The sequence below is a fragment of the Mya arenaria genome, chromosome 1, assembly GCF_026914265.1.
Source record: "Mya arenaria isolate MELC-2E11 chromosome 1, ASM2691426v1".
NCBI lineage: Eukaryota > Metazoa > Mollusca > Bivalvia > Myida > Myidae > Mya > Mya arenaria.
The window spans coordinates 9,003,370-9,075,458 of NC_069122.1; the positions used below are offsets into that span (position 1 = coordinate 9,003,370).

The following is a 72,089-nucleotide window of genomic DNA, read 5'->3' on the forward strand; positions in this document are numbered from 1 at the left end:
TAGCTCTAAATTGACTTTACTGTTGCCAACAAGTGGTCTTTTTTGCACAGTAGTCTTAATAAGAGTTGCATATGCGTTTGGTTGACTCTAATTGGGATTTATATCTGCCAACATATGGTCTCTTTGACACTTCGTAGTCTAAATAAGATTTGCATATGTGTTTGAGACTGCTGACAAAAGAGCAGATCGCAGATATTCATATTTCCGTTCGTAAATTTGTTTTGTCACCAGTCATTATATCTCTGGTTTCAATGCATTTCTGCATTAAATGTTTTCGTTGAAAGACAAAAAAATAAAAATACTGTCGAAACGCTCAATCTGTGAGAGTGCAGACATGAAAGAGCGAGTATTTGATGACTGCTTGACCGATTATGGTAAATTGTAGACAACATACGGTTAGATGAGCTATGGGTTAGCCTAGGTAGAAAGAATTGTTTTAGTTTTTAGTGGGCTTGAGCGAACCACAATAGGGAAAATTGAGCTCTTGTAGAAACTCTCTGTAATAGGAAAGGTATGGAATGGGCTTTACTGCAATCATATAGAGGGTTGTTTGGGACCTGTTGTGTCGGTAGGTAGAGACACTTTAAGGCTTGCTAACTCCCATACATCAAACCTTGGCCGAAATGATTTGAGGTTGTTTGGTATTAAGACGTTCTACACTAGGTTGGTAAACCAGTGGATGAACTTGAACAATGATAATTATGGCTGAACTGGCTTATGGAATTCAATGCAAGACAATCATGTTCTGTTAATTTAATAAGTATTTGATTTTTTATTAAAATCCAGTGAAACATAAAAAGGCATTAAGTAAATCGGACACCACAAACTATTACCAGCCCAAGCGCGTGCATCGTTCACGCAGTTAATTCCTTATGTGAACATACGAAACAACTCGCACATATTGGCATGATTGTTGGCCATCATGTTCTTCTTTTAGCATGTGGAAAGTATGGACCGTACGAATGAAACTCGTTTTAAATAGCCTATGATACAAATGCTGGTATTAGTATCATAGAAGTAGCAGCAGCAGTAGCATTACAAATTATGTATTTCTTTCAACGGCAAACAATCTACTGATCTACAAAAAATTACGACTAGTCGTGAAAATGGCTGGTACTATTCAACCATTGAAAACAGCTGCTATCCTTGTTATTTTACAGCACCCATCTTTCTTGTTTGATACCACGCCGCTAATATTTATGATCGTCACAAGCATTATGGAGTCACGTTGAGTCCTGGTTGTACAAGCCGGCATCATATAGATACTATGGTTAGTTCTGCCATAAAAAAATGGTACTACGCTAACCTTTTAACATACACTTCCTCATTAAGCTCTGCTTCAAATTTATATATCATATTTAAGACCAATAATAAGTAAGCATCAATTGTCAGGGATAGTTGTAAAATATACGAAAAGAAGACCTTAGAAAAACTGCAATACGAAGCAGCAAGAATTGTTACCGTTCTCACACGTTCAGTTTCAATTGTTAAATATGTTAAGGAAATCGGCTGGATTCCATTGCCGGAATAGAACAAAATGCAAAAGTTAATTTTAGTTTACAAATATATTCAAGGTGAGCTGCCTTCGTTTTTATCAGCACACTTTCCACAAACAGTCCATGATTCTAATCCTTTTATTATAAGAAACAATGGAAATTTACAATAAATTCTTGATTTAATTATGTCGGTTTTAATATTGTGTTAAACTTTGCATTGCTATTTTTATTGTCAAATGTGTAATCATACACTCAAATATTATTACATTAAAGAAATTGTTAACCTTGATAAATGGGGTATTGAAAATGTCGTAAACTGGCGCAATGACCCAAATAGCTTAATTTAATACTACAAGCATGCAAAATACAAAATTGGAAGTTTAACAACTTGGCAATCTTCCTTTACTATCTACCGTCATTTGCAAATGTATTTTTGTTGGCTTATATCAGAAAAATCTGGATTATTGAATTGATGTGAAAACAGTCCAGAATTTGTCCCACCAAGTACATATAGTTCAATAAACTATAAGTACAATTCGATTACGTGCTGATATGAAAACTAATATAACTTGACCTATGATCATAATCTCACTTATCTTACACTCATAAGCGAAGAAATATCCTGGTGACACTTATAAATTGATATCAATATCTTCTTAACGGAACCAGGCGGTGACCTAAATATGTGTCCACTTTGGTTCGAATTAATATCTGGAAATTAAAGATGCAATCTTACTCCCAAGTAAGATTTACCACGATTAATAATATTGTTTTATTATTCCAAAAAGGATGAATAAATGTAAAAAACACACAATGGTTCTTACGAAGGATATCGAGTTTAATTTGAAAGAAATAAGAATTAAACATGCTATTTATACCTAATACGACTATAGTCGACCATAGTAAAACATTAAATTTTCACCAATCATTTAATATGTTTGCGCTTTCTGCTATCAAATTCATGATTACAATCTTGTTATCAGTATTAGTAAATATTTTCCATCAATGCATTATTTAGTAAGAAGTTTTAGGTTATCATTCAAAATTTATGTTTGTTTTACGTGTGTATGTATTGATTTTGAATAAGAGTGTCACTTTAACAGTGCAAATGCGAGTCACCTTGAAGTGGACAAATTCAATGTTTGGCGTGTGCCTTAGTCGCAAAGGTTCCAAGTGTCGTAAGTATCTCAAATGTTTTAAAAGTTGCTAATATCATAGAACATAAAAGTTGCGAAAGTCAGCAATACCTTTAATTGAATGACGATTGTCCTTGTTTAGTCAGCTTCATATATCTAGTTTTTTGATGTTTTTGACATAAATAATCTGTAACATTTACAGGCGTAGATTTATTTGAATGTATCGCGGTCAGCACTACCAGTTCAACAACGTAACAAATGCCAGGACAACGCGTGAATCAATGTACCCGTCAAACACAACCTTTTCAACAACGTAGCGTATGCCATGATACTGCCTTACTCAGTGCGACTGGCTAATATGATCATATTTTCCCATTTCTTCTGTTGCTATCTTAACTAAATTATCAATTTAAAAGCATCTCCGCAAAGGTTGACCAGGATATGTTTCGATATTTACAAGGCAAATAACAATTATTGAATGTTCTGGTAAACATCCGCAATCTTAAGAGTTCATACTTATGTTTCGATCTGATCGCTAAGTGCTCCTTGGAAATAGGATACATTTTAGGTATAAATATAGGACATCTATAGTTAAGATTGTGTCACAAGGCATAACAGTTTCGTATCAAATTCAAGGTAAGATTTAGTTGTATGTTAAACACATCGTTGTTTTATATTGACATTTAGAATTTTTGAGATTAAACATTTTAGTTAATGTGTGTTTTACCATAAATTCATATAATAAGATTTAATAAAGAATGCGTTAATAAAAATTTACAAAGGCGAAAGTTTGTCTGTGTAGAGAAAATGTATAAACTTTTGGATTAAATGATATTATGAATATGTTATCATACGTTCTACAGTGTATACTGAACATATATCCGTTGAGACCATGTAAGATAAATAGGACATTTCGTATTCGATTTGAATTGAAAGAAACAATGCAAAAAATAAACTTGTATAATTTTATGTGTAATGTATTTTCTGGAATTTACTTTACATTCTCGTATTCAATAAGTGATACCGTTACAAATTTTGCAAACACGATATGCATTCACTGGTCATTATCGTCAAGCACTCGATCAACTGTTTTGCCTGAAGATGAAAACTGAAGATTTCTTTCATCAATTAAATATCTAAAAAAGCAGGCCTGTTACTTGAAAATATTAAACTCTTAAACGGCAAGTTAAAACTGAATTTAAAATATTACCTCGCGAATCTAATAGGTAAAATTACAATCAAGACAACCCATGTTAACTGAGCTGGAAATATTATTTTACCGTAACATCAACGCCGGCGTATAACAATATATTTATGTATTCAAGATAGATAGCCTTTTTGGGTAACTAACTTAGGATATGTTTTCACATCTGAAAAAAACAGATAAAGAAAACCTTATTTCGGTTACTGAGTAAAAATAATGTTTTCGGTTGCTGGGCTAGGTATTGATTTAGAATATATTATTTCGGCTACTGCGGTAGGAAAAGATATAGAAACTATCCTTCTTGATGCTGAGCTAGGTATAGATATCCTCTCAGTTAAGAAGCGTGTCATGTGGAAAAAATCTTTATTTTCAGGACCAGCAAAATGAAGGGCGTTCTCCTCCTTGCGTTTGCATTCGTGCACGTTTGTACCGGCCGGGGTAAGAGGTTTTGCATTAATAGTTTCCAAAACATGATGTAGATCCTCTTTGGTTAAAACGCCGATTATGCACCAATTGTGTATTAAACAAAATTGTTAAAGTATGCATAATGATCCCATTTCAGTAATCTAGCAATCACAAATAATTTCAAATAATACCAAAATCGTCATCAACATTTAATAGAGTTGGCAAAGGTACCAGCAAACAAGTCGCTAACGCTGTGTATTTGATACCATAGAGCTGCGCAATACAAGTCATTACATATACGAGTATTATAAGGAAGACAATGTTGTACATCTAGCTTTATAAAGGGAATAACTTTTACCTTGTGCCTTTTAATTTGCATGATAAGATTATCTAAAATACGCATTTTAAACACAGCAACATCGCCTTACTTAATTCCACAGATTAACATAAATATATATTACATGTCTTATAGAGATCGTCAAAAAGAACGCTGTCATTTTTGAATTCGATGATAGTGACGAAAGAGATCTTGCTTACTATGATGCTTCATCCTTCGATGACGAGGCAGATGAGATCTTCGACGATGAAGACCTCGAAGCTCTGAAATACCCTGACGATTGCAAGCATTCAAATCTTATCGATGCTGCCAATCAGGGTGGTTGCAAGGCCAAAGCAGTAAAAAATCAGGACACGTCCGTCTACAAAGAAAAATTTGTCACCAGTATTCCTCACAGTGTCAAATCGAATCCTACCTGCAAGTCGATCATCAATGAATTAAACGCCCAATGCTCAGATGAACTGGATTACCCTGGTGATTGCAAAACATCGAAGCTAATCAATGTTGCTAATAAAGGTGGTTGCAGCGTCAAAGCAGGAAAAACAAAGCACTCGTCCGTCTTCAAAATAAAACACGTCACCAGTATTCCTAAAACTGTGAAGAAGGATAGCACCTGCGAGGCAATCATCAAGGCATTAAACGCCAATTGCTAAACAACTGACTTTGAAATGGAGTGTTTTGACTTCGTAGAATTCCCGTTTCGCTATAAATATATAGTCAATTACTAAGGTGTGTATGTATTTTGCGCTTCCGACCTAGATCTCTATTAGATTGTATATATCATTAATAAACGATGATAAAGACATCAAAGGCCATTAGTAACTATCTATTTTGACGAATGTACACTGCACTATGGAGCCCTGTAATTTAATATTTTACATATCAGATTGATTTCTCTTTTAATAAGTGCATACACATTTAAAATTCTTAAAGCGTCATACGGCTGGTAGTTTACTCAGAAAACGACACGAACATCAAAATTTATTGTATGTGTAATTGGCTTGAGAAAATGATGTGTTTTGTATGTTAGTAATATGTTTAATTCTTTAAATATTCTAATATAATCCATCTTTCTGCAACACAAGTGTTGTTGTTTTATTCACCTGTATAACAAATATTGAATGTTGTTTTCAAAACTCAAAATCAATCAATGTCCGCAATATTTCCGACTATAAACAATAATTACGTTATAAAGTGTGGGTATTGCAAAGCGCGCGAGTGTGCGTCTAAGGGTCCGGGCGAGGTGGCATGTAAAGCTGATTGTTTCTTATGGGCAGGTGGCCTTTGTAGTCTAAGAATAAACTAATGAAACGAAAGGAAATGAATATTGTAACAAAAGTTAAAAATGGTGCATAGTGTTAAAACGTATTATTATATACATCACTTGACCTTCCCATGTTAAATTATCATTTGCCCATTATAGGGGATTTTATACTGCCACACACTTACTGTAAGATATTGACCACTTGACATGATGACACGTTTTAGGTTTTCAAAGTCTGAGATGGAAGCGCTTATTAAAATGTGTTTTAAATCTCTAACTTCAGGTGTTTTCTAAACGAAATAATTACAGAATAAACTGCTGAAACATGAAAGTTGTGTGATGGCGAAAGGACTATATGATTATTTTTTGTGTTCGGTATAACAACATCAATATTGCAAGGCTTCCAGTGTGACAGTACATATTGTCAACACTGGGGTTTGCTACGCCTCGAGATACAGTATTTCCCTCATGTTTACAATATGTACAGTCACACTGGATGCCATACGATATTTATATAGTATCTTACAAAATCATAATATTGTCATTCGTCATTTGAAGTTACCTGCTTGGTAAAAACGAAATAAAAATGGTGTAATACTAATGTGAAAAACTGCAGAAACAAGCTCAGTAGCTTGAAGTTTAAACATAAACCCCGTTTAATGGCACAGAGTAAACACCAAAAGCATAGAACACAAAAACAAACAATCACAACCCAGGGACATATAAAAACAGCACAAAACTCCACAAACAACACAGTGCATATGTACTATATAAAAATAGGTATGTCTATCAAGGATTGTTAGGTACCGCCTTGGAACGGTCAGTAAAATGTAAATTTACTGGAGGTTTAAACCAGTTTACGTGCACAAACTTCACTCTTCTCCCAACAATCCTGAATAAATTAAAAACGTAAAAGGTAAATCTAATCAACATATGCATTAACTGGAGGAAACTTGATAATTAAATAAATAATTATAAACTAATAGGTAAACCCCAAGTACTTCAATGATTAGGGATCCAAACTATATCTGCAGACGGAGGAATATAATTCAGAGTACCTAATACAAAAAAGAAGTTACGATACAGTTATTGTTTGAAAGTATGATAAACTTGTGCCAACCCTCTAACTGCCCAAACATGTAACGAAAGGGCTAATAGAAACTAATAAGCCTTGTCGGAGACAACATCCACTGGAAGCAGTGTATGCGTTTATACTCTTTTCTAAAACAATACAGAAAGTATCAAAGAAAATTATCTTAGTTTACACTGTGAAGTTGTAAAATGCACTCATAAAGCTTATATATATGTAAAAATGTTCCGGCAAACATTTGATTACGCCTAAACCTTGTACAGACGATGGATCCTGGCTTTGGTTTAACGTGGAATTTGGTTGATTATGCACGTTGGTTAGATGTCTGAACATTAAATGACGTCGCCATACGACCTTTTTAGACATATACCCAACTATATTCCAACAATAATCTAGCCATTGCCCATAGAGTTTCCAAACCAAAATACAACAGGTTTTTTATTTTATTTTCAGAATATACGTTAAGAAGGCTCTCTTTGTCTATCCTAAATAATGATTGATAAAAGGCAATTTTCGCCATTTGTGAGTGTCGAGAATCATGCCAGAAAAATACACAAACTTCCCAAAAGAAACACCTTTCATGATCTAGTATATATTTACCTTGAATAGTTAGCATATCTAATACAATCTCTCTGTTGCAACTTTTTATAGCCTCTACAGAAATGTTAGGTTTGAAAGGGACTCTAACCTAAGGTTGATAGGTAGTAATGGGAAGATCGTAACATTTTTTAAAGAACGTATAAAGGATTGTCGGCTAAAGACGCTTTTTGATGAAACATACTTTCAATTCAGCCAAACCAAAACTTCGTAATAATTTTATAGTACAAAAACAATTCAGAAATGGTCAAAGTTTATAAGAAATATACATAGGTTGGAGTTTATTAAGTAATTTCTTCGTGAATAAGTAACCTTAGGAAGCAGAGCGCAAGCGACTGTGGTTTCTCATTCACAAAGAAATTACTTAATACATTTTATCTGACTTAGTGTTTGCCCCTCCCAGATTGCATCAGCTTTAGAATTAAGCCGTCCGCCTGTCAAAAAGCCTTGTAAATCAATTCAATATATTATAACGTCATTTAAATAAGCGTTGACAGTGAAAATGTGCCTTTGCATATGCAAACAAAAGGCGTGGCTATATGCGCATGCGCAGTAATAGAAATTTACTTAATCCTGAAGAGTCGTCTTCAGAAAAAAGTAACGATTCTTCATAAATAAGAAATGAAACATTTTTAAAAAATCTAGCGCCCCTGATTGGCTGACAATGTAGGGCAAACACTTATTATAGATACATGCATACGTGAGTATAGCTCATCGATATGCAAAACACATACACGGGGGACATCAAAAGACATTCTATAAATAGAGAAGTAGGTCATGTGAGGGGGCTATGGCTGGTTCGACTAGGCACATACATATTTACACTACTATCTAAACATCAAGTACATGATGTCCAAGAAATAGCAACCTACATTTTATCAATAATTCAGAACAAACTACCAGAACAGGTCCATAATCGAACATTCAATAATAAACCCTGTTCAGAAACATTTTTTCAGACTTATGTACGCAATATAGACACTTCCGTGGTGCAGCTGTTTTATATTTCATCAGATAATTTGTATTTAAAGAAAAGACTTCGAAAGTCAGAGAATGGGGTAGCGTGTTAGAACACTTTTACTACAAGTTTGTCACGATTTCGTTTCATTATTACGCAACCTGTGGTGCAAGGCGCTCTTCTACCGCTTCGAGTTAGTTTTCTTTTTTAGATTTGCAAAATAATCAACTACTCTTCCTTGCATGGACACACGGTACGGACATTTTGGCGCATGTAAATAGAACTGTATTATATAATACTTATAGGGCGGTACAAATTAAAACTTACAAACACTTCTTAAAAAGGAATTATTCACATATTTATAAAAGCGGGTGCAACTTGAAACTACATACTGTGACAGAGCATAGAACCTTGGGCTTTATGATACTCTTGCTACATTTCATTGGATGCAGCACCTGTTATTAAATTACATAGTTGTATTTAGTTCACGAGTTCCTAAATTAGTAGTGTTTATTTGAGCACACAATATAATGTTTTATATAACATTTCATAAAATCTTTGTTCCGAGTCTTATCTCAGATTGAAACTCAATACGTTAGTTAAAGTGGACCATGAATTGAAGTGAAGGGTCAAAAGTTCCATTCCAAACGTCCAATATATTTTATCTTGGGGTTATGTTTTAACTATTATTCCTCCGCAAACATTACATTTACAGACTCATTTTTATTTTCAAAATACTTTCTACCAAATTCAGCTGGTTATTATAATTAAAACATTCTTTTTTATCTCTTTTTCTTACCAGCTAGCAGATAACGGGCTGATCAGTAAATGCAAGAAATGTATCTTCGGGACTCGCGTGTATTTAGGATGAAAGTTGAGAAACCGACAACTCATTTACATATTGAAAAAACGAAATCAACCTAGTCTTCAAAATAAACTTACACATTTAATGTATAACAAAAATATGTGTGTTTCTATTTTATATGTCGATGCGACATACAACCTGAATAATTAAAGTTAATTTTCATCTTAAAGAATTTTTTACTAAAGCACGTTTACGCTAAACCCCATTTCGTGGGGTTCTTCAGTTTTCTTCGCCAGAAAGTGAAGGTCTTTCTACATTTGATAAATCAACCCCTTCATAAGTGTCAACACTATTTGTCTTTCTCTTTCCACCCTTACCCATTTCTTGGGCGTTATTTCTATTTTCAACATCTTGTTCACTTTTGTTTGGTATTGTAAATGTACTATATTCAGATACCACACCGCTTTCTGAGACTAACTCAGTCATAGTTTTATCAACATCACTAGTGTCATCGCCTTCTTGGACAAACTCAGTCATAGTTTTGTCTACATCACCAACACCATTATCTTCTTCTTGCAACCGTCCAGCAACTCTTTCTTGCTTTGCTATCCGAACCTCATCTGCTTCGGATGTATTGTTGTCAGCATCTTGTCTATTGTTTTCGTTGTTCACCATTTCACCACCAAGTAATAGTTTATCGGCAAATACATCGTTTACGGTTACACTGTTATTTATTTTCGCATTAATTTCATCGCTTACACTTTCTTCTCGATTAACCATGACAGTAAATCCATCACCATCTTTATTATCACCCTCTTGCGTCGGAGATCTTTCAACAACCGTCGCTCTTCTTTCACTAACAAACACGTCATCCATTTTGTTCTCCAAATCTTCTAAACAAATTCCGCTGTCATCCGTCGGCGGAACATCCGCTTCGTTCTCGGGATCCCCGGTCTCATTCTCGTCCTCGTCATACTGGAAATAGCTACAACTTCCGACTCCACTGATGTCTGTATCGGTTTCAGTGTCGTCCAACGCTTCGCTTCCACCAAACAGGATTGAATCTGAAAATAATATATACTATTGGTCAATGAGGTGATTCTATGCGATTCTTATCAAATTAACTGTTTGATCAGGGTAATATACCATAACCACTGAATTTATACGTTTTGTGTTAATTTTGGATGCTATATTGACTGATTAATGGACTGGCGTTTTAATTAATTAATTGGTGGATTAAACCAGAGTTCAAAATTTGGATTTGATATCTGATCCCTTGTTTTTTTGTTCAAGACAGTAGAATATTCCTTGGTAGAAAAGAAAGACGTTTTGAATAAATGCCATAAAATTGACAAAATAGTGCGTTTGTTCTTACGTGTATCAAACTCCGATGACCCGATGCTATCCGTGTCCGCACCAATAGCCGGCATCCGGGGAATCTTGGCCCAGAGGCGTTCCCGGCGCGCCTGGTGAATCTCCTCCGAAATTTCTTCCAACTTCCGGAGCGCGGCAGTGTAGCGCATCTTGCTACATTTGATCCCCGCGTGAAGGTCGGTGACATTCTGTTTCTGTTGCTAGAAGTGTTAGAAAGGGGTCATTGAAAATAAGTTCAAAGTTTCTATTTTTGTTACGTTGAACGTGTAACTCGTGTTCGGACGTACAGTACGTCATCGTTTATTAAATGTACTGATAAATAGAAACGTACATTATTTAAAACATGTCAGATTCCATAATTAACTGAATGAAAACTTTGATACGTCAAGAAAGCATTCCATTATAAGCATGTACACAGTTGGCAATTTAACCTCTGCTACCGAAAATGCATATGAAAAAACCCATTATAATTAGTTAACTCTTTGATACCGAAGTTGCAGAAAAATTACAATTTAAATATTTTGAGAAAATCTAATTTGAAACACTTTTAAATTATTTTATATCTAAAAAAAACCCGTTAAAATGGCATTTTACAAACCATGAGCGAGTACCTTTAATATACTTGATTTATACTTGATTTACAAATGGAAACACGATTTAATTACCATAAGTTTCATATCCAGTTCTGCTTTAAGCTCAAAGTATGGGCGCGCCTTTTTAATTGATTTAGAGAACTTCCGCTCGAGCAGCTGAATTCGTGTTGTCATTTCCGAGTACCGGCTTGCCCGCTTCCGGTGCTCCTGTTCGCGTTGCGTCTTTTCTGCTTCCGCCTCCATCAACTTCAAAACAAAACAAAAGCCAATTGTATAATTTTAACAATAAGCCCATTACACCGAGAACAATTCTATTAGAATGTGTGAATTTCCAATGCAGACACCTTCAACAATAAGCTTAATGCCTTAAAGGGACTGTGTCACAGATTGGCACCAAAAAAGTTTTTTTCTGTAACGAATCTCAGGACAATTATCTAACAGAATGTGTTACGCTTTGATATCATAATCGTAAAAAAGTACCAAAATGTAAAGAAAAAATGGGTCGGAGACCGGGTTTGAACCCGCTTCGCCAAAATTGAGGTCCAGCGTCTAACTCACCGAGCTATAAAGGCTTATACTAATCGGGTGACATAATTAAGCTATACACCTACCTCGGTTATATCACGCGATAGCACAGACTAGCCAATCACGCATAAGGAATTAATTCTACCTGGTAGACATACCCAGTAATCTTTTTAATGGAAAAATACGAAATAACTGCTAAACTTAAATAAATTGTAAACTATGTGGTACTTCAGTTAGTAAGTTTCAATGCATTGTACACATAGATGCCAAGTTTATGTCAGTTTTCGACAATTCTCTTTTTTTTTTCGCTATTTTATCATACGTGAGACAGCCCCTCTAACTCGAACTTTGGCAAATGTCCATTCGGCGAGTCCTCGGTTAGATTGTTAGTCATATAAGGCTTTTTGAGTAGACAAATGTAAGCCTAGTAAGAGCTACCCTGTTAGATTAAAGTGCACCTGTGTAAAGCACTGTCACACGGGATTCCGCTTTAACATCCATACCAGAAGGCGATTCGCGTTTCTACTGACGTGTGAACAAAAAATAGGTCATAAATTTCGCAACACGTAAGCCATTTTAGAAATTTTCAGTCGAACAAATTAAGGGATAAAAAAGGAATTGGGTGTCTCTTATACTTGCACTTGTAAAAGTGAAAACAATTGGGATGCTACAAGTGGGCTCATTGCAACATGATAGGAAAGAGAATGTTAACCTTACCATCTAACATAACGTATGTAGAACGTGTTTCAGTTATAAAATCGTCATTATTTATACGTTTAATTCTTATTGATTGACCACTAAATCATTTTTGCATGGATTATCATTGGGGTTTTTTAAACAACTAATGACGCTTACATTATTAAATGATAAATCAAAAAGAGGCTATAAAACGAAATTTTACTATGATTACAAATTTTATTGAATATTATTGAATTCTAATAATAACGTAATGCTTTCGGCAAAAGCTTTTGATATATTCAGACTTAAAATTTTGTATCTATATTTTTGTAAAATGAATTTAAACCACTGTAGCATTTATTGAATTAATGATGGGCGGCTTACCTTAAAGCTGCACTGTCATAAGTGGACCGTTTTAACAACTTTTAATTTGTTTTTTCTTAGAAAAAGCCATTTTTTTAAATAGAAACCAGTGATATAAGATACATATTTACGGCAGAAAATTGATGTTTTATGTCGAAAAACTAATTTTTCTTAAAGCGTACAAGTAACGCGTTTAGTCATAAAACTTCAATTTTCGAGCGTAAATGTTATAAACTTCAATCTGATATTTTGTCACCAGTATTTTATCCGTGGTTTGCAGATATTTACGCAAAATTGGTTCATTTCAAGACAAAAACAATAAAGTAGTCAATCTGTGAGAGTGCAGCTTAATGTTTGTTAGACAAAAACTAATAACTAAGGTTTCATAAATACAGGACATAACTAACCGTACCTTAGCAATGCCATGGTTAAGTGCCTCTTGCCAGGCGGATGTAAGTCTTGTGGCGGCACCTCCGGTAGCCTCCTGCTTCAGGCGGCTTTCGGCGAGTGCTACTGTCTCTCGTGCGGCCCGGCAGACGCCAACGGCTGTCTGATATTGGCGGGCCGCCTTGAGTGCCTCACTTTGAGCCTTAAAAGAGAATGGGCATAGAATAAAGGGACATGTCCTTTAGATTTGATATATAAAAAAAATCAGTAGTTCACATGTTCATTTAATAATGTTCATGATGTCATACTTCCTAGTTTTTACACTTCATGATTTTACTTGAAGCTACACTCTTACAGATTTACCATTTTTACATCTTTTTTATTATGTTTTATTATTAAATTAATGTTTTACGGCTTAAACCGTTACTAACGGTTTAAGAAAAATGCATAAAACATCAATTTTTGAACTTAAATATAAAAATCTGCCATCTAATTTTTTGTCAGCAGTCTTGTATAACTGGTTTCCATGGATTTTCGCAAAAGTTGGCTCGTTCCAAGACAAAAAAAAGTTGTCAAAACGTCCAATATGTGAGAATGCAGCTTTAACTACGAAGTTTGTCTTTTTTAAGATGAGTTGTGAAGTGTGGAATTGTGAAGCCTTGTGATAAAATCGTTAAGTGTAAAATCATGATAGATATGAATGGTGAAACAATATGGAAATTGCCCGGAACTTAAACATGGAAAGGCTTCCAAATGTGTCGAATAGATTTTCGCGATGGCCAGGGAAAACACCCAGCGCCCTACCGGAGAAAAATAAGAGTAGGAGTTGAAATGAAGGAAGGCTAAGAGAGGAAGTTAAGTGGGAGAAATGGACGGAACATGAAGCACAAAGGATAAACGAATATGGACTGATGGAAAAAGAAAAAAAACGATCTCTTAAGAGATTAGAGATGGCTTGAAAGAATGAAACGTGTTGTTAGTAAAAGACTAAAGTGTAGAATAGGATATAACAAAACATGACAAGGTGGAGTTTGAGGGATGAGAGGCGTGTGGAAAAGAAGGAATATGGTAAAGAGGGGGAGGTTGAAGTAAAAGGTGAACGGCGTGAGAGAAGGCGTGGGAAAACATAAAACAAAAGAGCGCTAATTGAAGTGAGATGGAGTTCAGATGGCGTGTGACGAGAATGGGAAAATAAATAGGAATATAACAAGGTTTTCGAGAGAAAATGGAACAGCTATCTTACATTACTTAATATTACATGCCTATCAATGTCCTTGTCTATAACATACAGTGTAAATTTAAAAGTCCAAATCACGATATTGCAGTTCTTGATTCCGTTTCTTGCTAAAAGAGATAAGTTTTACGCGGACGAGACGTGTAATGCAGGACATCAGAAGAATATTCTATCATACTTCCATCTAAATTACATGTACACGACCATCAATGAACAATGCCCTGCCATATATTTTGGTAAAAACAACAAACGGTTGCCCTTAGTAATGCCCTATCCCTGATTAAGCACCTCAGTAGTGCACTACCCACTAATTCATCTTATAAAGACACCTGTGCGGGAGCTGTCAGCTAATTAAGATGATTCGAGGACCGTGGACTTTTATCTAAATAGTTTGATTGATCGTTTCTTAAGTTACACCATTACACTTATACGTCATAATTTTAATGGTAAATGATTGTTTTCCCTGAAAGAAGATAATCCATCAAGAGATTGTTATTGTGGCTTTGAGGTTTATCTTCATAACACCACTGAAGTGCGTGATAATTATCATGTTTATGTAGTATTTTACAGGCACATAGCTGCCTATACGCGAGTACGCGGCTGAATCCACATGATTCTGATTTTTTTAAGTAAAAAACAGCCAAAATTGCAGTATGCGTACTTGACTACATGATCCTAAAACAGTCCATTTTTTTCAGTACTAAATAAATCACCTCAGAACGCCCAGAATGCACCAGATTGCACCATGGGTTTCAAATTTTTCCGAGGGGGCATGCCCTTGTATCCTCATAGCACAATTATTATGAATTCACATGATTTAAGGGCTAGCTACGCCCCTGTTTTCTAACAGAAATTGCATCATCTAGGCCAACTATTTACGGTGAGTGGATAAAGGGCGTGGTTATTAACTAGTTTTTGGTATTATATTGGTTTCACTGTGTATTTTTGACAGTTTTAAATAAAATTGCGATACCCACTCCGGAGGAGGTTTCGTCGGTTCGTTCAATCCGAAAAACAGTTCACTTTGAATAGAACAAAATGGCGGACATGTGTTGAAATACCATTTAGTTGGAAAAGGCAATCGACCATCTGCGGTTTCTTTTCCTTTGAAGAAATTTGGAAATAATTGCTGAATGCATAAGCTCCGCCATCTTGTTGAAGCTGTACACAAAACCATGCATTTGTTACTGTAAGGAAACAGGTTTCCAAAATCCCCGAAACCATTGAAACCAAAACTGAAACTTGCTTGGTATCAACAAAATCACCCTTAGTCCGATGTATACTGGACAATTCCAAATATAGAAATATTTTAGCTTTACTCAGATTGTCCCCCCATAATTAAAACATTGAATTTGGCTACATAACAATATTCATAGACAAGATAGGAAATGTATAACGTGTAATTTAAACGATATTGAAGATAAATTCCATTTTTAGTTTATTAAATGTTTAATGATATACGACAGAGTATGATCAAATTTATATAGTTACTTAATTCTGATAATTTCGTTCATCTTTCTTTATAAGATTAGCTATTTTCTATACCAAAGCTTTTAAAATAAGAGACTTGAATATAATATTAAATCACCTATAAAGACATCCTCATAAACAATACTGTTAAATAAGATTATGTTTATCAGGAAATTATATAACTTGTTTGTATTTATAATATTTTGCAAACTTATTCATTTTGTTCTTTCATGCATGCAACATTTATATTTGTTTTTGTTTTTATAACGAAGAACTGTGTATGCGTAAGTTAAACATTATGTTCTGTTCTGTTCTGTTCTGTTTTACCAGAAACTGAACCGATTACTTATACTAACATTCATATGCTGACCTAGAGCCTGTTTTCAATAAAACAAACTTAAGCTCATTTAACTCATACTTTTTAGTAGAATCTAGTAGAGTGTTTTGATTGGCCTATACAATTATTGGTGAATAAAATAAATCAGATCACTCAGGCCTGACTAAGGAAAATGACAATAATTATATTTAATACTGTCCAGTGTCATATGGCCTTTATAAGTGAAGCTACGCCATTGGAGCGGATTTCGAACTTGATGGATTAAAACACGTGCATGGTTAATGGATTCCGTATTTATACTTGCAATGCGCTTACTACTGTTAATATACCACTTTCACTTATCAAACAATAAATGCTATGTCAAACGATGTTGATCAAACAGTTCACGTTAAACAATCCAACGAAGTATAAAGAGAACATCTTACACTCATTGTAGTGGAGTTTAAATTAAATGTACTATACAGTACCAGTTTTGCCTCTGTGACAAGTTTGTAGTATTCCCGCGCTTTTTGGATACTCTTCTTCCGGTCATGCGCAATTTGCTCCATCTGTCCGGAAGTGGTTGAGACTATGCTTCGGTACTTGGTTCGTGCCTCCTGGAAGGGAAATGTATGGTGGCTGATTGTTGTCATCTCATTTACACGCGACAGAGAGCAACGTTTTCACGGCTTTTCCCTCTTCAACCCCGAACATTTGGTACGTCTAACTATGGTAGAATTTAGCCACCATACTTAGACCTTTTTCTTTACGGCATGCAATATTGACCGTTAAAATATTTCGTAAATTTTGCAAAGGAGAGCCATTGAGAAAGTTGAAAGTAACCGAATGTAGTGTTCGAAATTATATTTTGTTCATTACAATGGCAGTACAATCAGTCGCTATTTATTTTAATCAGGTGAATAGATATATGTCAACAGTGGCTGGGCCAGAGGACAAAACATAATCTTGAAAACTACCCTGGTTCAAGTGTTATAAGTATGTATTTAGCAAATAAATGCGCCAATTTTCTGCGATATTCCGGCTATCATTTTTGGTAAATGCATACATTAACCTTTAAGCATTAAAATAATCTCCTAATCGCCATTCACTGCTAAGCGTGATCAAAGGGAATTTTATGCAAATACCCAGCAACATGCTTGAAGCCGGTGCGCTTTTCTGGTGGAAATACATTATATAAATTATGTAAAAGACAGTGATGGTCCAGGGAAATTGTGTTCTTTCGAAATCCCTCCTTTCTTAATGTTCAAACGAACACATAATCAGTACTTTATTTCCAACCATCGCAAAAACGACATTCATAAATGTGACTTACGTCCAACTCATTTTCAAGACGGTTGATTTCCGAACTTGCATGGTTTAGAGAGTCTAGCTCCACCTGTAAGGAAAGGAACATGTGTAAATATTGTCTTTCCTGTCTGCATTTTGTCGAAGATCAAAGGCGCACAAAATTAATTGATGTAAAAAATAAATAATAATAAAGCATGTATATCATCTTAAAGTCATTTGACTTTAATGATAAAAACACATGGTTTAGGTGCAGAAAAAGATTAGCTTTAAAAATTATTTTATTTAAATTAATAGCTACGTTGCCACAAATTCCCCACTTAAAAAGCGCTAAAACAGCGCTAATACTGTTTGTCTTTGTATCTGAATCATATGCATATTTTGTTTTGATCATAAAACTCAAATAAGCCAAACAAGATAGTGCATTTGAATTGAAAAAAAAATGTATACTGGGTGAGTACCTAAATCGGAACAGTACCTAAATATGGAACACCCGTTATAAAAGCGTTTTTTTTCCGATTGTGATCAGTTTATTTACAATTTTAATCAATATAGATGCTTGCCTTAGATACACGTTCCAAATAACACGATACTGCGGTAAGTATTTAAAATGCTGCTATCATCATTCAAAGTTGTTCATGTGCAAATGTCAATACATGGCACACGGGGGAATGACTTCATGCTTGCAACAATTACAGCATGTTGGTACAGTCTGTATTTTTTTACTTAAATCGTCAAATTCTACTGACAAAAATGATAATAAAAACAAGCTGGAAATAAAATAAATTATTAGTTTACTTAAAAAAATGTAGCAATAATTTTATAAGGAAACATAAAAATACTTAACACATTAAAACTGTTCCATATTTAGGTACTACAGGGACAAAAATGGTAGTCCTTGACTGTGCGGTTAATAAGTACTTTTCATGCAGATTGGAAGTTAATCTTGAATAATACCATTTATATCAACCAATTGGCCTAGTATGCTGATGGAAAATTTTGCAGTTATGATGCAAGTCTAACTTTTTAAATCAACTTATAGTGTGCGCCTTTATGTATAGCCGTGAGTTTATACTTATACATTTTGGCTCGATTTTGAAGACAGCTGTACGCTTATGTTTATGACCCCTTAGTCCGTTTCTAGGGTAGAATACACCAGAACTGGTGTCCCTTTGTCGGGCCGGAGAACGTGTCCCTGGAGCTTGAACCAACGACCTCATGCGTGAAAGGCGGATACATTTGACTTGACTTTAAAGATGCTGAATAAATGTTATATTACCTTGTTACGGCAAAAACGTATTTCATACTTAAAGACATCTTCTACAATCCAATTTATTCTTCTTTCTGATAAATATTATGACTAAGAAAAATAATCCATGTTACCCGGTTTTTCCAATTTTGGCGGCCATGATGGCGGCCATATTGTTTCTAGCTAGTTCATCAGTGATACGTTACCTATGTTAAAGTGCATAACAGTTTACATTGAGGCCATTGCACAGTGATGTGGAATCATGGCATTTTACGACCAAACTTAATCGGATCGATTGTTCAGAAGTTTGTTAAAGTTAACAACTTTATAAACGACACCGTTGTTACCTTTCAAACGTGAACTAGTTGATGGTGGGCTCATATATTAAATAAAACCAGTACAGCTGAAACAGTTGCCTATAGTTTTGTTAGAAAAACTGCAGATCACGAGTGTTTCCATGAAACTTTCAGAGCAGTTCAAAAAAGATTTGAAGTTAACAACGATGACGTATACAACATTGTTAAAATAAACGTTAAAATTATGAACAACCGGCCCAATTATGTATATCGAATCGTATAATTGATCATGCTAACAAATTGCGCTGTTGTGGTGTTATATTAAACGTGTTTAATGTTACTTAAGTACACCTCTCGTTCTATTCACTTGTGGTCCCTTCTATTAAACCTCTGCCTGGAGTCATTTAAGTGGAACTGGTGTATTTGTACGGTATTCCGTTTACAGAGTAAATATAAAATACATCGTCAAGCATAGAAACCTGAATTCTTGGATCGACGTAATCATCCTCTTCATCAGACGACCCGTCCGGACGTTCGTTCGTCTGTTCGCACACATCCATCGCTGAACCTGTGTATAAACAATAACTATATCCTAAAATAAAATTACGTTTACAAACATGCATATGTCACTCACTCACTCACTCACTCACTCACTCACTCACTCACTCACTCACTCACTCACTCACCCACCCTCCCTCCCTCCCTCCCTCACTCCCTCCCTCCCCCCCCACCACCACCACCCACAAACCCACCCACCCACCCACCCACCCACCCACCCAAAACTCACTTACCCACTCACCCGCTCACTCACTCACTCACTCACTCACTCACTCACTCACTCACTCACTCACTCACTCACTCACTCACTCACTCACTCACTCACTCACTCACTCACTCACTCACTCACTCACTCACTCACTCACTCACTCACTCACTCACTCACTCACTCACTCACTCACTCACTCACTCACTCACTCACTCACTCACTCACTCACTCACTCACTCGCTCACTCACGCACTCACTCACTCACTCACTCACTCACTCACTCACTCACTCGCTCACTCACGCACTCACTCATGCACTCACGCACTCACTTACGCGCTTACTCACTCACTCACTCACGCGCTCACTCGCTCACTCATGCACTCACGCACTCACTCATTCACTCACTCACTCACTTACTCACTCACTCACTCACTCACTCACTCACTCACTCACTCACTCACTCACTCACGCGCGCACTCACTCATTCACTCACTTACGCGCTTACTCACTCACTCACTCACGCGCTCACTCGCTCACTCACTCACTCACTCACTCACTCACTCACTCACTCACTCACTCACTCACTCACTCACTCACTCATTCACTCACTCATTCACTCACTCATTCATTCGCTAACTTCCTCACTCACTCATTCACTCACTCACTCAAGTGCTTACTCACTCACTCATTCGCTCACTCATTCATTCGCTAACTTCCTCACTTGAATATCAAATGATCGATTAACAGTAAACGATATTGTTACTTTATAAATACTAGTTAAACTCACCGTTAATAAGTTGAAGTCCTTTCAATATGAGGAAGTTGTTTTCAGTATTAATTCATCCCAATCCAATCACTCTGCGTACATCAGGAAGAACATGAGCGATAGTTTTCCCTATTTAATCCTGAATAAACTCTTTAAATATCTACCATGTATTTAACTGTAAATAATAAACAGTGTATTGCAAAATGTATTTAGTGCAATTGAGAGGCGATTCCCATTCAAAGAAGTCCTCTAATACATGGTGATTCTTAAATGATCTAAAGTCCACATTTAACCCAGTTCGGATAATTTACATACGACTTAATAGATAATAAAGCTCGCTCGATATGTATGTAAATGTTGATGTCTTAATCACTTTTCGTATCAACAAGTTTTCAAGTATATACATGTAAAGTCACTCATATAATTATTTACTTGTGTCTATATACTGAAATATCCGTACAAAGTGTCGCTATATATCCAGATGACGTATAATTTAAAAACAACACAATGGATTAAAATCACTGAAACGTATAATCAAACGTTTGACCACAATAGCGTACAGAAGCTGTGAACAAATGGCTTTAAAGTTTTATCACCATTCCGTACCAGATACGGATACGAACAATATGGGTTAATGTAAATATCTCAGCGGTATACATTTAATAGGAAGTTATCAGCGTATAATGTAACTGCCATTTTGCTGTATCAAATAAGTCGATATAAGTACAGTTGTATCGCGTCTGAATCAGCTGGTTGAGAGCTTATTAAAGACCCATTATCTAGTTTTGTCGGTTTATCAGTACGTATTTACAACAAAAAAATATTAACAGGATAAATAAGGCCTCTTGAATGCGTCTGGTTATACTGATAGCAGATGTGTTGACAAAATGATGTATAAAACTAATGAGTTCTTAAATTTCTTGAATTCATCTTTAAGGCCACACCAAATTGATATTTCGTTCCTCGGATTTACCGCTCCTATTTTTTTGAAAATGTAAAAAAAAAAATTTTTTTTTTTTTTGTGCGCCCGCACCTCCATTTTGATCGCCAAGCAGATTTTTTCAGGTAATAATCTATTAAAAGGCTAAAAATAATCAAGTATAGTTTTTCTACGCTAGTTTTCGTGTTTTTGTAAAGGGAAGTTACCGATGCGAAGTGTTTTTATACTGTATCTCGATCGGTTTAGCATGGGTTCAATAAATTCAATCAAAATGGCGGCTTCCGGTATAAACAATGTGGCTCGAAGTTTGGAAATTAAATCTTATTATTGACAATAAATATGTTTTGAGCATGCTTGAAGTCATTGTTGATCGTCTCATGCACTAAAGGATCATTATTTAAAGAAATCATTATGCAATAAAGCATGTGTATCTGAGACTGGTAGCGATTATATTGCGTGATTAGTGACTCGTTTTGAATGGAAATCGGAATGAACAACTTAGTACTGTAATATTTTATTCAAGTCATAATACAAGGGACCAAAATTTTACCTCGTTACGACGATGCTGAAGATGATATGGAACATGAGTCATTGTTTGGTCCAAATTGATGTATCAAGCTCATTTTTGATCAAATTCTGACAAAACAACAGTTTTGAACAAGTATCTTTTCACAAATAGCGATATAACCACTGGTCTGGATATAACTCAACATAAGAAAGCGTAAGTCGATCACCTTATATTTTGTTTTTATTTGCAGCATAATCCGGGATTGTAATGCACTTGTCAATTGTAACCACTGCCCCGCCCACCCCTCGCCCTTGTTCCAGGGGTATACCGGGGACAGCAGAGGCAATGGGCTGTGTTTTTACCTTACAGGTGGCCCCACTGTGCCTAGTGAATGTGGTTTTGTCTTCATATTGAAAATAGTCAGGAATGGGCCTCACATAGGTATTCGGGTTTGCGGGGCCATTTGGCAGGGATTTTACCAGCAGTGTGTCCTTGCAGGTCGGGTATCTTACCCGGGTTTTGAGAGACCGGAAGTCAAAGTCCCCGCTATTCCGGACTTAGGGGGGGGGAGGGGGCATATACAATTGGCTGGTGCATAAAAACATCTAAATAACCAAAAAAAAGTACTCTAAAAATATCCTTCTTTTTGTTTTAATAAGCACATGTCATTGCATTTCCTGTGATAATGAAAACAAAATTTAGTCTATGTTAAATGGAGTCTGATGTTTGATGATGCCTGTGTAAGTGATCATTTTTTACAAATACAAAATCAACCCTAAGTTATGTCTAAATACAGTTGCATATGATGTTAAACTGATTCAGGTCGATTTATATAAGTCGTTTCAAACTTTTTACTAAAAGCAGGGTTATTTATTATTATGAATGATCGTCATATTAAAGTACCTTTTAATTATATAAGAAATTAGATTTATCCATATAATGTTTGTACTAAACACGAATCATAGTGTGTATTCCGACATTTTCCCAATGTCCAGGTTCAGTTCAAGATGGCATTAAAGTGGGTTTAAGGGCAATTATTTTGAACAATCCTTCTTATTTATATTGACTTTAAGGAAAAATATATTTTTCACTCTTCGCTCGCTTCGGTTTTAATGAAAACTGACAAAAACATTTTTTTGTTTTTTCGCTCGATCGCTCCATTTTTTTTTGGCAAAAATCCGAGGAACTAAACATGAATTTGGTGTGGCCTAACACATCAATATTTGAATTATGACCACGTTCGCTGCAATTTTATGGAAAAGAAGAAAAAAACTTTCGCTGCAATTGACAAAATCAACTAACAGTATCAATTTTGCATATTTAGTTATGAAATAACTCTGAACCCAACGCCTCGATGACCCAGCGGTTGCGACTCACGAACAAATAGTGACGGGGCGGTCTCCAGTTAAGAATTAGTCAACGTTCAAGTCATTTTACTTCCTAAGTGCTTCTGAGTCATCTTGCTCAGAGCTCATTCAGAGGTCAATGTTATAGTTGGTCTCACAAGAAGGTGGTTTTTCCAATATATTTATTTCAGTTAATCAGCAGTCAGCTGTATTGTATTCCGTCCGTCCGTCCGTCCTCCGTCCGTCCGTCCGTCCGTCCGTCCGTCCGTCTGTCTGTCTGTCTGTCTCTCTGTCTGTCTATACTTGATTTAAATTAATTAAAACGATAGACATAACCTGTGGCTGGCCAAGATAGTGGTAGTTAACACATTATTATGTAGACCACTAAACACTTTATTGTTGGTATGCACTTACACAAAATAAATTGTTGAGCGGCTACGTCTTTAACCATTACTTAAAGGTACAGTATGCGAGATTGTGGGACAACATTGCGATTATACATGCCTTGCGTATTTAAAAAGAATGTTATTATATCAAATTCTTAAAATCATGCTAATTTAATATCACAAGGCGTGCCGGTTTAAATTCAAAAAAATATGTTCAATAAAACGTAGGTATCAACCTAGACAAGGTCACAGCTATTTATATATGCATACATACTGACGTGAGAAGTTAAGGTATGCCATCCATCATTAGGTTGCTGATATGTGTTAGTGCATTTAGATATTATCATCAAGAGTGTTGCTATTTCTAATTTATATTGATTAAACATGATAATATTTTTGCATGGATAACAACATAATGACGCTACATTTTATGATATGATATTTTAAAGGGAGGTTATATTACAAAATCTTAGAATGCTTATTTAGCAATGTCATTACTTTATTTCTCAAATAACAAACCTGGTAATGTTTTGATACAAGGCAAAAGAAATGAAACTTAACTAGAAGCATCTTTGTGTTTTAATGATGGATTGCGTTTCAAGAAAGGGTCTTAGTCAATAATCTTAAATTTGTATGAACGTCACAAATGGCATTAGAATACAACCTACATTCTCAGCTACTAGAATCGCAGATAGGCATCAATTAAGTACTAGGCTTGATTATTAACATTTTCAACTTAAGCGGATGTTTTAGGTCCGCCTCCGTGGCCTAGTGGTTAAGGCGTCCGCCTACGGAGCGGGAGGTCGTGGGTTCGTTCCCGGGCCGCGTCATACCAAAAGACCTTAAGAGTTGGTACAAGTAGCTCCCTTGGCGCCTGGCGCTCGGCATTTAAAGGATAGTGCTTGGGAAAAGTGGTGTACTCAGCACTGGTTCACCCCAGGAAAGTTGTATCCCGTGTATCGGTGCTTTACACCGAGCACGTTAAAGAACCAAGAGGTCTCTTCGCAAAGAGCTAGAGTATCGCACCCGGATCTCTTGTATCTCACACGGTTTCTTCGAGTCTTTCAATGTCTGTATTTGACTGCGAATTGCTGTCACTTCTACCTCATGTCACTTATGGCATTTAAACACAATTTAAGTCGTGATGGCGTCACGGGGTCAAGCCATAATGCAGCCTTAATAAACAAACAAATAATGATCCGCCTACTGACAATCATCCGATCCCTGTGTCAGATTTTGCTTTGACAATGTGTCAGCCAATGAGATTGTATTCTAAGTCACTCAATCTCACTCCGCCCACTCTTAATTATTAAAATATTACTTCATGTCATCTTACTATTACATACATTAAAAAGATCCCCAACTTTGTGTTTACTTTCAATGCTGAGTAAAGAGTTCAAATTACTCAAGTATGCAACCAAATAATGATACTATGGCGCTAAGATAATTCCAATTTACGACTAAGTTCGACGCAGATCTTCATTCAAACGGCTCCATACGCTTAAAGTGGCACTCTTTTTTAAAATAAATACAAACACATATACATGTAGAACAAACATAATTTTTAAGTGATAAACATTTAACTACTTACTCAAAATTGCATTTAAAGAAAATATTAAATACTGATAACAAGATTGTTATCGTGTATTTAAAGGCCTAATTTAAGGAATGTTTGGCATGATAATCTCCTGCTGTGCATCTCCTGCTAATTGCACTAGTGTCACAGTACGGGCCAATTTCCGGTGTATTCTTTTATTGGCTCCTGATGGGCCATTTATGGTCCATTTCTATAATAAAACTTCCAAAACTGCACAGCAGGATACTCAGATCGGAGATCTATAGGAGGGATCATGGCAAGTAGATTAAGATCAATAAAAAGAGGTTGTGTACTATACACAGTTTTTGGGTGGGGTCACTTATAAAAGGCTTAAACTAGGCCTTAAATAGCTGAAAACGCACAAATATTGATTGATAAATGCTAAAAGATCCACTGTGATTTACTATAGTCTCATAAGGTAGATATACCATGTTTTCTGCACCCTTCTTTCAAGTTAAACACGGTATCCTTCATAAGTACCATTGTTTTTGAAATATATTTATTCATCGATTAATAAAAAATATTCGTATTAATTGTGGTACATCCTATTTGGGAGTAAGAGTGCATCTTTAACAATATGACAGAATGTTCCTTTAAACCAAATGCTGATTTATGCTGACAACATATGTGCCACCACGTTATCCACAGCAGTGTTAAATTCAATTTTCTTTTGTAACAGGGATGCTTGAAAACGTGCAAGATTAATGAGAAAGATCCGTGACCGCCAACTATTTTAGCTAATAAAATCCTAAAGATAAGATAAATGGTACGGCTCAGGACTTGCTTACAGAATGTACTTTTAAAGATCGAATGGCATGGATGCTCTCTCAGGATCTTTATGAAGTATTTTCTTTAAGGCGTTTTACAAGTTTTATTGGTACGAGTAGGGTAGCGTGAAAAATAACTTAGTCATTTTCGGTAGCTTGTTTCAAGTGACACTCGTATTTAAAATTAATACCTACACATGTATAACAAACATAAATTTTGAGTGATATACGTTTAACTACTTACTAAAAAGTGTGAATTTAAAAACTGAGAGTGCTAAAATATAAAATGACTGGTGTGTCCTTAAAGATTTACATTGATCTACTGCCGTCTCATAGAAACGATTGTTTTTGATATGTATTAATCCTTTTCGGCAAATTAAAACACTTGTAAGTATAAGTTGTGGTACATCTTATTTAAGAATAAGAGTGCTCTTTAATGCTTGGGTTTCCAAACCAACTATACGGCATTGTGAATTTAGCTTAACTAAGCAACATTGTATTTCCACAGCACATGCTGCGCATATAAAAGAAATGTAACAGATGTTGCGGTAAAAGACTATTTAAAACCACATTTGTTTCCTGTATGCTCATTCAATGGAGCTTTTGTATCGATTGAATCGATACATAGATATTTATAGTATATAACAGATATATATATATAGTATATTACAGAACGTATTTTTCCACAAAGACGCACTGAAATGTGTTAAATGTTGTCTATTAAGACCAAACAAACATTAGTGTGGATAGCCCAAAACACAGGCCCATTCCTTATCTTTACTCTAGCCATGAGTTATAACCTTTGTAAATGGTAGCATTGTCCGGTCAGCGCAGTGGTGAGCGCACACGCTTCTCACCAGGCAACAAGGTTAAATTCCCGGCCTTGGTGCCTTAGAGTTTGGTCCGGTTTCCCCCACAACCCAAAACCACACTCTCGCTCAACATCGTGCCTACGAGAGCGACTTGAAGTTATCACTTTCTTCGTTGTAAAATATATAATGTTAAAACCTAATGGAAGCATTGTAATTTGCGCCTTATACCTAACTGTAACTACCGTATACCCATAATGCAAGTTAATCAGTACTCGTTTTCTATGGAATTCTTCCTTATATTGAATCTGTAATTTTAAATATGACAAACTGACTTCAAAAACGATAGGGTCATCCATTGGTCAAAGGCAATGCACCACTGAAGTTTCATGTCTTGAAGTCAAACAATAGGAGGCACTGTGCGCACGGAGTTTTCAAACGATTATTAAATTTCAACTGAACTTAAAACTCAACTAGCTGATATGTACTGAAAAGCATACCACTACAAAAGGGCAACATCCTATTGAAGTTTCATTGCCCTAGGTTAAATAATTTACTAGGCCTTTATATATAATATGTTTGTGTCCGTTTTCATGCCCCAAACAAATAGGGTAGCTAGGTCGTAAAATATTTTCATATTTTTTTATTATTTTAAATGTATTTAAAAATTCAATCAAGTATTTTTCAAGTTTTGCTCTGGACAAGCAAAATCAAGCAAGGGCAATAACTCTGTTATAAGGAAAAATAGAGTAATGGTACTTGTACACTGCACTTTCTCTCATTTTGCTTGAACATTCATAAAATTTTATCCAGTAGATTGCAAATTATGAACAAGGCAAGGCAAATTGACAAACAAATTGACAATGTGATCGACCGACCACATATGGACTCTTATGATTTATCTTCAAACATTGTTTGGCCAGGGAATAATAATGTTGATTTAAATCATAATCTACTATCAGTAGTAGAATAAAATAATGCATCACAGTTGACATCTCCGTTGCCATTCAAAGCATAACAAAATACGAAGTACATACATACATACAATCCGATGTGTTGTCAGTTGTAAGTGCTTACGTTTTCTCCATGAGATTGACTTTTGGTCTATTGAGCTAAAAAGTTCCATGGATTTCTGTATGTTGTACTGCCCACTGATTAAAAATTTGACCCGATGGAAATGCGCAATGATATGTGCTTCTTTTGTGAAGAAGAAAATAAGACGGTTCAAAATCCAATTCTTGCAAACTGAGGTTTACCTTCCCAGCCTGACGGTTTGCACTCTCAGCAAACTATATTATTTCCGTTTGATTTGAAATATTAATGTCTAAGGCACAAACTCACAGTGACTGCACATTTTGAAGGATGTATTTCATTCCGTGACTTGAAATATATCCTTCAAAATGACGCACATTGCACACACTTCAGATACCATAGGGCAATGGGAGAGAATGAATCTACAAAACACTAAAAGATGCACTCTTACTCCCAAATAAGATTTACCACAATTATGCAGTTGTTTTGATGTATCAAAAAGGATGAAAAAATGTCAAACACAATGGTTCTTATGAAGGACACCGAGTTTAATTTGAAAGAAAGGTGCAAAAAACGCAGCACCTTATGAGATGATAGTAGATCACAATAAATCTTTTAACATTCACCAATCATTTAATATTATGCGTTTTCAGCTATAAAATACACGGTTACAATCTTGTTATCAGTAATTAATAATTTTCAAAAAATTACTCAAAATTTATGTTTGTTATACATGTGTATGTACTGATTTTGAATAAGAGTGTCAATTTGTAATTATATTCATATTTCTTTGAGAAATTACAGTTAGCTGTTACAAATTGTGCATTGCTGAGAGCCCACAATTTTAACATGTTGATAAAAACATCTGTTTGTCGATGTCACTATTGCTTACAATCTGCATAAGTTGCACATTTGGAATCAATTAGGCCAGAGTTTTTTTTTATTTATTTTTCGTTTTACGGGAGCGCCGTACCTAAATATTGCCAAACCCAAATAAGAAAAAGATTCAAATTCCTAACTTTATTTTTATTTTTTCCGCCGCCCGTTTCTTCGATCTCCGATAGAAAATAAAATTTAGTGTTATTTAACCTAATGCTAATTTCACAACAACAAACAATTATCGCGCACGCTAAGATGGCGGAAGCCGGCGCTCCTTATGGTTTCAACTGAAATTTGTTTTATTGTTTTGTGGTATCACACGCATATTATATGCCATGATGAAAATAAAACTTGCAACTTGCTCATCATCTAAGCGCTTGTTAGGAAAATGGCCGCCTTTTACGAAATTTTAAAGTGGATTTAGTTTGAAGACTGACACTGTTGTTAATAAAATCAGTGTGTTTGTCATTTTGTGATATTTCGGAACGGAATTGTATTTTCTTTATACCAAAGGATAAAATCACTTAAACATTTCTGTGTGTAGACCTGTTTACACGGGGATACACTGAGAATTTGAATTTGCTGTACAGTTTCCGACTACAAAAAAAGACGAGAATATGACATTGGATTTGGCTTGTTTGTCTAAAGGCAATAAAGTTATACCAACATATCGCATACCATTTTAATGGGCATTGGCTCCTCTTTTCATGTCACCCATTTTAAAATGGATTGTTTGTATGTTGATTAAGAAACTAAAAAAAATGACTCTACTGTAAAATCTGGTAAATTTGAGTTACATACCTCATTTCTTTTCTTGTATATCAAAGACATTTAATTTCTTCAGATGTGTATGGCGTGACAAACGTTGCAATATTGTATAAAAATATTCGTTCAAAAAAACACAAAATAATTGTTATTAAAAAATAATGATTCAATCCTTGAATCATTATTTTTTTAACAACAATTATTTTTTTACAACAATTATTTTTTGACCACAATTATTTTTCAACAACAATTATTTTTTTACAACAATTATTTTTTTACCACAATTATTTTTTAAGAACAATTATTTTTCACGCTGCAAAAAAATAATGATTCAACAATTTGAATCATGGGATACATAAAGCCCGTTTGTAAACGCGGGTTTCATTGGCCGGGACGGAAAACAACAAAATGGCAGCTGATCGAACCAGTTTCACGTTGGCCTGAAAATGAATATCTGTATCTGAATACTTCTTGTGGGTATATCACATGATTTTAATAAATGTGATTGCATTATTCAAAACGATGTAGCAGAATAAAATTGTGTTTCGGTATTATTTGCTTAGAGACAGTACAAGATAAACTTGTGTTGAATCACGGCGATAGATATACGAATATGGTAGAAAAGTTATCTCCCTTGAGTTAAAATATGCCATTTACATCAATAGCCATTTAAGGTTGGTGATTCTGTTACAACTATAACTTCTTGCTTTTATCAATGATCAGAGGATATAAATCGACTCCAAATAACTATTGTAGTTTGCACGTATCACGTCTCTGTGTAAAACTACTGTAGTTTTTTAAAATATAAGGCTCCATAATACTCTCTGTAATAGTTTAATGACTAATGAGCCTCATGAAGACTATACATGTATATAATAATAAGCTATTTTTTGTAATGCAAGATCTACTGAGTTCCAGAACTGAAAGTAGCTCACTGTCGCGGATTAGCACCACTATAGTTGCGCTTGCTATAGTTGTGCTTGCAAACAGTGTAGACCCAGAGGAGCTCTCTAATCTGGGTCTACACTGTTTGCAATAGAAAATCTTCTATAGCAAACCCAATAGTTTCGACATGGCATATCAATTTCTATAAAAATAATTTTCTGATACTAAAACTAAATGTAGGTTTATATAATGTGCCCCATTCATTTGTAACCGGGTGTTTTAAGTAAAAACAAACAAACAACAAATTGTTTGTCATAAAGACCCCTTTTGTCAGAAAAATGCCCATTTAGTAAGAACAAGACGGACAATCTGTTTTCTGTATACAAATAAATGAACTCTTTTGGGGCCAAATTTAAAATTGACGGTTGTAACTAGTTTAAGATAAAACATTTTTACAAATTAAATCACAGAGACAATTAAATAAACTTTGTATAATCTGAAAATGTTTATTCGGGAATTAAATCTTTTGCAAAACAGTGCAGTCCAATATCAGATGCCGCCTTTTAAGGCGGACTTTGATCTGAAATTGCACTATTTTCAGCAGCACATTTAGACAACAACGACAATGAAAGAGTTTAAGAAATAAAATAAAATAAACTGCTTGAAATATTAAGTGTTTATGATTATACAATGATGTGTGATCATATTACTCCAGGATGGAGTTTTGACCAAGACAGGTGATCCAGTGAAAGTGGAATATGACAATCAAGCTCCTAAAGTAGTTAGCCAGTTTACTTTTGTTGACCTGGGTATGTATTAAGACAGATTCAGTTTGTATGTCACCTTAATTCTATGCCTCTACCAAAGTTCACTCATACTACACTAAAACCTCTCTTTACTTGATACTCCCTTAATTGGGAATATGACTAAATTGTTGTTTTAAGACAGTTTTTAGGTTAGTGTCGGTAGAACGTTATACAGCTTTCTGTATTACTTTCAGCCTGGATTAAAGACATTTGTCTGTCCCATTCACGATGTTTTTCCGTCAATCTGTCCTACCTAGGTTAACTAGATTTTTCCGCTTTGTCTCCATCCACATATATCGCCAAACGTTCATTTGACCTTGACCTAATTTGGACTTAGATAGTTTCAAGTAGGCTATTACTTGGTTAACTAGATTTAACCGCTTCGTCTAGCATCAACACCGCTTGCTATGATGTTTTGAATTGTTAAATGGTTGTTGTCTAGGATCATCTCCATCCACATATATTGCTTAACGTTCATTTGACCTTGACCTAGTTTGGACTTAGATAGTTTCAAGTAGGCTATTTCTTGGTAAACTAGATTTTACCGCTTAGTCTAGCATCAACACCGCTTGCTATAATGTTTTGAATTGTTCAATTGTTGTTGCCATGGACCATTCCTATCCACATAATTGCCCAACATTCATTTGACCTTGACCTAATTTGGACCATAATTTTTTTCCAAATATAATGTCAAGGATGCCACCGGGGGCATAAGCGTTTATTTAACGTGGTGTTCTTGTTATCTTGTGGTTCCACCTTAATATATTGAGTCAAAGCCAAGATTAGTCGAGTGTGCTGTCTTGCAACAGCTCTTGTCTATACTTAAATTCAATTTTAAAAAACAAAGAAACAATTAAACTGATAAAATTGGACAAATAATTTAGAAAACATGAAAAAATGAGAGTTTCTCCCAAGGAGCAAATTCTCATTTTTTCTTGATTTTTTAGCTCGTCTGTTTTTCGAAGAAAAAAGTCGAGGTATTGCCATCACCCTGGTGTCGTCGGTGTCATTGTCGTCATCGTCGTGAAAAACTTTAACCTTGGTCATAACTTCTAAACTTTTGAAGCTAATGTTATGAAACTTCACACACTTGTTTACCATTACAAGGGCTACAATCAGACCAAGGGCCATTACTCTGCAAGGCTTTTTAACAAAATTATGCCCCTTTACGGACTTGAAAATTTACAGACGAGCGTTGGCCTCCGCGTGCGGGGCTCTTGTTTAAAAATTTGTGTTTCTCAGACGTGTTAAAATACATCTCTATCAGGTAATGGGTTAAATATGGTTAGCTGATGTACATGTTCAAACTGCAAGCTTCTTTTCTTTCAGATGCTCAGAGACAGGAACCTGAACTAGGATAGAAGCAATGTTCTTTGAATTTTTCCAGCATTTGGAAGAACTTTTTAATTTCTGTGATGCTGAATGCCTGCATTACAATAGTGAAGATGTACAGTACTGTTAATTTAGTCTGCAGACTGCAGTTCATGCATTAGAGTGCTTAGAACAGAATTTGTTATGTCTGCAGCCTATACCAGATCATTTAGTATCAAGTGTGCAGAGCCTCACATACTGTTTTAGAAGTCTAAAAAAGGACTGGGATCAAATAACTCTCCCTCATATGGATCCTTGTTCACTAACTGTAGTATGAGGTGCTGGAAACTCACAACATTCATCACTACCTGGAAGGCCTTTAGCATTCATAAATGTTGAGCAAGTTATATATCTATTAAACATTGGTTTTAAGCTTTCAAATGTAGCCCGTATGGTTTTAGTTCACAGGACTACTTTGTGGCGTAGACTTAAGCATGAAAATGTTGACTCAAACCAATTTTCAACAATCAGTGACACTGATTTAATATCCGTAATGAAAGATATCACCAATGATCATCCTCATACTGGTGTTAATATGATGCTTGGACATTTAAAGGCAAGAGGGTTGTTAATTCAACACAGACGTGTCAGAAATTTGCTGAATACGATTGATCCTGCAGGCTGTGTAGTTCGATGGGGACTGACTGCAGTGCGCAGGAAATACAGTGTTCCTGGGCCCAGTTCCCTTTGGCATGTAGACGGCCATCATGCACTTATACGTTGGAAGATGGTAACACATGGAGGAATCGATGGATTTTCTAGGGTAATAGTGTATTTGCATTGCAGTAATAGCAATGCAGCTTTGACAGTTTTAAATGTGTTTGTTGAGGCAGTTCAGAAATATTCTTTACCACAGCGTGTAAGAGGTGACAGAGGGAGTGAAAATGTTGCAGTAGCACAGTATATGGAAGAGAGAAGAGGCACAGACAGAGGGAGTTTCATTGCAGGGAAATCGGTGCACAACACCCGCATTGAGCGCCTTTGGAGAGATGTGTACTACGCAGTAGTACAGACATATTATGCTCTGTTTTACTATCTAGAGAGTATAAGCTTGCTTGATATTGATAATGAAAAGGATTTGTTCTGTTTGCATTTTGTGTTTATTCCACGATTGAACAAAGCACTTGCCGAATTCGTGGAAGCATACAATAACCACAATGTACGGACCGAACATAACTGGACGCCATATCAAATGTGGATCAATGGAATGCTGTCCAGCAGTACACAAAACTGTGATGACCATCAGTTCCTGTCAGATACAGTTGAACATTTTGGTATAGACCCTGATGAAATGGCGGATTCATCTGATGAGGATATTCATCTTGACCAGAATGACTTGATTCAGATAGAAGAGGAACTTGAAAATCAGTTGAAAGCCAGAATTGATCCACTTCAGCCAAGTGATGATTTTGGGGTAGATGTGTACATAGCTTTAAAGCAAACTTTAGATACTTTACTGAATGCAGAAACCAATTAATGTTGAAAAGTTTTCTTGAAATTTTACCTTCACAAAGCTTGGTTTTGAAGTGTACAATTTTGGTACTGAAATAAGACAAGTTTAGTTTAATTACACACTTTGTTACGAATGTGTGCCAGTTAGAGGGTACACAAAACTTACCGGTATAGAACTTTAATTCACTGCACCTATAGGCCTTCGGATCTGGTTATGTACTGTTTGCAAACGGAATATCCAATCATAAAACAGTTTACCATTTCTACAGAATGTCACAGAATCGTGTTCGGATAGGTTAATAAGTGCTAAAATCAAATGCTGTAACAAATTTATGATACAGAGTTTTTATTCCGAAATTCAGTTATGTTTTGTCACAATCCCCGTGTACAGGAAGCACATGTATAATCTATAAAACTTTTGATGCTACATGTATATATTAAAATTATTTTTAAATAGGGAAACAATAAATGCATTGCATATTGACACATTGAAAAGGCGAAAAAGACAAAAATTGGATGTGTTCACTTAAATCATAAATGAAATGAAAACAGAGAAAGATGGGCATATTATAATACTTTAAAACTCTGAAGCGTAAAAAGAATGGATTGACACTCTGTTGAAATTAGACACATGATTTAACTGCCTTACCATTATTACGAGGCGTTAATTTAAATGTATGAAACAGTTAAAAAGTCTAGTTTTAGTAACATGATGTCATATTACAGAAAGCTGGTATGATACATTTCTGAAACTAATGTTGAACATTTATAGAAGGCTCATGCTAATTTCTATTACATGTAAGTATGCGTTGAAGTGTTTCAAATATACAGGCCGATTTGCAGAACTTTTCATATGCCCCTCATATACTGAAAAGGAGAGTAAACTAGATATAAGGTAAACAAAAGTTCTGTCACATGTAGTTTTAAAACCATTGTGATAAATATAGCATTTTGAGCATCATAGTTCATCTTTAAAATTGTCCATATTTCAAAGTGTGTGCTGTATATTGTATTACCGGTACATGTATTTAAAAAAAATAACTTGGGATACATGTATCATGCTACGTCTATGAAATGCAGACATACGTTTTCTAGTGAGTGTTGACTGGTGATCTAGGTCTTCTCTGTTTGAAATGGGATTCAATACAGTAGTCTTTGAAAACACACACTGGTGTAAAACAATTCCACCTCAAAATAATTTCATAAATATTACTAATTATTGGCACTGAATGGGATATGGGGGGACAATGTTTTCTTTAAAAACACACACTGTTGGAAAACAATTCAACTTCAAAGTATTTGTATAAATATTGGGCAACGATACATACTCATTTCTATGCACTAGACATCAGAACATTTTAAGGGTTATTCAGGGTTGACAATAATACTCGAATGAAACTGTAGTATATTTTTAGCTCACCTGGCACAAAGTGCCAAGGTGAGCTTTTGGGATAGTGCTGCTAAATAGTCTATAGGTGACCTTCTACAAAGATGATGATGATATCTCAAAAAGCATAACTGCCAGGGGGTGGGGCTAGTTTTCCTAATATATGCTTTGTAAGATACTTTAACAATCCTCTTCTCAGAGTTCACTGTTCAGATTTGAATGATGCGGACCATGATTACAAGGTGAGCATTAAAGGGCTATCATAGCCCTCTTGTTTTATATGTTCTAGATAGCTATAGATTAGAAAGGAAAAATTCTATTATTCTCACAGTACCTTTGAAATTTTACATAATTATGTTGATGCAAAGTATTGATATAAATGTATTTTGAAATACATCTGCATTATATTGAATATATCTCAAAGGTTGAGTATATAGTAAAGGTTTTAGACCCATAATAAACTTTTTCGAACATCGACAAACATCGGAACTCTTCGGCATTTTCCCGTATTTTCCGGAAGTAAGCCGAAATAACAACATGGCTGTTCGAACATTGCCGAAGTATTTCCGCAATGTTCGGACAGCCATGATGTTATTTCGACTAGCATCTGGATATTTTCGGCAATGATTTAGTAGCCATAATATCCTTTTGGATACGTTCTGGAAAATACCGAGTAATGTCGATGTACGTCGATGTTTGTCGTTTGTCTATTTATGGGTCTAAAACCTTAAATTTGCACAGTGTTTGCGTTTAAGGGGCAGCGGTACATGTCTGGTTCAGGGCGCTTAATCATAAGTACTTATACTCATATTGATACATATTTATAAAGCACACACTAGTGTAAAACAAAGCAATCTCAAAATATGTGTATAATTATTGGGCAACTGTGCATAAGTGTTTCTTTGCACTAGTCATAAGCACAGTTAAAGACATTCACTAATGCGGCCAAGTGTGAGCAGGTGATTATCACACTTAAGACCGCTCAGCACGAATTGCATGAAAATGTTGTAGTTTTCTCTCGCTTATAGCAGAACTGAAAAACGATACTGAAGAAGCTGTATAAGACAACCATTGAAAATAAGACGGACATCTTTTTCATGCTGCAGCTGGTTAAACAAAAGCATAAAGCTCCATTTTGAGGTTTCTGCATTCTTACGACTTATACTTAGCAATCATTTGTCTTCAGTTAGCGTTGTATTCTATTTAATATGGCTGAATAAAACAGATTATGACAGTAAAGCCATATGTTTGACTATTTAGTTCATTTTTCCAGTATTATGTGTACTAGCGAATCTGGCATGTATTAACTCTTTACTCCATATGCTATATTAAGAATTTTACATTAGTATCTAGTTATAGAAATAAAAAGGAAATATTGGGAAACCAGAAAATGCCAATATTTAATGTTTATTCTGGTATTATGCCATGTTTTTGAAAAAATTCTAGAATATTTTCAAAAGTTATCAACTAAAGAGGCGTCCAATGGTGTTGCTGTGGAGTAAAGGGTTAACCCATTCCCACATGAACATTTCTAATTTCCTCTGCCTACTATACATATATAAGTAGATATTTTTTGCATACTGACACATGAAATTAGATATTTATTTGCTGTAATCTGTAGTGTAAACTGTGGCCTACAAGGAATCATTAAGCAAACAAAGTAGACCCTGATCAGGCAGCTCCTACAGGAGCTGCCTGATCTGGGTCTACTCTATTTGCAAAGGTGTCAAAAGTGGTCAATATGGGGTAATGGGTTAAGAATGATTACTCGAGTGTTTTAACCCATTACCTGATATGCTATTTTTAGATTATGACGTAATTTTCTATTTTTTGTTCAAAAGTTTGATTTTTTTTTTAAAAAGAAAATTTTAATTTCTATCACATTTGAAAACATTATGGAAAATGGAGCATTTGATCCTCAAGGAGCAAATGCTCCATTTTTCATAATGTTTTCAATTGTTACCTTTCTACGATGAGTGAAAATGTGTAAAAATGTGTTTATATAGGTTAATGGGCAAACATAAAGATTTATGAAGGTTGTCTCCCTTTGTCCACATGGTTCTTTGTTGTTGAGATTTTTTTTACTCAGCCTTCATCATTTGATTCATGTTATTTTTGGCCCTTTACTTCACATAGTGATAAAGGAACACTTATTGAAATATTTTTTTCGCAGGACCGGGGGAAGGGGGGGACGTGCTTCTTGAGGTGTAAATGTTCCAACTTCCTTATTACTGTCTCCTATATCTTTTATCTTTGTCCGGTTTATATCATTGAAAATATTATCAAGTTAAGTCAGTAAAGGGCTAGATTTAGATTTTGTTAAGGAGATTTGTGACCATTGAATTTAAGTAATATAGTAAAATATAGGAGTAGTAGTATTAGGTTTGAATTTATAGTCCAGACGAAGAAGAAAAGGTCGAGGTATTGTCACTCCGGTGTTGTCGCCCTTGTTGTTGGTATCGACTTTAACCTTGGCCATAACTACTATTGAAGTAAATGTTATAAAACTTCACATAATTGTTCATCATCACAAGGGCTACAAATTGATCAAGAGCCATAACTCTGCAAGGCTTTGTGAAAGAGTTATGCCCCTTTACGAATAGGAGATTAATAGACAAGCAGTGAGCTCTTGTTAAATATAACGGTTTGCTCATGGATCTCTGGAATGGGGCTGAATTGGATGCATGTGTTTTCTGATGGTGGTTTATATATATCTTACGTATATATCTTACAAATAAAAAAAAATCTTGAAAATATTAAAATCTAGGCCAAAAAAGATCCAAGTTGTCTGAATTTATTCTAATCTATTTTGAAATTGTACAAGTCTATCAATCTTACCCATACGTTTACCATATAAATGAATTTGATCCGCATTTGCTGCAATTCTGATTTTTATGATGAGGCAGTGTGTCGAGTACCAAAATCAGGACACTCTGACATTGACCTCTGAGCCATATAATAGAAAAACTTGTTATGGAGCATAACTTCTAAATAATATACTATAGAGAAATATAGGTTTTTCTGTTACATGGGTCCGAGGTCCAGGTCACAGTGACCTAATTTTGATACGTGAAGCATTGACTTCCAAAAAAGTATCCATGTACCAAGTGTCATGTCTCATTTGCATATCGTTCAGGAGATATATCGCCCAAATTCAATAAAATATCCCAAGTCTATGTCGCTCATGCACATTGACTTACTCTGTAAAAACTGGTGTGATTTTTATGTATTTTTCAGCGTAAACCTGCTTTTGATGCTGGATACACACATTTAGGCATACTTCTCAATTAAAAAATGCTAGTAAGCTCAAAAGTATCAAAAATCAATATTTACGTGATGTCGCTGAGCACAAATGTAGTTTTTGAACGGCTATAAAATGAGCATTTGTTGTATTGCAACCACGTTTTGCGGTTGATCGTCGGTATTCATGATTCTGCAAAATGTTTGGACTATATTTTACCCAAAATCTTTAAGAATTAACCCATATGAAGCACTGTTGCGCATGTCGCCAGAATTTCGAGCAGAAAACTTGCTCAATGTTTAACCCATTAACCTATATAGGTACATTTTGACTTATCTTTTATTAATCATAATTGAAAACATTATGAAAAATGGAGCATTTGCTCTTAAAGAGCAAATGTTCCATTTTCCATAAAGTTTTCAAAATGTTAAGAAAGGAAAACTTCCGTTTTGATAGAAATTCAAAATTTTGAACTAAAAATAGAAAATGATGTCATAATCTATATATAGTATATAAGTTACTGGGTTAAAGAATAACACGTGTATAGATGCGATCATATCAAATGAATTACACTTGCAAGTATTCCAAATTGTTGATAGAATATATTTCAAAGTTTGGAAACGATTATTTTGATACAGACTGTCTTCATAAATTAGTATTTGTGACTTGTTCAACAACATATAGATCGAACCTTTTGAATGATATTTAAGTGACATTTGACGCAAACACAGGCAATCCGCTGATGTTTAATAAGGTCTAGTAAAACCTCAGAAAACTTTTTCAGAATGATTGTCATGAGAAAAACTTTATAATTACAATGTAGGCTTAAAAGCTAGGGTTGTCGGGTGAGTATTCCAACGCCATCCTTTAGCCCTTTCCCCCATGTATGCTTTCCTATGCTTCTTCAAACAGAAAAGACCTAGATAAGGCAGCTCCTACAGGAGCAGCATCACCAGGGTCTAGTCTGTTTGCATGTAGAATATTGTGCATAGGCCTGAAACAACATGATGAAATTTTCCTGGTTTTTCGATAAATTGGTAAATTCATTTAACATCTCATTGTGGAAGTGTTAACCCATTAACCGATATAGACGCATTTTTACGCACTTGAACACATCTGAGAAATGTGAGTATTGAAAACATTTTGGAAAACGGAGCACTTGCTCCTGATGGATCAAATGCTCCAATTTCCATAATGCTTTAAAAACTTTTCAAAATTCAATTTTTGGTTTTCCAGAAAATTTAAAATTTTGAACTACCGGTAAATATAGAAAATGACATCATAATCTAAGTATAGCATATCAGGTAATGGGTTAATAGAAACAGTCTTATACTTCTTTTAGTCTTAATTTGAAGTGACATAATGATTGGGATACTTTCTACTATAAAGTATTTGACTTTTAAACATTTCCACATCGAAACTGGGTAGATCCAGATTAAACTGCCAGACATAATATTGCATAAATCGTGGGTCTGCATTATATGATACTTATCAGAACCAACGTTCATTCTCTACTTCAGCGAAAGCAAATATCTGATCAGTTGAAGTATAGATTCAAACATATAGCATGTAATCGGAACCTACACACTTAACACTGTGACAAGAACCCTTTTTAAAAATCACTACTTGCGGTATGCTGATTAACAATAAAATCTGAAATAAGATTTTAAATTTATTTAATGTTGAATAAACATTTTAAAGTTTTTTATTTAAAAGAAAACAAAAACAACTGAATAAGAATTACACAATTTACACAATATGATTGGTTAACCTTTCAATCTGATGGCCTGCAGCAGAGAACCTGTATTACATTTTCAAACCGTATAGACCAATATAAAAGGCTCTTATAGGATCATTATGATCAATGGTTTGCAGCTTGAAAATGAAAATCTGCAATAACACTCTGCAACAAAGTTATCAAAAGTCCCCATATTCAAAAGTGTTAGCTGGTCCAAATTTAATATTCCCAATTAACCCTTTCCTCCACAGGATATTTTTAGATCATGACATATATATTATATTTTAAAACAAATGTGTAAACATTTCACTTAAGACAGAATACTGATTTTTAAAAGATACGGATTTTCTCCATCTTCCATTTTTTCAAATATCTCGATATTTCAAAGGCCTTCAGAGAGGCTTGTGTGGAGGAAAGGATTAACCCTTTCCCTGTTCTGAAATTTTACAAATCTCCACCTACTATGCATACATAATGAGCTCTAATTTGAATATCGTTACATCAAATAAGGTTTAACTCACTGTAACCTGTAGAGAAAAGTCTGGGCTACATTATATACTTAAGCAAACAGAGTAGGGAATGGAACAGCACATTATTTTGTTTAGGGGTGAAAGGTTAAGAGTAAATATTTCTTGATATTCATCAGATACATGTATTAAGGCCTTCAAACTGTGCAATGCCAAACCAGACCCTGTGTTTACATAACATCTCTGCTGAGAATGAAAATCAGTCTCGATTCAATTATGAGTCTAATATGTGTGCTGAGTTGAGATGGATATTGTATTCAATTGAACGAGTATTCCAGAAAAAAAAACTGGTTTGACTTGGTAGTCTATAAATGAACAAAAAATTTGGAGGTTCATTTTTCTCAAATTAAAAATTGAGCTCAGAGATTGCTCAGTTTGAGTGGGCACAACTACATGTTTGGCAATATATGTACATTGTCATGTGCACTGCATTTTTCATTTGAATTTTAGCACAATCATAGAAACTAAACTAAAATATCAATTCTCAGTTGAAATGTTTCATGAATGTGGGGCTTGATATTAGCATTTTTATTAAGAGAAAATTCGAAGTACATGTACATGTATCATATTTTGGCTTTTTGTGAAGCTCATCCATATCAGAAAGATCAATTGGTGAAATCACAATTCGGTACTGATAGTACACTGTCTAATTATTTTCAATGATAATGAAAGATTTTCTCTCCTATTCCAATCTACAACAGCAAAAATAAAAAATTGAAATAAGGCTATTACCTTATTTTTTAAAACTCTCCATAAACAACCAATGAAAATGTACAATGAGACAAAAAGGTATAACAAATCAAGTATTGCACAGCTTCTACAAATGAAACTAAGATAAAACAAGACCTGTGTTCGAAGAAACACAATGACCCCTTTTAGCAATTTGACCTACTTTATTTGACCTTTGACCTTGAACGGTGACCTTGACCTTGACATGTGACCTATCAAAATGTGCATCTTTATGAGATGCACAGTCATGCCAAGTATCAAGTCTGTGTAAGCAATGGTTCAAAAGTTATGGCCAATGTTAAAGTTTTGTGACAAACAAACAGACAGACAAACAGATAGACAAACAGACAGACAGACAGGGCAAAAACAATATGCCCCTCTGATACATCAGAGGGAGCATAAAAAATGAAAAAAATGAAATGAAGAGGATCATTTTTCTACCTGGAAAAAGAACCTTGAGTGAGATCATAAAAATAAACTAACATACATGTACAATGGAATTGCACCTCTTGTGCCAATGACTTAACAGCAAAGTTGAAATAAACTTTTGAAAACATCTTTAACTGTCTTATCCCTTAGTTTGTGGAGTGTCTTGCCTATCTTATGGTAGTTTATTTCTGACAACACTTAGTCACATAATTATCTGTGGAAAATACCTAACCATGGTCATTTAATGAAGTTGAAAATAATGCAGACAGCTCTTGCATGCAATTTGTCTGGCAAAATATAGTAAACCCTTCTATTTTCCAAAGTAGAGGTGCTAAAGATTACCTGTAAGTGTCACAAACTGCCACCACAAAACTTTTAACCCTGTGTATTCTGATTAAAATGACTCTCCTTATGAATATTAATGGGATGAATTTTATTAAATTGTTATTTGGGTAAAAATACTTATTGCATTGTGGATCGTGATCATATAAAAGAACCCTCTGATCAGAGTCCACACTGTTTGCATGTGACAATTAGACTAAAGCATAACCTTGGTAATACATAGTTAACCTATTTCCTGATATGTTATAAATAGATTATGAGATCATTATCTATTTTCAGATCAAATTTAAAAAATTAAAAAGAACATGAAAGTTTGAATTTTGAATAGTTTTGAAAACATGGAAACTAGAGTATTTGCTCTTTAACCCTTTCCCTGTTCTGAAATCTTACAAATCTCCACCTACTATGCATACATAATGAGCTCTAATTTGAATATCGTTACATCAAATAAGATTTAACTCACTGTAACCTGTAGAGAAAAGTCTGGGCTACAATATATACTTAAGCAAACAGGGTAGACCCAGATGAGGTAACTGGGTTTACTGTTTGCAAATGCATGAAAATGCGTGATTAGGAGGGAAAGGTTTAAGAGGAAATGCTCCCTTTTTCGTAATGTTTTCAATGATCCAAATTCTAAGATGATTGAAAATGCGGTTTCTTGAAGACTAGCTATTGAAGAATTAATGTGAAATATTAAGAGCAAGTTTTCACGATAGTTCAGTGGTCAAGTGTTGTTAGTAATATGCCAAATTACGCCACCATACTATCCTAATGCAAAGTTGATAAAAACACTATCTTGATGTCAAAAAGCTTGGATCCAGATCAAAGGCTGTCTCGCTCGGCATCTGATCTTGATTCAAACTGTATGCAGATAGGATGTGTGTAATACTTCATGGCCTAAGGATTAAATTCAAACAATTTCAAAGTTTTCAAAACAGTAATACAATAAACAAAACATGTCATTCAGATTCTATACTCTCTTCAAATATAATAGATCTACTTTTTTGCTCAAATTCTTACACTGCCTAAGCTAAATGGAATTCTCCTCCCCAAAGGACAGCCATTGTCATTTTCTGTTTCAATGTCTCTGGGCTTACTCCACGCGCAATTTCAACTGACATTTCACACGTATGTGCCACATGCAGTCTTTCCTGTCCGTCAATGAAATTCAATTCCAACTTTTTATGGAATCCCATCCCTGGAACTGCAGAGGATCCAGTCCAGAAATTCAGCATTTGTTCAAATGAAACATCTCCATCTTCATCTGTGAAAATAATAGTGACATAAACATTTGCAAGGCATATATTCAGTATTGTGCCAATTAGTAAAGATCATGTATCATGAATTACTTTATTTTTCAGACAGCATCTTTGGCATATTCGGTCTGAAAAATAAACACATTGTGGTCCACACAGAACTTATTTATATAAGGGTCAGTCAATAAAGAGTGAGACTAACTGAATATCTATGCGTAGTATTATCATAAAATGTTGCAAACTTATGTTGAAATCCCTTCTGGTCATATATTTGACGCTAGATAACAACATGTGATGATATCTGCATCATGATCTCATTTTGTGCAATGTCATGTCATGTTTCATGGCCAACGCTCTATAACTTCCACAAAGGTAACCAATGGTGATTCAACAGAGCATTGCTTTGAAGGAATATAGAAAGAAAATGCTTACTTATTAAACATTTCAAGCAAAATCAACTCAGTCTCAGTCTTTATAGACTGACCCTCATAAACATATTTTATCCGGACCCAAATCATACAGGGTGTGTTGGTGAAGCCATATGACCCCCAAAACAGACAATTTGATCTTTCAGTTTGACCTTTTGACCAGTTTGCCATTATAATCATTGCAACTGCATAAAATAAGAAGGCATCTCAAAAGTCCCTATCTGAAATACTACAAATTGCCCTACATGTATATTTTACCATTGACCTTTATTGATAATCTTGAACAGAACATGGCACAATTGAAATGTTCGGCTCCATTAGTTAAATATGATTGACTAGTTTAAGGTATTTATTGGTTTAAGTTCCAAAAATATTACCAACATTTACTTTGACATATCTTTGACCCTGACATTATATTACCTACAGCTTCATAAGATACATAGCTAACTTCCAATTTGACATTCAACATGTACTTCACTAGAACCCTGCATTGTGTATACAAAAGCATGCCCGTTATTTCTGAAGTCCGCAAAGGGGCATACTTTTGTCAAAAATGTATTATATAGTTGTGGCCCTTGGCAAGATTGCAGCCTTTATGATGGTGACCAAGTGTATATATTAAGATTTGATTGTTTAGTCTTTTCTTATTTTATTTGCTTGAACAGCTTCACAGTTAAAATTTTCAAAATCTATAGGTAAAAATTCCGAGATCATCAAGGCCACAAAACAGCAAATATGACATTGATAAATAGGGTAATTCATGTGTGAAATATGAAAGGCTTTCTGGTCGTGGCTACAATATAACCAACAACTTCAAGTTCTCAAAATTTTCAGCAAATTAAGGTCAAAGGTCAATGTAAATCGGCCGTTTTTTTTTTTTGGGGGGGGGGTACACAGTGAACTTGGATAAGCATTGTCAAGATGATTATTCAACACAAAAGTGAACTTTGCTTGTTGAAAAGTAAGGAAGTTATGCATAACTTTAGATTTCAGACTACAATGACAAGAATGACAGACACAAGAGTTACAATAGCTCATATTTGTTTAGTGGAAAACAAAAGAGCTAAAACAATAAAGAAGATCGTATCCTTACTGAAATAAAAGTTTACATGACTCAGAATAATTGCTATTTCATGTGACAGAGTTGTCAATTGGCCACATGAAATCTGAGAATGATGCTCTCCTGTTATTGCTTTGTAATGGTATTTTGAAAATTAAAGTAGGAGATGGCTAATTGGCTTGAATTTCTTCAAAATGTGGAAAAAGAAAATCAAGCAGGATGCTAGATAACAGTATTGATTAACCCATTAACCTATTTCGAGTGGTTTCGGCCACCTAAGGCCTTTTGTTTACTTTGACTCCCCAAATTGCTTGTAGTGTTGTAATGTCCCAAAAATTGCTGAAAATAGACATTTGATTACCGGCACATGGCAAACATATCCCTGTTAGGCGTTAGAGATAAAAGAAACCAGATTGAAAAGTTATATACCCTACCTCGGGACTATTCGGCCATGTCGAGACAATTCGGCCATATAGCAGGGTCAGTTCGGCCATCAATCAAATGCTGCTTTTACACTGATTTCCGTTAATAGGTGTACAAACTGCACCGAAAGTTGATAAACCAATGTTTTGTTTTACGATTTTTATACTTTATGGGAAAGTTAAAGATTTTTTGGAACATTTTGAACAGATTCATACCATACAGTTTCCAACCACATGGTTTTCTCATAAATAAACTTATAATGATAGAAAGTGTGCCTTTGCTATAGGTTTCAATGTTAAATTAAATACAGATTATCTCTCCCTAAAATTAACAAAAGTTGAAAAAAAGCTCTTGGTGAGACATTCTTATTATTCAATTTCATTATGTGGCAAAGTTTCAGTAAAATTTTACCATCCAGTGGCCAGATATGAACAACCAGTATTAGCCATCTTCTACCATAAAGGTTTATTACTGAAACTATTTTATAAATTGTAATATTACCAAAACAATCAAGCAGAAATAGGTAATTTTGGTGCAAATGGCGAAATCTTAAATTAAGGGAGATAACTCTTCTATATCTTTTGCTATATCTATCACCGTGATTCGTTCCAAGTTTTTATCTTGCATTTATATAGTTTCTATATAAAAGTATCTATACTAAAACACAAAAATATTGTACTACATCGGTTTCAAATAAACACTCGCATTTAATCTTAATCTATTCACTAAAGTCAACTGTATACCCACCAGAAACATCCACTTTTAGGCCCACGTGTAGTCCTTCTTATGGGTGAGCTGCCATTTCGTTGTTTTCCGTCTCGGCCAATGAAATCCGCGTTTACAAACGGGCTTTATGTATCCCATGATTCAAATTGTTGAATCATTATTTTTTGCAGCGTGAAAAATAATTGTTTTTAAAAAATAATTGTGGTAAAAAAAATAATTGCTGTAAAAAAATAATTGTTGTAAAAAAATAATTGTTGTTGAAAAATAATTGTGGTCAAAAAATAATTGTTGTAAAATTAATTGTTATTAAAAAATAATGATTCAAGGATTGAATCATTATTTTTTTAACATCAATTATTTTGTGTTTTTTTGAACGAATATTTTTTATACAATATTGCAACGTTTGTCACGCCATAGATGTGTTGTTTATCTCAATATTTTTACCCAAAATTATATTAATCAACATTTAAGACACAAACAATGTGCCAGATGCCTTATGTTTTGCAAGCGAAGAGTCGCCAACACAAAAATCATCAAAGACTCTGAAGCGGCTGTTTATATGGACTAGTTTTGCAAGTGCGAGTTTCAGTGACTATTAAAAGCACTACAAAAGTATAGATGCTCATATTAAAATCATGCATATATACTAATTTATGTGTAATTTTTATTTAACAGTGCAGTGTTAAATACTGTGGAGTTACAGTTGAAGAATATATTTACATTGGTGTGAATCAGTTGACTTGTGGCGTTTAGGCAGTAAAATGAATATCCAAATGTTTAAAAAAGTTCCTTAAACGTGCATTATGCACCAGTCAATTGTCACCACTGCCCATCAGGTCCGGGGGGTATATAGGGGATAACGAGAGAAACGGGCCGTGTTTTTACCTACTAGGTGGTCCCGCAGTGCCGAATGAATGCGGTGGTTTTGTTTTAGCGCAATAGTGGCCTTTCTCCTCTATTTTCAGGGCCTGGGGGGGGGGGCGTTACAATTGACTGGTGCATTTTTGTGGCTACTTGAAAATGACATCTTTGTTTGACTTAATTATACAGATCTATTATACAACAGGCATTATGGAGTACAAAACAAGTGTGCACAACTTCAAAACATACATTCTATAAATGTTTCCGAAAAAAAGAAAAAACATACGAAAAATCCATCTTATTTTTATATTTTTTCTCGACGCTCATTTTTAGACATCTTTTTCTTTATTTTATTCCCTCCTCCTGGCGCTTATTTTTGAAAAAAATTCCCATAAAACGAATCATAAAAAAACTCTGGCCTTACTTCTTCGTTATGCTATATTTGACGAACATCTTCAGTGGGCAGCTGCTGAATCCAAACTGTGAAACAACAACATGTATGTAAGAACAACATGTAAACAACGTTTACTGTATCAAAACATAGTGTGTTGAAGATGCATTATTATCTTATCAAACACATTTATTAAGAAAATATATACTTTTACTGAGTAATTAAAAAGCCTTTCACAAGTTTCAGAGAAAACGTGTGTCGTGCATGTTGAGTTATAAACAGTACCTGGTTCTTTTTCAGCAATATAACTACGCCATACAGAACTAACCTAGTACGCTAAACAAACCAGGTGACGCGCAAAATTGGTGCAAATTAATAAACAGCCTGGTTTGAACGGTTTTGATTTAAAATAAAAACCGTAAATATTGCTCAAAAACAAATTTGATATAGAATTTTGTCCTAGCCAGTTTAGAAAAACATAAATGTTATGCTTTAAAACTGATAAAATTAGTCTTTCAAATAACACGATTTGTTTAGATATAACCTTTCCCGTGTTACAAAGAAATCGAAATCGCTATATTGTATCAAGTGCCGGGCGGTTTCGTCAAAGATATAGATTAACTTAGGAACCATCTCGTGAATTGCAGAATAATGCATTTGATATTTACCATGTTGCACGACGAAATGTGATGGTTTGTGTTTTAAAGAAAAAGTTAATTTAATTGATAACGCAGACTAAAATTATAACCGTCCGTAAATTGTTTTCATTATTCTATTTCAATTATAATACATGTAGTTGATTTTTGTACCATTTTGAGCAACTTGCATTATGACGAATTCATGTTACTACAGTCTTGATGACTATGATTGCTTACATGATGGCAGTGCCATTTAAAAGTATTCATTTCATGTAATTTCGTCAAAATGTATAATATTAGTTTTTCCCATTCATTTACTCACTACAGTTAACTTGTGTTCGTTAAAACGATATGCTTTAAATTTGTTACAGAATCATATTCTTAAGTATTTAGCGCGTACATACTTTAGGGGCAGGGTAAAATTTCAAGATTTTTTATCAATATATACGCGATCGTTTATATCGAGATATTTATGCATAATTAAACGTTCGCCTGGCTGCGCTGAACTTAAATGTAAAACGTAAAAATTTCATGAGGACCTCAAAATAAGCAATTACCTACTTATAATCATTTGTTAAGATGCGAAATTATAATAAATATGAACAGTTTCGGTTTCATTCCATGGCAATAACTGAGTCTATGTTTACAAACAGCCTCAAGTTCATTTATTTCAATGCATTTTAGAAAAATAAATGTGAAAAATTGTACATTTACAAATTAATAAAATTCAGCAAATTCCATCATCAAAACTCATCTAGAAAGAAAGTTACAATGATTTGAAGATTTGCTTATTTGCCCATTGGATCCGACTTCAGACCTTTCGTATCATGGTCCCAGGAATAACAGCAAACATGTACATGCCTTTAGTTTAAACTTATTTAATTTTACAACGATTGTGAAACAAGCTATTGCAACTTATATTAATCACTCTCGTTGGCACGATGTTGCGCGAGAGTGTGGTCTTGTGTTGTGGGGGTAACCGGAGCACCCGGAGAACATGCCTTTGGCCCGAAACAATATGAAAATAAACTTTGAAGTATATATGTGCACATATTGTCAAACAAAAAACGAACTCATAAATATGCTACAACTTTTAACTACACTAAATACATATTATTACACAAATTAAACAATAAAAGACATAGAATGAAGAAGCAACAATAGCAAGAGCATAATTAAACAGAACGAGATAGTGTTTAGCCTTCCCAGTGCACAAAAGTTAATGAGCCAACTCCAAACATGGTGATAAACTGCCATCATCAAACTCCGTGCACATATTCGGTCAATGAGTTTATAAAGATAAGAACACAACGTCAAATCGTTCCATATCTAAACCGCAATACTAAATGGACTCTACTACCGTTCTGTTGATCCTTATTTCGACCATCTGTGTTTGGGCCAAAGACCACGATGATTTGTTGAATACTTGTATCGACGCCGACTCTCACAAATACCTTCCAGGACCTGAATCTGATCTACATGGAGAGGTACGGTGAAACCATGTCCATCTTGTCACATCATTTTTGCGTTTAAGGGATTGTTTTGTTCAAAATAAATTACATTTACTTTTTCACTACTGGTGGTGTTAGTAGTTTATACTCCGGGTTCCGGCGTGAGCACATTGAATGGTCACAGAGTGACAGTTCAACCACCGCACACCTATCCTGGGCAGACTATCAGGCGGTTAACTAGTACTAGGTGCCTTCACCTCTGCAATGAACTGACAACTTCTGTACATGCCAGATGCAGTGGTACAGTGCGAATGGTCGTAGAAAGGATTTCATAACCAATCACAAGAGAAGTGACCTGGTCCGACCGGGAATCGAACCCGGGTTGTCCGATTTATAGTCCAGCGCTATACCGATTGAGCTAACCGGGCGGACTCTTTTTCACTACTGTGGAAGTTTCATGGATATATTTGTTATCTGCAGTACTAGCGACAGTCATGTCAACAGTTTCAGATGTGTTTGTTTTATTTACATGAGCACATCATCAGATTATTCTAAAGTTTACAACGATGCCGTCAACGAAGCTGTTAACAAAGGGCTGAAAGATCAGTTTAGCAACTCACCATATCTTAGATACAATGTCCGGACGAGCGCCTCTGAAAACATGACAGTCGGTTACCACGTGCATGACGGACCACACTGTAAAAATAAGAGGACAAACAATATTTATATACAGTCGAACCTCGTTGGCTCGAACTCCCAGGGACCGGCGAAAAAACCTCGAGCCTCGAAAAAATCAGGCCAACCGGGAATGCTTACTTTTAGTTTAAAGAAATAGGTCTTTTACATCCAGTTCGAGCCAACGAGGAATTCGAGCCAAGCGTGTTCAAGCCAACGGGGCTGGACTGTACTGTATAGCTATACTTTAATACCGCTTCCCCATGCAGTATGTTAACTACCTTGTAAAGGCCTTTTGCACACAAACTACGACGGTAAGGTTATATGTACAACTAAGAACGATTTTACTAATGTACACCAATGAAGTGTTAAGCTGTATTGTCATACCACATTTCCCCAGTGTGTTCCCTACCACGAGAGGGCCTGCTGCACTCAAAATACGACGACCAGTTTCCACGTGCAAGACGTATGGGCGGGGTTCACGTGGAACCACTGCTCGGGTCACGTACTTTCTGACACGTGCAAGCAATGGTTTCTAAAGGATAAGTGCTTCTATGAATGTTCTCCAAATGTTGGGCCTTGGATCGTTGAGGTAATTTATATAGCAGTTAAAACTTGAAAAATATTTTGTACTGTATCAAAATGTATATTTGCGCATCCATCACATGATAACTTTTCAATCCATACAATATTTTAACACGTTGCGCAGAGGTCCGTTTTCTAAAGTTGTTAATAAATTGTGGCCCAACCCAATTGTATATCAATACATAATCATATGTTACAAACGTAACAATATATTGTACACATACAAAAACGTATGATCAAACATATACACTTTAATTGGTGTAGAGTGTTGCATTTAACATGTCTTCCAATAAAGAGTCTCAATCAAACTGAGAGAATTTCAGAACTTTTGTGACAACGTTATCATTTTGCAATAAAATATGATAAAATTAAATTAAACTCAGGCGTCTTATTCTATACTTTTGGTGCAGTTAGTCATCAGATGATTTCGTCTCCTCAATATGTTTATACTCGTTTCATGCATATAAGCATGTACATGTACAATATGTGGCATTTTCAGCATTCAATTCGTATCCGGAACGAGCGGTTTATGCACGTACCATTCTGTGCGAGCCAGTGCAGCTCGTGGTGGGCCGCGTGCAGAAACGATTTCACTTGCTTGGATAACTGGTCCAAGGGATTCAACTACTCTACAGGTACCTTATCTTAAAATGTTCCAAAGCAAAATTTCAATGGAAAATGTAAAGCAAAGAGTTAAAGTTTGAAGTCCAATACAAATCGTATCACGTAGGCTCAGTAGGACAAAGTCAAACTACTAACCAGATACACATTTCTATTGTTTCGGCTTAAGTGATGCCGTTAAAATTTTCAATCAGACAAACTGTGGCTTAACTGATGCCGTTAAACTTTTAACCAAACATCCCGCGGCTTTATTGATGTCGTTTAAATCTTTAACCAGACAACCCAAGGTATAAGTGATGCTGTTGAAATGTTTAACCATATCCCGGAACAACGGGTTTTCGACCGCCTAAGGATTATTTACATTTTAATCATAAATAAGTGATAATAAAAAATAAATGTTTGTGTGTACCATTTAAAGCAATCAGTCATCTTTCAAAAAACAAAAAAATAAAATCTGTTTCAATCGTCTGTTGTTTACATTTTGAATCCAAAATGGCGGCTGTCACATGTTGCATTTGACCTAGATACAACATGCTTTCGACCATGCCCTTTAACTATACTTCGCATCAAAAGTTTGTGCACAATATTTTTTATTTTAATTTCTATAACTTGTTTAAACTGTTTAATGTATTTTATTTTTAAAAAAGTAATTAAATATTTACATATTTGCCATACAGTCACTTTTTAATTACTTATCACCACAAGAGAGGTAAAGGAATGCATCATCCCTTCTAATGGCCTTCACATGGGTACAAAATGATAAATTCACCCATCATGAACCCTGTTATCACTGGTCCAACTCTGAATGAGCCTCATATGACCTGCCTAGGCTGCAGGCTGCAATATGTATAATTTTATGGTAACTGAGCGCCCAAATGCAATTTACTATAGTTACCTGTAGATAAATTTCATTAATTTTAGAATAAGCAACATACCATACATTTTTGTATTTTGATGCGCTTTTAATGTTGTGCACTATATTTAGAAAACAGTAGGGCATAGGTTTTAGGCTTTGGTAGATATGTAAGATCTGGCAAACAAAAACAACACGATTTTAAAGAAGTATTTTACATGTGAAATCATTTTAAACGAAGGGTCTAATTTGGCATTAATTAAAAATGACAAATTGGTGTTGTTTCAAATATAACTTAAGTTTTAATAACACTACCATTCCCATTCTTTTTCAAATGAAGTTTTCTGACAGTTCTACTGTTATGGTTAACAATAGGAGCTTATTTTTACCGGAAGTGACGCAAAATAGAAGTGTTTTACCCATTTTCAGGAGGCGGTCGAAAATAGGTTGTGGTCGAAAGTAGGTTGTTCCGGGATACAACACGTGGCTTAAGTGATGCCGTAGAATTCTTGAACAACTGTCACTATATCTGCGCTGATAAGTCCGGTAAAGGCACATAACGGATTTGGTACAAATTGCATGAATAATTTGAATTTAAGTCGACATTTAGACATGATAGATGTGCACCAAGTTCTAAACTAGCATGTTTTCCTGCAGGGGTGAACACATGTCCGACCGGTAAGGTATGTCGACCGTTTCACACAGTTTGGCCGACAGCCTCAGCATTTTGCGAACAAGTTTGGGGCCATTCGTTCAAGGTCGTTCCTGATAACCAGCCCTGCTTCAAGCTAGACTTTACGGGAAGCAACCCTAACGATGTGGTAGCAAGTTACTATTTTCGGCAACACCAGGGTAGTATATTTGGATAGCGATGATGACAAACTTATTTGGCCTCTAGTCCTCGTACATTACCATGTCAATTTGTAGGTGCTTGTATGTTGTATTGTTCATATTATATAATAAATTATAAATAAAATCATTATTTAGAACAATGTATTGTTGTGGTAATTATTTTAAATTCCGAACGAATGAACGACATTCTGTATATGCTCAGTGAAATATTTAATCGAATCAGAAGTCCAATTGTAGATTTTGGCGCAACATATTAAAGTTCGATAAAACGGCGCACGGAAGCTCACGTGGAACAAGTTACTCGTGCGATTTATTGGCTTTCGATCCTAGTGCGATTGATCACCACGTCGCGACGCATAGTTACATTAAAATATAAACTTAATCCAGAGCAATATTTATGCAGCAGTTTACTATTTAATGTGAACAAATCATAAATGAGATTACAGTGTTCTAGCTATACTTGGTTAATAGAAAATGATTGCAAGAGTGGACCGAATATGTAGATTTTGATTTGTCAATTTTCATATTCCTTGTGAAGAAGTTAATTATGTTGTTGTTTCTAAATGTGATAAATATAAACAAGAAAGACAATTGTATGTAATTTCATGACACAATGGAAGACATGAGTTTTGCATTCTTATGTCATGTTTAAACGACTATTTTTTTTAAATTATGATAATCTATATGATATTGTGAAACAAAGATATTAAATAATCATTAAGTGTCACGTACGCACGCAAACACGCAGGCTAGCACCCGCACACACGCAAGCATTCACACACGCAAGCATTCACACACGCAAGCATTCACACACGCGCAGGAGGCAATCATACAGTTAACACAGGTTCAAAGAATCGTGCACGTCCAAAGATGCACAAAAGCAAGTCGCCCTAGCAAGTTCCCTCCCCTGATAAGAATTAACGAGATAAATGTGCTTATCTTAATAGCATTAATCGAATTCGACCTTGTGACATTTTCCTAAAAGAGTTTATAATATGAATGAAATCGATTTATCGCTTTTCATTTAAAAGGACTCATATCTCTCTGACAGTCTTTTAACGCGTTCAGCGCTTTGATCGAATCATTTGGCTGTCGTCCGGTCCAGCGTCATATCATGCTGTAGTTAACTTCACTTTATTTAAGTTCCGTGCTTGAAATTATATTTTGTACAATAAGATGACAGGTTTAGTTTCAAACTCGCCGTGCATTCACTTTAGTAAAATCAGCACAACGGAGGTATTTATAATTAGTGACATCAGGTATACTCCCTTCATAATAAACGGAGCAGGTAGTATTATAAATAGTGTTTGACAAATTTGAATTAAATATATAACCATTTAGAGAGACAAGGGGACACTAGGTTTGCAGCGAGGTGTTTAACACTTGCTGAAATATCATTACAGTAAATTTTATATCCTGCTTATATGATAGTTTATGTATTTATAAACTATCATCCGCATTCGAGGTTAATCTATAAATAGATCGAGTTTGATGTAGTGATAATTTTCCGGTGCACTAGATGGTTGCCCTATTTGAGCTACTTTATTAGTACATTATCTAGTTTGTACTACATTTTGGACGATAAGGTGAAGGTGATATTGGATTTTAGAACAGAACAGAACAGAACAGACAGTTTATTCGACTTATACATGTGTACATCGTCGTAATACATATAGTTATACATATAAACATGTCACGTATCTAAACTTACAAACATAATATAATAAAATAAAATATAAGCAAGATAAGTGTACACAATTAACGTTATCATATGTAAACTTAACAAGCATACGATAACAGTTTTATGTACATAGTTAGTTCATGTATATAAACAGCACTGTGTGGGAATGGACACCGGATATAGCTAAAAAATTGATCAATCGATAAGCGTTTGATTTTGACACATGGTCAGTTTTCTATCATTTTTTGTACTTTATGTTGATATATTTAACAAAATCGAAGAGTTTTGAATTACTTGATACTGTGCAATATACGATTATGATGGAAATATGTCTCCTCTTTCTTATAATAGCCCAATTTACTCCGAAAGTTGCATGATCGCTCACAAATGTTAATTTATGTGGTACGATTTCAAACATAAATCAACAAATTGAAAATAAGAATAAAAACTGAATCGAGCGATTTCATTGTAATTACATAATCTAGTAATGTGTAAAATATCAATATGATATATTTTGTTGTTACGGAGATATTCATACCTTTTGATGGCCTGGCAGTGTACTGGGGATAGATGAAGCAAATAAATAACTGCACAGGGGATAGCTATTAAGTGGGCTGAGGATAGTAACGATGTATTTAGAATAACGAGACTGTGATAATGATTACGGATATTTATCTATATGCGCGCTCGAGGGAAATTGTTCGATGTTGTCAATATCAAGGGATGAGAGCAAAAACATGTTGTTGTTTTTTTGTATCTGTATGCACTTAAAACTGTTTCATTCATACATATAAGTTAACCATGATGTGTTTTTCACAAGCATCAATATCTAAATATTTGAAATACGCCGGTAATCTGATTTATTGAGTAACACAAAACATACGGCCGTAGAATTTTTGTGGTGTTTGCATTTCATATCTATAGTATTGCTTTGTAAATCAAGTAGGTACGTTTTTGCATACAGCAAGTCACCAGTAGGGAATGAGATATTGTGATCAAATTTGGAACACGTAAAGCTTTTTACTTAGCTTGGGTCGTTTTTGGTATAACTTAGAACAGAATAATGGTCTCTGTTCGTTCATTTCAGTGAGAAAGAATGTATTGTGACCAACCCTGATATTTACGCAGCGTGCATATACGTTCATTTAGGAGAGCATGGATCAAACTCATTGTTAACTAAAGTTTGCTCAATAATTTCTTATAAAATTGTACTCTCACTTTTTTGCAGATTATTTGAAAGTTCAAATTATATTGTATATTAACAGTGTCACTATCAATTTTTGTCCCATTTAATATGTTATCACCAGGACACAAATTTCTCAACTTTGAAACTATACCCAGTACATAATACGGCTATCCCCAGTACAGTACTGTGAACATTTCTAAGGGCATATCTTTAACAGTTTAAAAGTTACATTGCCATATCTCACAATAAAATAGTTGAGCTTATGCTAGTGAAATCCTTCGATTCAGATTTTATATTTATTCGATATATTCCTAAAAATAACAATACTTGTCGAAATTCTGTAAGTTTTGAGGTGATCAGCTCAGATTTGAAGAAACATTTTACGATGTCTGCTAAATCGTAAGCACTTTAAAGTATACCATAGGCCAAATTAAGCATTCAGCTATTAATTCAAACACTTGCTTCATTTGTGGATGCGGTAGATATGCGTTTACACAGCAAGATCTTACATCTGGTTAAGAAAAATAACTGCATAATTGTCTGTTTACTTATCACTTTTTGAGCTATATCCGGTGTCCGTTCCCACACAGTGAACGACAATATATTTAAGCGACTCAGATAACTGCCGTGTGTTGTTTTCCAATAATTCTGCTTAGATGTTCTATTTATAGACCCATTTTACAGTCTAGATTATTTTGTTGCTATGGAATAACGGATGTTAAGACCACAAGTGTATCTGAGAATAATAATATTATGCCGTCTCAAGGTATGTGTAACGAATTTTGTTTGTTTTTCAATAATTGTTTTCTAACATTATCCAAAACACAAAGCAATTAATTGTAAGATAGACTGAGATAATGAAACGGTATTATACAAGTTGTTTTTAATGTTAAATGGTATGAAATATTGTGACAGTTGTATACCCCACCCCCAACAACCAACTAATAATATCCCAAATATCTTAAACATATACAGATATTGTTGAAACATCATGATATTTTTAATAATCAACTCCTGACAATTTCCTATCAGTTACAAAGTATATTATAGTAAAGTAGATATGAAAGCCTGCTTAAAATACACCCCTTCTTGCTTTAAACGCCATAACTTTGCCAAAAATGGACAATTCATACAAAAATGACTTCGTAGGGAGGACCCATCTATAAAAATCAGAGCACTGAAAGTGCTGAATGCGGCAATGCCTTGATTTTCTCGAGTGTTTGTTTACTAAAAGTGAAAATAATATTGTCTTGAAACTTACAACTTGAAAACCTTTTGTTCAAGTGGCAACATCAGAATTTCAAATGTTCAATTATATGCATTTTTTTTTGACTGACTCGATATTCATTCTTTTAAGATCCAGTAGGCAACTTAACATTAAAGGCCATTCTTCAACTGAATTTTTTATAATGTGTATAATGATTGGTCTCGAAACTGTTGTAGACGCTTACAACATTGAAGCAACTGCCAAGTGTATTACCAAAAGTTACTTAAACTTTAGCCTTAGGCTTGCATTAAGTAAAATACTTGCACATAATACTTATAGACATATCACTCCTGAATGAAGTAAAACTCACGCTTATGAACATGTTATACTTATACAATTTCCAAGTCTCCATAAACTTTTTATAATAGAAAGCTTAAAGAAAGCAAAATAAGCTTAATATTGCAAACTGAAATGGACAAGATTTGTTTGTCAAACATAATGCCCCCCCACCCTGAGTGCTTTGTTGTTAGGATTATTTGGACAATCGAATGAAATATACATGGACCGATATGACAGTTGACTTGTCATTGACATTTGATGCCTTTGAGGCAGTTTTAAGATTATGACCATTCAGCGTGTGAGGAGTAGGTATAGTTTTAAATCGTGTTCAGATGATGACTGATATTTTCAGATAAAAATGTATCCTCTTAGCAGCACAGCAGGGAAAAAGTAAATACAACAAAATTTTAATGATGAATATGAGTTATGACTATGACCTTTGACTCTGTGACCATAAAACCCATAGGAGTCATCAACTGGTCACCCAAAACCTAAATGTCAATTTTAAGGGCTGTAGGTGCAGGCATTGTCAAGTTATCACACAGACAAGCTTTTTTGCGTACAAGGTCACTGTGACCTTAACCTTTGACCAGATGAACCCTAAAATAATAAGGGGTCATCTACAGGTCAGGCCAAACCCCCAAGTCAAGTTTGAGGGCCATGGGTCCAGACATTGTTGAGATATCACTGGGAGAAGCTTTGTTAACTTATTCGTATAAAAGGTCACTGTGACCTTGACTTTTGGGCCGATGACCCCCAAAATTAATAGGGGTCATCTACTGGTCAGGCCCAACATTCATGTCAAGTTTGATGACCATAGGTATAGGAATTGTTGAGTTTGCCTTCAAGGTCACTGTGATCTTGACCATTGACCCGATGACCCTTAAATCAATAGGGGTCATCTACTGGTCAGGCCCAACTTCCAAGTCAAGTTTGAGGGCCATGAATGCAGACATTTTCGAGTTACCACTCGGACAATCTTTAATCATCCAAGTTCACTGTGACCTTGAACTTTGGCACGATGAATCCTAAAATAAATAGGGATCATCTACTGGTCAGGCCAAACCTCAAATTCAAGTTTGAGTGCCATGGGTGCAGGCTTTGTCCAGAAATCACTCGGACAACCTTTTACCATTCAAGGTTACTATGACCTTGAGCTTTGACCCGATTACCTCTAAAATTTATTGGGGTCATCTACAGGTCAGGGCCAGCTTCCATGTCATGTTTGATGACCATATGTTTAGGCATTGGTGAGTTATCACTTGAACCAGGCTTAAAAATCCTTTTACCATTAAAAGTCACTGTAACCTTGACCTTTGACCCGAGGAACTCTTTAATCAATGGGGGTCATCTACAGGTCAGGACCAGCTTTCATGTTAAGTTTGATGACCATAGGTCTAGGCATTGTTCAGTTATCACTTGGACAAGCTTTAAAACCCTTTTAACATTAAAGGTCACTGTGACCTTGAACTTTGACCCGATGACCCCTTAAATCAATTGGGATCATCTACAGGTGAGCACCAGCTTCCATGTCAAGTTTGATGACCATAGGTCTAGGCATTGTTGAATTATCACTTGGACAAGCTTAAATACCCTTTTTCCATTAAAGGTTACTGTGATCTTGACCCGATGACCCTATAATCAATGGGGATCATCTACTGGTCAGGCCCAACCTTCATGTTAAGTTTGATGACCATATGCCCTGAGGAATTGTTGGGTTTTCACCCGGACAAGATTTGGTGTACCGGCGGACTAATGGACCAACCTTCGGACAACTGAACCCCCTCTTCTTCTAAGGGGGGCATGAAAATGAAATTGTCAAAATATCAAGCATACAGTCGAAACCCTGTTGTCTCGAGCTCCCAGGGACAGTACCGTAAGTACCTCTAGCATTGGGGAATTCTAGCAAAGCGGGAACGTTAAAGGGACTGTGTCACAGATTGGCACCAAAAATTATTTTTTTCTGTAACGAACCTCAGGACAATTATCTAATAGAATGTGTTACGCTTTGATATCATATTGTAAAAAAAAGTACCAAAATGTAAAATAAAATTGTGTCGGAGACCGGGTTCGAACCAGCGTCACCAAAATTGAAGTCCAGCGTCTTACTCACTGAGCTACAAAGGCTTATTCTAATCGGGTGACATAATTAAGTTTTACACCTACCTCGGTAATATCACGTGATAACACCGACTAGCCAATCACGCATAAGGAATAAATTATACTAGGTAGACATACCCAGTAATCTTTTTTAATGGAAAAATACGAAATAACTGCTAAACTTAAATAAATTGTTAACTATGTGGTACTTCAGTTAGTAAGTTTCAATGCATTGTACACATCGATGCCAAGTTTATGTTAGTTTTCGACCTTTTTTTTCGCTATTTTATCATACGTGAGACAGCCCCTTTAAAGCTGCACTCTCACAGATTGAACGTTTTGACAACTTTTTATTTTTTGTCAGGGAACGAGCCATTTTTTGCGAAAATCCATGGAAACCAGATATATAAGACGGCTGACAAAAAATAAGATCGCATATTTATATATTTAAGTTAAAAAAACAATGTTTTATTCAATTTTCTTAAACCGTTAGTAACGGTTTAAGCCATAAAACATTAGTTTTCGAACGGAAATATGCAAATCTGCGATCTGATCTTTTGTCAGCAATATTTTATCATTGGTTTGCAGATATTTACGCAAAAAATTGCTCTTTTCAAGACAAAAAATAAAAAAGTTGTAAAAATGGTAAATCTGTGAGAGAGCAGCTTTAAGCTTCAGTATAAAGAAATCAATCCTTCACATCTAGTTCGAGCCAATGAGAAAATTGAGCCAAGCAAGTTTCAGCCTATGTGTTTCGACTGTTTTTGTTAAGGAAATTTTGTTAAAAATTATTAAAGCATCTTTAGAAAAAAACATAATACAAAATTTACATTGTCGCCATTAGTACATATTTAAAAGTTTTAGTTTTAACATTGTTTAGGCATTCGATGCTGCGCAAAACAACTGTCAAGTGTGTTATCAAAAGTTTCTTAAACTTTAGTCTTAGGCTTACATCAAGTGTAACTTAACTTGCAAATGAGACTAATAATCTCTCCTGGATGGAGTAATTTTTAGCTCAAGCATACCAACATCTCATACTTAAGGTAACCGTTTTCAATCCTCAAGTCCTCATAATGTAATGTTTTGTTTATATTTATAAAAACTTCTTATAATAAAGCGTTTAAAAAAAGGCAAAATATTGCAAACTTTGGAAAATGAAAATGTCAAATTATTGGGTTGTACCCGTTATTAACACTTATTAGCACTTTGCACACTTATTCATCGGAATTTATGCGGATGTGTGAACGGTGAAGTCGTAAATCATAATATTTTCATACCATAAATTCGCACGTCCTGGGGCCTTTTCCATGGTCTACTTTCAATTCTGTGGCGTGAACAATAATCAACTTTAAATAACCCTAAACACATGCAAATTAAACCTGATGATAATCTGTCCTATTGCCGCTCATTTAGAGCACCTGCTTTCGTCATGCGTTTATGAAAAAACAAAACCTATTGTTTACATCGGACAGGTGCCTTAAAAATTGCCATAAGTTAAATATTTTCGGTGGACAACTTCTTTTTTCAAAAAGCAGGGTATGTATAAACAACAGCTAAGCTGCAGCGGATACTAATCGCTATTGCATGTTTATAAATTGATTTTTGAGAGAATTATCAAAAGTGGCTGATTAGTGAAAAATTGTTCTTTTTTAGCACGCCGAATTCTCATCCTGCCTGTTTAATATGACATATATGGTAATACCCTGATTTAAACTGGTTGTAATGTTATTTTAAAAATTGATTATATACATTTCATATTTCTTGGATAGCAGAAATTCTTTAGTCATTTGATTGGCAAGCGCAGACATTAAATGATCTGTCACATGACTTGAAATACCGAAAGTCTCCAACATGTTGCCGAACAAGTGTGGAATGGGCTGTTGTGAAAAAAGTCTCACAGATTTACCGTTTGACAACTTTTCTGTCTTGGAATGAACCAATTGTTGCGTAAATATCTGCAAAGAAAATTGCATAAAACATCAACTTTTGAAATTAAATATTAAAATTTGCGATCAACATTTTTGTCAGAAGTCTTATATCACTGGTTTCCATACATTTTGAATAAATTGACTCATCCCAAGACAAAAAATAAAAAAAAGTTGTCAAAACGTTTAATCTGTGAGAGTGCAGCTTTAAGCGTTAATGACATATTCTGCTGCTGATAGGGGAATTATAAAGTTGTTTTTTTATCCCAGTGCTGACATTACCTACTTGAAGTAAATTAAGTTACACCTTAGCATGTATAACTGTATAGTCCCTGGTTTAGTCTTAAATAATTGACTTGTTATACGGTACTTTTCTAATCCCTAACGTCTAAACGGGTTTGTGCAAAAACAGGGTGGTTTTAAAAAATATTGAATAAAGGCTTATATTCACATTTTACCATGTAAGTGCAAAGATATTTTGCACAAAACAAGCATAAAATGCATTAAAACACAGGATTTACCTTTCCAATAAAACGATACTTTACTGACACAGATAACAATTATGCCAATTGTTACAACTCGGCCATCTCTGGCATGTTTTCAGATAGACCGTGTAATTACAATCGAAACAACTTGGTCATGGCCGAGATTTTCGGATTGTTGTAAAACTGTAAACCGCAGCCTTGCAGGTGCCTTTCATGTATATATCATTATGTTTTGATTGTTAAAATGAAAAAAAAACATGTCGATCTCATGATACTTCGTTATTATTTATTTTTTCTGTACGGAACTAATTTAAATTACATTATCTGGCAATATGTTGTGTAATTATGTTAGTTTATAACCACAATATGCTTAACCTCGAATTCCGACAGGAATAACGACCCACTTTTGGTACAAAACAATTTGTACATGTGGAGTTTTCCATATCAAAGTCTTAAAAAATCCGTCAACGTACAATTATTTGTTCTAGTCCTGGTTATGCACTTAAGCCAAATGTAACCACGGCCGTTCCAGGTCAAGGTATTAGCCGGGACTTTGACTGTTGGTTTAGCCAGTCCCGGGTAAAATCCACGCCCGGTGGGCACACTGCTGGAAAATCCCAGCAAAATGTCCCTGCACCCCTGAGACATCCTAGGTTAAACCCATTCCCAGCTGATTTTGCGGTGAAAACAAAACCATCTCACTCACTCTGCCATGTGGGGCCACCTGAAAGGTAAAAACGCAGCCCATCTCCTTCGCCTATACCCCTAGACCTGCGGCGGCCGGGACTGTTGCATTACAAGTACTACACACGAATTATTTTTTCATCATTTGAATTGATGCATCAGGCATCAGCGCATTCAGCTATGAAACCATATATATTGTTTGTAGTAATTTGTACTTAATTACCATGTAAATGATACTAAGACATATTGTTGAACTATAATTACCTTGATCTATGCCTGCATCACCTTCATGTGTTGATCTTTTTACGTGATTTTGCACATATTCATACAACTGGCTTCGTTGATGAAGAAACCGTGTGCATAATTATGTGCATATATTCAATTCAATTCTATCTCAATTCCGTTTGACTTTTATTTGCAATGATGTAATGACATGTCACGAAATTTAATTGCATGAAAAATGTGGGTGTCATTTATTTCATGTTACTCACGGTTAAAGTAATTAAATCCACATGATAATGTAAATCATTCCATGGACAGCTAGCATCAATATTGGCTTTTGCTGAATAACTTCAACAAATATTGGACTTGTATTAAATAATGACAACAGCTTCTTTGTTTCGCTCTTCGTAAAATCCAACATGGCTTCCGTTTTGTTTATTCGACCGATGTCAGAAAGTACATGATAAAGCTGACGTCACAGTAGTCGTCCGCGAATAATATTTTGGAAACTTATCGGTCATGTACATATCATTTTAGCAACAAAAACTGTTAAATTGGTCGATTCTATTAAAATTCGAACATAATTACACAAAAAACGTTTGAACGGTTAATGTCTCGACGATGTATATTTGGAAATGCTTTTTCGGGCGGATTCACAAAATTGTTCGGCTTTTGATATAGTCGTGGAGTGATATATTCAATTTTATTTGTGCATAACTAGTACGTTAAATAGAAAAAAAATGAAAATAAAATAAAAAAGATCATTCAACATTCATTGATAGAAAACACTGCCGAAAACAATAACAACAAGATCAACCATAATTCATGTACACTGCCTGCATGGGTTTGAGAACTACTTGGCCTCGAACTGTCATTCTGAGATGAATTCTGCGGCGTTTTCAGTCTGCTCAAAATTCCATGTAGTCATTACAAAAGCGGCATAGCCGCAATAACCAACAAAACAAACATCGCTCCTCAAAAGTACATTTGTTATTCTTATAGAGGGGTTCGGATGGAACACATGTGAACCATTTAAAAAACAAATGCCTTTTAGGTCAATTAACTTTATTGTTAGTGCATTAACCACCTTCTTATGAATCCTTTCTCACTTTAAAGGCCTACATATTAGGTTGATGCAAAAGATGTTTTAATGCATTATCATGTTAGAGGCATTTGTCTTTAATGATTAAAACAAAAGAGAAAATGGTGTGTGTACAGATAAAAAAAGCTCTTATATTGTTTTGATTAATAATAGCTACGTGTCCAAAAGCGCAAAAAAATGCTTTTTATCTTTTTATCTGAACACAAATCATATCCTTTTAACTGTTATTATCATTAAAGATTATAAGTATATATCATGTGTTTCCGGTACGGATAGAAAAATCCGACCCGAGGGCACGCGCGTAAGCCGGTAACGAGCCTTGCCGAGTTACCGGTCACGCAGCGTGCCCGAGGGTCGGATTTTTCGATCCGGACCGGAAAAACATGATTGATATTTTTTCTTGCATACCTAAAATTATGAATTTATGGGAAAATTGACGTAGAAAACGCACTTTCGTACATTTCACCAAAAAGCGCGTGCGACGTTGTGTACTGACGTCATAAAGCGCAGTAATTTAAAATCACTATCGACGTCAAATAGTTCCTTTAAAAAATCGCGCTTTTACGATTATTTATTTTCAATTTTAATTAAAAGTATTGTTTACTTATATTTTTGATTCCGCTTCATTGAAATTGCATACTATACTTTTCATAAACCATACAATAAAAGAAATAAAAAGTGGCGCGTTGTTGCGCGTGACTCATCTTACATGGGGTTGTAAGATGAGTTTTTCCAGCACCGGTCACATGACCGGAAACACACGTCCGGTATGCAAGAAAAATGCGTTTCATATGATAATGAATAGCCTTTAATATAGGAAATATTCTGCTGCAAATCAGGGCTCCGTTTTAATAATTTTGTTAGTCTAAACTTTACGCTGCTTAAAAAAGCTCAGGTACATACGTAAAGCTACAGGCAGAATTTCTTATACATCACGTTTAAACGCCATACTTATCTCGTTAAAACGACAAAGTAACTTGTTCAAATGCCTTACATGTCTAGTTAACACAACAACGTAACTCGTTTAAACGCCTTAATCATTCGTTAAAACGACATTATTGGTGGATTTAAATCGCATAATAACCAGGCATAAACATGGATGAAGAAGGTACGGACTGGTTTCATTTTTAGCGGAATCCTGTTAATACTCATTTCTAACAGACTGGTTTTAATTTTCAGCGGAGTCACGTCGCTCACTGTTCAACGTTAAGCTAGCATCATGGTTCGTGCGGCTCAGTGCCATCTTCTGCATGGTAGCTTCCGGGATTACTATGGCAATCACCGACGTTGAAGCCGTCGCCATAATATCGTTCGTCGTCGGTTGTGCAGTATGTGCAATTTGGTCGTCATTGGTTCGATTATTCAATCGTTTTAACAACGTTGTTAACGTGATCGTTTAAAGTTTCAAATTGTTATTGCTCTGGATGTTTAATGGATTCACTTTTGATCTGCTGTATATCTAACATGATTAGAGAGAACTGTTTTAGCTGTACATTAGTTTATATATCTGCGCACATCATCAACTATTTCACGTTTTAAGTTAAAAACGATGTCGTTAACCAGGTTGTTAACATGAACGACGTTCTGAACAATTTGCCCATTATAACTTAAACTGTTACACTAAAATGTTTGACATTATTTAGTTTGTCATAGAAAACGAAGCTTTCAACTACACGTGTACATTTAAGTCAGAAGCAACACAATTTTACTATCACTTTGTCTAGCGAGACAGTGATCGAACACCAAAATAACAACATTTAAACTATTGTAAAACCCAATTTTAAGTTGATTTTCAACTTCATTTTTAGAATTGAAATCAGGAAGATGAAACAAAAAACTGTATAGTGTGCAGCGCCATGCACAACACATTATTGTCAAGAGAATCACTAACCGGTTAAATGCTATATGTTTAAGGAAGTTGGCAGGTATACATGATCAAATCAATTTGCACACAAACCACGTGACCTCACATGTGATAGAGGCATCACAAACACAAACATTTACTACGAATTTGCATAAATTGTCTGGGGTTTTCTTATCCATTTCAGGCACTGACTCAACCTCTCTTGGCGTCGTGTTGTTATAACCGAAATCCCGAGAGTTGTACGCCTTGGAAACTGGTAAATGCTTCAAAAACTTCAACCCTCAAAATCTAATTAATTTTGCTAAAGCGTATTCATTAAAACCAATACTTGGGTCGAGAAAGCACATTTAAACCAGTTAGCACTTAAAATCGGACCGAAATCAAGCCGATTTGAGAAGCTATAGCGGACCAACATCGGAGTCCAAGTCGGCTCAAATCCTCTTGCCGCCTAAGAGCCAATACATAACCGACATACCACCGCTTTCTCTGTTCTCTCCCGATAGCATCATTTAAATCATTTCATTATATAAATCAACGGACACCTTGATGTCACAACGTTGAATCAATGTTAAAGCTATGTAGCATTTGTCACAAGGTTTTTAATACCGAATATATTTATTACATCATAACGTCACTAATTATGTATATTTAAACGTTGAAAGACAATGTTACAACAACATTATATCGAAATAAGTGCAAATCTCTTTTAAATGTAGTATGTGTTACATATACAACATATAAGCTTCTGGAGTTTTTCAATAATGTGTTAAAGTAGTAATAGAGTATAATTAACACATAGTTGGCAAATGGTTCCCGAGCAACTGTTGATATTGTCATAAAAATAATGGAGCATGTGCATCGTTACGTTTATTCATTGATTCTTCCTTTTCAAGGCGATAGGAAAATCGTTTAAATTATCGTCGAGTGTTTTACTTATACACTTTACTGTAGTGTTTTTGCTTTCCCAAACAGCGAACAATCTTCTTTACTATCGGGTTGTTCTACTTCTCCTCATCGTTACATTTATTAACTCGAATAAATTATACACTAACCAATACATCTTATTGATGCCTTTATCGATGAGAAATTATTCAAACTAGTATTTCCTATTTTCTTTCCAGACGACCGGCAAGATCATTCTGTACATCTGGCTGTTTTTCACCAATTGTGTCTTGGTCACTTTTATCGGCTATGGTATTTTCTATCTCTATGTCTTCGCCATCCCCTACGCCGAGTACTTCTTTACTACTTGGATCGGTATCCTCTTACTTTTTGTATTCCTGATCAGCATCGTCCTTACCGCGGTCAACATCTACACATTCTGTGTTCTCCACAAGAACGGCTGCTGTTTCATGAAATCCCTCAACAGAGATATTTTGAACGTGGATCCAGAGGTAAAAATTTAAAATATACCGTGAATATTTAGTTACTTTCTATCAATTGACCTCTGTATTTCGATTTTACAACAGAAATTTACTACACATTTTAATAGTTTTTCTGTTTGAACTAAATGCCATAGGTATAATGAATATTGTTTTCAGTACTGTCTTTAATGTATTCACGTTTTAAGTACTCTTGCTTCAGTGGTAAAATTATCAGAGACATAATATCCAAGGCATACAACAGTCATAACCCCAACCATTATACTTGCGCTAAAGGGGTACAGTTTTAGAGACATAGTCTCCAAGGCATACAAAGACCATAACCTTAACCTTTATACTTGAGGTTAAGTGGTAAATATTTCAGAGACATAGTCTCAAGGCATTCAAAGGCTATAACCCAAACCTTTATACTTGAGCTTAAGTGGTAAACCTTTCAGAGACATGGTCTCAAGGCATGCAAACCCCAACCTTTATTCAATCAAGATAGTCTGATTGGTGTGTAGTATGTCTATATCAGAAGTACTTAGTGTGTCTCTCGGTTATTGTCTGTTCAGCATAAACCTTGTGCCTTAATTTTTTAAAAGTATTTGGTAACAACCCGTCCAAGTAGTTCAATTGTAACACTGTTTTAAGAACTCAGAGTTTGAGTATCCGCCTCCCGACCAAGAGTTCCCGGGTTCGATCCCCGGTCGGACACCGTTCTTGAGGCCTATCACATTGATACCCAGTGAAACTGGTTAGATTGTCCATGGAAGCAGACTCGAGAGTGTTCAAAATAAGGTGTCGGCTTTCTACAAAATCGAGACTAAATAAGTTGTTTTAAACTAAATCAATAAATGTATGATTTATCATGTATTCTCTTACAATAGGCAACACCAGTGGCTATTATTATGCCGACACAGACCGTGACATTTGGCCGTAAACCGGAACTGGATGCGGCTACTTCCTGTAACGTGTACCTCGAGCCTCCGCCTCCTTATCAGGAGCAGTGTCCGCCATATTTGGAGAACAAAACATAAACGTGTTTAGTTGCAATGTCCTTCTTACTAAAACAACGGAAAAGTTCATATTGTTGTCGCCTACTTAGCATGGCAGACATGTGGGGATCCAGTTGTCCACGGTCGTTGTTCGCATCGTCATCTGATTTCAAGAAATGACATTTTTATTTCCGACATATATACTTGAGTTTCATGTCAATTGTCAAATACTATATCTTTGTTCTATCAACTTTAAGACTGCACTAGTAAATCCAAGCAGACGACATATTCAATTTGCGGAATGCGTATTGCTTTTGTTTTTGTGACATAACCACGATGTTCTTTAAACTTCAAAGTATTGACAGTGCGAATGTCAAAATTGAAACTAGAATGAAACTGGCTCAATAGCCTCGATATGACAGTGCTTGACGCGACATCCGTGCTTCAACTTAATCAGCCGCTGGGTGTTTTTCATCTTACATATTTGACTGGTTATCATTATATTTTGTCCAATGAGAAGGCAGTATTTCTCCTGCTTTCCAATACATGTATTTCAGTAAATCTGCAGTCAGCCGTAATTTATTTAAATCAGGTGAAGTGGTAGATATAAACAGTGACTGTCTCAGTGGCTGTTAGTGGCTCGTTAACGCTATTGACGACTAACAAACTTATATATTGTCATAGATTGTTTTAACACGATTTAAATGGTTATACGACTGTTTCGCATCAAACCATTAAATTTCGTCACATCCTGTTACATCCTAACATTCTTGAACTATTACTTATTGATTGATATCGATATCTAGACTAAGTTGTTAACATTGCAATGGAATTGTCGTTGCGTGTCCAACCTCTCGCGTAAGAAAGCGAATAAAATTGTGATCATATTCCGTATTGAAATAGTACCAAACTACATCTGCAATTGTTAAGCCATTTCATTGTTTAAGGGCCTCGGTCATAACAATGGCACCAAAATGATTTTACTGGGAATGCATCTAAAGACATGTGTATCATAATTATTTTACTCTTTGATACCAAAATTGCAGACAAAAATACAATGTTAATATAAAACAACAACCTGGTTTGAGTTGGTAGCAAACCCACGCCGGTACAGTCGAGAAAAAAACCCTGATATTCTACCCACTCGCCCAAGAGAATTATACTAGGTAGACGTAAATTTAAACCTTTGTTGAAAACATTGCTAGCATAAACAACCAATCACGCTACAGCTTTTTGTCAAATAGCGTTTGAAAGGCATTGTTAATTATGGACTTCAAATACAATATGTGAGCGTACAATGTGTATTAACATTTGTTGAACGGTTTGAGCCGACTGTTTCTTAGTTTTACGACTCCTTATGATTTGCAACACTCGATTTCGTAATAGAAAAATAAAATCCATAAAAAGTGCATTGTATAAACCATGAACGAGTTCCTTTCAAGGGGCTAGACTACAGATGGTCCAAACATCGGCAAAAACAGTATTTGTTCTCAAAACAACCCACTTGCCAATGCAATCTGGCAGGAGGCCGATAACACACCAATTTGCATGATTAAATTAATAAACGCAGCTATCACGTTGCTCTCTCATCTGTGTTTTCCCATTTAAAATAGCGCATATTAGTTTCCCAGTTCATATCGGTTTATGCATACAGATTAATATACCGACGCTATTTTTAAAATTACTGGGATTTTACAATGGTAGACAACCCTAGTAAATTTCGATTTGAAAAATGCCCAAAAAACTGCGAAAGATCCATGTGTCGTAAGTGATGTCAATTGTATGTTAGTTTATGACAATTTTCTTTTTTTCTTTCATCTGGTGTCTAGCCCCTTTTAGCCGTTACCATTAAATTTAGAAAATAAATATAGCCACCGAGTTCAATATATAAACATCGATGTCGCGTGCACAACCACCTTGTCGCGGCAATCAAGCATATACCATACTGTGAAATGGCTGTTAAAGTTCTTTGTTGTTTAGTCATGTGGACCCTAAACAGTCGAATAAATTATATAGACTTTACTTTAATACAGCGTTGAATAATATGGGTGTAATAGTATGTTTGTAATAGTAATCTATGTTTGTTTACTTTCGTAACCTAACAAAAGACTAAAAGGCCTAGTTAAATCGTTCTATAAGTGACCCCCCCCCCCCCCCAAAAAAAAAAAAAAAAAAAAAAACGTGTTTGAGCTTTTAAGGCTTTATTAAAGAAATGGGCCCTAAATGCCCTCCTGGGCCAATTAACAAATAAACAGGAAATTGGCCCTTGCTTTGACATCAGCGTTATAAGCAGGAGATGCACAGCAGGGGATTGTCATGCAAAACATTCCTAAAACTAGGTCTTTATAATGTGTTTTGTTAATACCGCCACCCATTCACAATACCTTATTATCCATCTTTTCAAGCCTATATAAAACCATATAAAATCATATCTTGTGTTTTTAAATAAATGCCAAGTTATCCGGGTATCAGATGTATGTGTGCATATATAGTTTGATCATCTATAATTTGTTTATTCCGCATTGCATAAGTCGTTTGAAGGACCAAAACTAAAAAAAGAAATCAATCTTTATTTAGTTTTGAGGCTCAAAATTAAGCAAGCATAATTTATAATCCTTTGCAACATGTGTATCTTTAATAAAAAGTTGTGTCAAATTAGATTTTATCAGATTTCAAATTAAAAACCATTTACATTTTTCCGGAAATGTCTTTATGCAAAATGCAAATTTTGTGTCAAAATTATCAGTACTAGCCAATCAACAATATCGTGATGATTCGGGGTGATTGCAACAGTTTATAGAAATATATGCATTCTTGTAACCATAAAATGATTTAATTCCACCATTTTCATTATACTATTGAGGTTTTTCTTTCCTTATTTGAAACGATATCATCAAGAACCAACAAAACATGTTGATAGTCTGAGGTAGTCTGAGGCATTTTGACACAAAAGATTATAATGTCGACAGACTTTCCTGAAAAAATGCGAATGCTTTTTTATCCATAATCTGATAAAATCTTCTTTCGTAAAGTTTATTCAACTCCTGACCATCACAAAACATGTCACAATGAATGTTTTACTCCCGAAAATGATTTTTCCTCAACACTAAATAAAACATGAACGTTCGAAACGTTTTATTTTTTGGCCTACTCCACCCACTTTCGCACTGTGGAAGACCTTTAATACAACACAGCAGGTCAACATTCCGGATCGGCTTTCCGGTTAATGCATTTTTTGGCGATCTCGCTTGCAACCGAGACGTCGGACACTAGGGTTTTCTCCGGGTACTCCAGAATCTACCCACAAAGAAAAACCACATTATGATGCAACATCTCGTGAACGAGAGTGGTCAACATAATGTTCGATAAAACGTTGCAATGATGCGCTCGAACATCAAGTTAGCCTTGCCATATATTGGCCTTTGATCATTGTGCGATTTATTACCACGCCGTAATACATATTAACATTTAAAACTAAACTGAATGCAAAACAATATTTTTGTAGCAGTTTACAACTTCATGTGAGAAAGTCCCAAGTGTGATATTAGTGTGCTAACTATAATTT

The 72,089-nt window shown here is 35.1% G+C and overlaps 5 protein-coding genes across 5 annotated transcripts in view; 4 read left to right on the forward strand and 1 right to left on the reverse strand.

Annotated features, from left to right (window-relative positions):
• LOC128236342 (C-type lectin domain family 2 member D-like) overlaps positions 1-966 on the forward strand; it is a 2,866-nt gene extending 1,900 nt beyond the window's left edge. Inside the window, exon 4 of the mRNA XM_052951224.1 lies at positions 938-966. Coding sequence (XP_052807184.1) covers positions 938-966 — 29 coding nt within the window. The remainder of the gene's footprint in view (positions 1-937) is intronic.
• Positions 967-3,205: 2,239 nt separating this feature from the next.
• Positions 3,206-5,679, forward strand: LOC128233775 (uncharacterized). The gene is made up of 3 exons (XM_052947626.1): positions 3,206-3,268; positions 4,210-4,274; positions 4,714-5,679. Exons 2-3 carry the CDS (start codon positions 4,220-4,222, stop codon positions 5,229-5,231), a joined length of 573 nt encoding a protein of 190 aa, XP_052803586.1. The 5' UTR covers positions 3,206-3,268; positions 4,210-4,219; the 3' UTR covers positions 5,232-5,679.
• Positions 5,680-6,232: 553 nt separating this feature from the next.
• Positions 6,233-21,285, reverse strand: LOC128233766 (SH3 domain-binding protein 5-like). Its single transcript, XM_052947615.1, has 8 exons — positions 20,636-21,285; positions 19,562-19,650; positions 17,566-17,628; positions 16,721-16,849; positions 13,238-13,414; positions 11,332-11,505; positions 10,668-10,866; positions 6,233-10,356 (listed from the first exon to the last, which is right to left on the reverse strand). The coding sequence occupies exons 2-8, from the start codon at positions 19,640-19,642 to the stop codon at positions 9,572-9,574; spliced, it is 1,608 nt and encodes a 535-aa protein (XP_052803575.1). The 5' UTR covers positions 19,643-19,650; positions 20,636-21,285; the 3' UTR covers positions 6,233-9,571.
• Positions 21,286-49,679: 28,394 nt separating this feature from the next.
• On the forward strand, positions 49,680-53,387 carry LOC128236374 (folate receptor beta-like). The gene is made up of 4 exons (XM_052951227.1): positions 49,680-49,820; positions 50,860-51,051; positions 51,544-51,679; positions 53,176-53,387. Exons 1-4 carry the CDS (start codon positions 49,680-49,682, stop codon positions 53,385-53,387), a joined length of 681 nt encoding a protein of 226 aa, XP_052807187.1.
• Positions 53,388-56,844: 3,457 nt separating this feature from the next.
• On the forward strand, positions 56,845-69,411 carry LOC128234594 (uncharacterized). Its single transcript, XM_052948904.1, has 5 exons — positions 56,845-57,003; positions 65,481-65,629; positions 66,350-66,421; positions 67,287-67,559; positions 68,417-69,411. Exons 1-5 carry the CDS (start codon positions 56,991-56,993, stop codon positions 68,564-68,566), a joined length of 657 nt encoding a protein of 218 aa, XP_052804864.1. The 5' UTR covers positions 56,845-56,990; the 3' UTR covers positions 68,567-69,411.
• Positions 69,412-72,089: the final 2,678 nt, after the last annotated feature.

Bases quoted from the DNA above. Each gene is read 5' to 3' on its own strand.
- LOC128233775 (XM_052947626.1), top strand. From the start codon at position 4,220: ATGAAGGGCGTTCTCCTCCTTGCGTTTGCATTCGTGCACGTTTGTACC. The intron at 4,275-4,713 runs GTAAGAGGTTTT...CATGTCTTATAG, and splicing joins GCACGTTTGTACCGGCCGGG to AGATCGTCAAAAAGAACGCT.
- LOC128233766 (XM_052947615.1), bottom strand. From the start codon at position 19,642: ATGGATGTGTGCGAACAGACGAACGAACGTCCGGACGGGTCGTCTGAT. The intron at 17,629-19,561 runs GTTTCTATGCTT...CTTTCCTTACAG, and splicing joins ACGTCGATCCAAGAATTCAG to GTGGAGCTAGACTCTCTAAA. The intron at 13,415-16,720 runs GTACTGTATAGT...TTCTCTTTTAAG, and splicing joins TTGTCACAGAGGCAAAACTG to GCTCAAAGTGAGGCACTCAA.
- LOC128236374 (XM_052951227.1), top strand. From the start codon at position 49,680: ATGGACTCTACTACCGTTCTGTTGATCCTTATTTCGACCATCTGTGTT. The intron at 51,052-51,543 runs GTAATTTATATA...TGGCATTTTCAG, and splicing joins TTGGGCCTTGGATCGTTGAG to CATTCAATTCGTATCCGGAA. The intron at 51,680-53,175 runs GTACCTTATCTT...GTTTTCCTGCAG, and splicing joins GGGATTCAACTACTCTACAG to GGGTGAACACATGTCCGACC.
- LOC128234594 (XM_052948904.1), top strand. The intron at 65,630-66,349 runs GTATGTGCAATT...TATCCATTTCAG, and splicing joins CGTTCGTCGTCGGTTGTGCA to GCACTGACTCAACCTCTCTT. The intron at 66,422-67,286 runs GTAAATGCTTCA...TTTTCTTTCCAG, and splicing joins GTTGTACGCCTTGGAAACTG to ACGACCGGCAAGATCATTCT.